The sequence below is a fragment of the Ambystoma mexicanum genome, chromosome 4q (assembly GCF_040938575.1).
Source record: "Ambystoma mexicanum isolate Mex_15411 chromosome 4q, UKY_AmexF1_1, whole genome shotgun sequence".
NCBI classification, from domain to species: Eukaryota; Metazoa; Chordata; class Amphibia; order Caudata; family Ambystomatidae; genus Ambystoma; species Ambystoma mexicanum.
In genome coordinates, this window is record NC_090928.1 from 666,447,208 (window position 1) to 666,519,296 (window position 72,089).

Genomic DNA, 72,089 nt, shown 5'->3' on the forward strand with positions numbered 1-72,089 from the left:
TGCTGGCAGGTGCCCTGCACTGCTGGGGGGTGGGGGTGCAAGGGGACATGAGTGGGGGCCTGTTGGCAGGTGCCCCTAAGTGCTGGGGGGTGGGTTTGCAAGGGGACATGAGTGGGGGCCTGTTGGCAGGTGCCCTGCACTGCTGGGGGATGGGGGTGCAAGGGGACATGAGTGGGGCCTGCTGGCAGGTGCCCTGCACTGCTGGGGGGTGGGGGTGCAAGGAGACATGAGTGGGGGCCTGCTGGCAGGTCCCCTCAGTGCTGGGGGGTGGGTGTTCAAGGGGACATGAGTGGGGGCCTGCTGGCAGGTGCCCCTCAGTGCTGGGGCATGGGGGTGCAATGGGACATGAGTGGGGGCCTGCTGGCAGGTACCCTGCACTGCTGGGGGTGGGTGTGCAATGGGACATGAGTGGGGGCCTGCTGGCAGGTGCCCTGCACTGCTGGGGGGTGGGGTGCAAGGGGACATGAGTGGGGGCCTGTTGGCAGGTGCCCCTCAGTGCTGGGGGGTGGGTGTGCAATGGGACATGAGTGGGGGCCTGCTGGCAGGTGCCCTGCACTGCTGGGTGGTGGGGGTGCAAGGAGACATGAGTGGGGGCCTGTTGGCAGGTGCCCCTCAGTGCTGGGGGGTGGGGGTGCAAGGGGACATGAGTGGGGGCCTGCTGGCAGGTGCCCTGCACTGCTGGGGGGTGGGGGTGCAAGGGGACATGAGTGGGGGCCTGTTGGCAGGTGCCCCTCAGTGCTGGGGGGTGGGTGTGCAATGGGACATGAGTGGGGGCCTGCTGGCAGGTGTCCTGCACTGCTGGGGGGTGGGGGTGCAAGGGGACATGAGTGGGGGCCTGTTGGCAGGTGCCCCTCAGTGCTGGGGGTGGGGGTGCAAGGGGACATGAGTGGGGGCCTGCTGGCAGGTGCCCTGCACCGCTGGGGGGTGGGGGTGCAAGGTGACATGAGTGGGGGCCTGTTGGCAGGTGCCCCTCAGTGCTGGGGGGTGGGGGTGCAAGGGGACATGAGTGGGGGCCTGTTGGCAGGTGCCCCTCAGTGCTGGGGGGTGGGTGTGCAATGGGACATGAGTGGGGGCCTGCTGGCAGGTGTCCTGCACTGCTGGGGGGTGGGGGTGCAAGGGGACATGAGTGGGGGCCTGTTGGCAGGTGCCCCTCAGTGCTGGGGGTGGGGGTGCAAGGGGACATGAGTGGGGGCCTGCTGGCAGGTGCCCTACACTGCTGGGGGGTGGGGGTGCAAGGTGACATGAGTGGGGGCCTGTTGGCAGGTGCCCCTCAGTGCTGGGGGGTGGGGGTGCAAGGGGACATGAGTGGGGGCCTGCTGGCAGGTGCCCTGCACTGCTGGGGGGTGGGGGTGCAAGGGGACATGAGTGGGGGCCTGCTGGCAGGTGCCCTGCACTGCTGGGGGGTGGAGGTGCAAGGGGACATGAGTGGGGGCCTGTTGGCAGGTGCCCCTCAGTGCTGGGGGGTGGGGGTGCAAGGGGACATGAGTGGGGGCCTGCTGGCAGGTGCCCTGCACTGCTGCGGGGTGGGTGTGCAATGGGACATGAGTGGGGGCCTGCTGGCAGGTGCCCTGCACTGCTGGGGGGTGGGGGTGCAAGGGGACATGAGTGGGGGCCTGTTGGCAGGTGCCCCTAAGTGCTGGGGGGTGGGTGTGCAAGGGGACATGAGTGGGGGCCTGTTGGCAGGTGCCCTGCACTGCTGGGGGATGGGGGTGCAAGGGGACATGAGTGGGGGCCTGCTGGCAGGTGCCCTGCACTGCTGGGGGGTGGGGGTGCAAGGAGACATGAGTGGCGGCCTGCTGGCAGGTCCCCTCAGTGCTGGGGCGTGGGTGTTCAAGGGGACATGAGTGGGGGCCTGCTGGCAGGTGCCCCTCAGTGCTGGGGCATGGGGGTGCAATGGGACATGAGTGGGGGCCTGCTGGCAGGTACCCTGCACTGCTGGGGGTGGGTGTGCAATGGGACATGAGTGGGGGCCTGCTGGCAGGTGCCCTGCACTGCTGGGGGGTGGGGTGCAAGGGGACATGAGTGGGGGCCTGTTGGCAGGTGCCCCTCAGTGCTGGGGGGTGGGTGTGCAATGGGACATGAGTGGGGGCCTGCTGGCAGGTGCCCTGCACTGCTGGGGGGTGGGGGTGCAAGGAGACATGAGTGGGGGCCTGTTGGCAGGTGCCCCTCAGTGCTGGGGGATGGGGGTGCAAGGGGACATGAGTGGGGGACTGCTGGCAGGTGCCCTGCACTGCTGGGGAGTGGGGGTGCACGGGGACATGAGTGGGGGCCTTTTGGCAGGTGCCCTGCACTGCTGGCGGGTGGGGGTGCAAGGGGACATGAGTGGGGGCCTGCTGGCAGGTGCCCCTCAGTGCTGGGGGGTGGGGTTGCAAGGGGACATGAGTGGGACATGAGTGGGGCCTGCTGGCAGGTGCTCTGCACGGCTGGGGGGTGGGGGTGCAAGGGGACATGAGTGGGACGTGAGTGGGGGCCTGCTGGCAGGTGCCCTTCAGTGCTGGGGGGTGGGAGTGCAAGGGGACATGAGTGGGGGCCTGCTGGCAGGTGCCCTGCACTCCTGGGGGATGGAGGTGCAAGGGGACATGAGTGGGGGCCTGTTGGCAGGTGCCCTGCACTGCTGGGGGGTGGGGGTGCAAGGGGACATGAGTGGGGGCCTGCTGGCAGGTGCCCTGCACTGCTGGGGGGTGGGGGTGCAAGGGGACATGAGTGGAGGCCTGTTGGCAGGTGCCCCTCAGTGCTAGGGGGTGGGGGTGCAATGGGACATGAGTGGGGGCCTGCTGGCAGGTGCCCTGCACAGCTGGGGGGTGGGGGTGCAAGGGGACATGAGTGGGGGCCTGTTGGCAGGTGCCCCTCAGTGCTGGGGGGGTGGGGGTACAAGGAGACATGAGTGAGGGCCTGCTGACAGGTGCCCTGTACTGCTGGGGGGTGGGGGTGTAAGTGGACATGAGTGGGACATGAGTGGGGGCCTGCTGGCAGGTGCCCTGCACTGCTGGGGGGTGGGTGTGCAATGGGACATGAGTGGGGGCCTGTTGGCAGGTGCCCTGCACTGCTGAGGGGTGGGGTGCAAGGGGTCATGAGTGGGGGCCTGCTGGCAGGTGCCCTGCACTGCTGGGGGGTGGGGGTGCAAGGGGACATGAGTGGGACATGAGTGGGGGCCTGTTGGCAGGTGCCCTGCACTGCTGGGGGGTGGGGGTGCAATGGGACATGAGTGGGGGCCTGCTGGCAGGTGCCCTGCACTGCTGGGGGGTGGGGTGGAAGGGGACATGAGTGGGCGCCTGTTGGCAGGTGCCCCTTCAGGTGCCCTGCACTGCTGGGGGGTGGGGGTGCAAGGGGAAATGAGTGGGGGCCTGCTGGCAGGTGCCCCTCAGTGCTGGGGGGTGGGTGTGCAAGGGGACATGAGTGGGGGCCTGCTGGCAGGTGCCCTGCCCTGCTGGGGGGTGGGGGTGCAAGGGGACATGAGTGGGACATGAGTGGGGGCCTGTTGTCAGGTGCCCCTCAGTGCTGGGGGTGGGTGTGCAAGGGGACATGAGTGGGGGCCTGCTGGCAGGTGCCCTGCACTGCTGGGGGTGTGGGGATGCAAGGGGACATGAGTGGGGGCCTGCTGGCAGGTGCCCCTCAGTGCTGGGGGTGGGGGAGCAAGGGGACATGAGTGGGGGCCTGCTGGCAGGTGCCCTGCACTGCTGGGGGGTGGGGGTGCAAGGGGACATGAGTGGGACATGAGTGGGGATCTTCTGGCAGGTGCCCTGCACTGCTGGGGGGTGGGGGTGCAAGGGGACATGAGTGGGGGCCTGCTGGCAGGTGCCCTGCACTGCTGGGGGGTGGGGGTGCAAGGGGACATGAGTGGGACATGAGTGGGGGCCTGCTGGCAGGTGCACTGCACTGCTGGGGGGTAGGGGTGCAGGGGGTCATGCGTTGGTGATCAGTAGTGCAAGGTGACATGTGGCTTGGCTGGGGGGCATGCCCATGGTGGATGGGCTGCCTGCGGGACATGACCAGGGGTGCAGGGTAGTCCCCTGTGGTGTGGGCTGCCTGCAGGGGCCATGGAGGGTGTAGCGGGAACATCTGGGAGGACCCACACTGCCAATTCACGTGTAGGACTCCCCTGCACCCCAGATATACACGTACCCCACTCGCACAGGGCCTGTCGCGTGTGAAACTTCCCGCGCACCCCCGAAATACACGTACCCCGCTCGCCAAAGGACAATCGCGTGTGAAACTTTCCGCGCACCCCAGATTTACACGTACTCAGGCCAATCGTGTGTGAAACTTCACGCGAACCCCAGGAATACACGCACCCCACTCGCACAGGGCCTATCGCGTGTGAAACTTCCCCCAACCCCAGATTTACACGCACCCCGCTCGCCGAAGGCCAATCGGGTGTGAAACTTCTCGTGCAGCCCCGAAATACATGCACATGCTATTTTTGACACAGCGGGTGTTCGTGTTTGTCACGTACCCCTTTGCACGTCATTTGTCCTAGAGGGCCACAGTATGGGACAATCATCAGAGCTGTATATACGTGTTTTTTGTTAGCGCACATTTTGGCGCACATTTTGTTCATGCGCAGGGACGCTACCGCCTGCCTTCGTGTGGCGTACGTGTTTAGGCCTGTGCGCATCTTCGCCGGTGCGCTGGTTTGCCCTATTCGATTCCATGAATACGTGTTGTAGGCGAGCGTGTGGGCGTTCCGCGCACTTGCCTCCTGTACTTCCCCCGTGACGCCCACATTTTCACGCATTGTTCCCCATTCCGCGTGTCACGCCCCGTGTTACTAATTACGGAAAAAGGAATCCAGAGGATAGAATTTTAGAAACAAGAGAATCAAGAAATTTAATTAGGCCTGATTCATTATTTAAATATCAGAATTTTAATCAAGAATTAATCCTAGCACTCATAACAATTTTTAAATCGCAGGAAAGAAGTTTAAGAACACATGATTTTACATACAATTCATCTCATTCATACACAGGCATCCAATAGCCATTCGTACATACACAACAATAACACATATAAGTTAAAACTTTATCCTAAAAAAGTCATAACAATCGATTACTTATCGTCTTCATTAAAAAGAAGGAAAATATATAATCAATATATAAGAGACCACAACAAATTGCTCAGGTGGTCATTGGTTTGGGATGGGTCACGTCGGTGTCCAAAAACGACCTCATCACTGGTTTCTGGCCTACTTTTGTTATGTGCGCCACGCTATGTGCGCTTTCGCTGTGGCCATAGCGCACGCCGTTAGATGACCTGTGCGCCGGCGTGTGCCACGCAGATTTTCAGCGCACATCCCACATTTTACTCGCGCACGGACTTCCATGAATCGATGTGCACAGGTTTTGCTGCGATTTTCGCACTTGCACAGCGATTCGCACGGTTTTGCACGCTTGCGCGGGAATTTTCAGCGCACATTAATTCCATGAATCGGCCTGTTTATTGTTTTAATTGTTTTAATTCCTCACTCACCAACCAAGATTAACTATTCTTGCCTGTTCGCTTTTCCCTTGTCACAGGATTCTTAGTTATGTTACAGATGTATTAATTTTCCTTTGTCAGCACAATTCTAATTCTTTTTACAGCTGCTTCATTTCATTTGGATTGTTGAGCTGTTCTTTGCACAAGACACAGACATTGGCAATATCCTAATTCCTTCTGCAGTCTGAAGAATGACTTGATGTGTCCTTTACACAGAACGTTGTGACATAGGAAAGATTGTAACTTCCTCTGCAGCCTGCGTTATAAAGATTTGAAAAAAAGAAAGCTGTTCAGTCTACATGGATTTTAAGGCGATTCTCCCAATTTGATGTGTAGGTTTGTTGAAAAAAGGAGCTGCAAGTACAGGGTCCTTAACCTGAGACTGTGCAGTAAAATAAACTGAACAAAAAGACGCTGATGAACCCTGTGATTCTTGCGCTCACTTAAAAATCATTACATTCCCAGCTGTTGTGTTGTTGTTGGTGTGAAAAAATTTGAAAAGAAATAAAAACTCAAAATGAACACATATTTAGGGAGGTTGCTAGCTGGCTGTGAAAAGAAAAATGTACTTACAAAGTTTCTACTGGTATCTTTTGTTATTCGTGGGTTAATTCTGGTATGGATCAGTCTGTCATGCGGACTGTTTAGACCTTTCATTCAGCGAGGTCATAGGTCTGTTTGGAACATAAATACAAATATTTAGTCCTAGCGCTCTGTGTTGTCAAAGACATTATTATAGCCAATGTTAATATTTGTGTAGCTCGACTCTTTCCTTAGTTTTGCTGCCCTCTCAATTAGATTCACTTCACGTACAGATCAATATGAAAGAGCCTCTAATTTCAACAACACCGGGGAATTTACCACGTTTAATAAATAATCAGTCAATTTAACTAGCCACCTAAACCCCTGATGAACCGCCTCATTTAAGATGGGGAAACACGTGTCTGAAAAGGGATAGGCATAACAAATATTTTTGGATACCCAAGAGAACAAGTGTTAAAAATCTAAGTTGTTTATTCACATTGGATTTTTTCATTTTTTGTTTCTTGCACACAAATATGCACTAAGTTTTGGAAACTGTTTTGAATGACATCAATTCAACGACTATCCAAGTAACACAATCAGTAGAAAATAAAAAGTGCTGGATAACAATGAGAACAGTTCTTGAGTGATCTATACCTATGTAATGACTTTTAAGTGAGCGCAAGAATCACAGGGTCCATCAGTGTCTATTTCTTGTGTCATAAAGATTGACTTATCATCAGTCCTTCCTTTCATGAAATAGCTTCACCTTAGCCTTTGTGATGAAAGCAAATTCTACTTTGACTTCGAACACATTCTATCGCTTTGTTTGTGTATTTACCAGGTAACAGTTCAAACAAAAACACTTGCTATTAGATGAGGCTGTTCTGTTTGTACCTTTGTGTATTTACCAGGTAACAGTTCAAACAAAAACACTTGCTATTACATGAGGCTGGTCTGTTTGTTCTCCTCATCTTCTGCAATACTTGCATGTAAGATGCTACACCCTGGTGAGGGACTGAAAAATAATTCTGCAAAATGTTAAAAAGAAATAATAAAGATAATAGCCCTAATTCCAATATTGGTAATGTAGCATGTTTCTGGTGGTAATTCTGTTACTGGTATTTTTGGGGCAGTAATGGAATTTGACGCACCAACGAATTACTACTTTGTAGTCAAAGTGGATGAGTTACCTGCATCGTATTGTTAGAGGTGATCATCAACTTCAACTTAAATAAATTGATGATTTACTGTGTCAGAATTACGGCTCATGGTAAATCCTCCAAAACCCCCATGGACTAAATTTACCCACTTGTAATCCCCGAGTTAAATCGGCGCAGCTGAGTGATGTGAAAGGTAAACAAGTTCATCAGTAATTTCACTGGAATTACTACCAATTACTCGTGATTAGGCCCATATTTTAGGTTGATGGTTGTGCATATATCACAAAAGGGGTGAAATGTGAATGCAAAATACACATATGAGCTACCATATGGCACTGTATAATAGCACTCGAGAAAGGAAGCCATGTTTGTTGGCACAGTGAAGTGTGAAAAGCCATGAGGCATTGCAAATAGGAAGCGGCAGGGCCCATAAGACACTTCAGGAATGGGAGCTCAGATGGCACACTTCTAGTGGGAGACAGGATGTATGAGCATGGAATGAGAACACGTGCTCAAGTTAGGCAGGAATGTGTAAGCAAGAGATGACAGGAGACAGTACTACAGTAATACATGTGTTGCTTTCTACAGGGGAAGAAGCAGCACTATCACATTATTCCCTGCTAGTCATGAAAAAGGCGTTATGACAAGTCTGTTCTATTAGTTCAGGGGTTCACATTTTCTGAAGGGAGATACTCTGTCAGGTTGTTTCCTGGTATTGCAATGAAAATAAATTGTCTCTTTTACCTGCTGCAAACTGAAATTGCAGACTGAAATGTTTGCATCAACAAGAAGAACATTTTTTGTGAAAAAGTGCACCAGTTGCTGGCAGGTATGTAGCACGAGTTGTAAGAAGTGTTGGTATTCATGGGGAATTTATATGCAGCCAAGGAAAACACATATTGGCCAATATAACAATGCAATCTTTTATGTAGGCACACACGTGCCCCATTCATATATAGTTAACAACTATAATTCATTATAATTTTGTGCAAATCGTCACAATACAATTAATACAATGTTACTACTAGTATTTAGCTTTTCTTTCCAAAACAAAAAAGTGTTATTACTATTCTTTACCTTTCCTATATGAAAAAAAAGAAATACAAACACTGTCTACCATTTGCATGACTAGAGAAACATTTAGCTTTACAGATTACTGAATCAGAACAAGCAGCAGCAGATGGCGACGTGTGGTAAAATGTATTCTGAGATACACAATATTCTGAATTGAAATGGATGCGCAGAAAACTTTACTTTGCAAATGCAAGTCAATAATGAAGTCAGGTTTATTTCCAATCAACAGCTGTGACATGAACCAGCAGAGAAACCCCCTGCCTGCACTCATTAGCATTGCACTTTTCTCTCTTAGAATATATCAGGTATCTGACATAGGCATTTGCTTAATAGCGGCAGCGAACGCATTACCTGTTAACAACAGTTTTTGCAAGCATAAATGCCTGTTTTAAATCACCTTAAAATGAAGGGAATTTAGTGAACACAGAGGATATGCCACTGAGGCATAAATGTATCACACTACAAATGCCAGAAATAGTTGTAAATGCACATATATAGTACGTAGCATTCTGATTTGCTTATTTGGAATTTTGAATCCCTGTTTATGCAATGCATAATGTTAAATAGCCAATACAAAATATGCATTGCCAATGCCGAACATACATATTGAATATGTTACTTGCACATAAGCTCCTCTGTTCACGGGTGTGTTTTCATTATGAATATATCTATATTCCTCATCGGCACTCCTGCACCTTCCTTTCCTGTCACTCTCTGGCCAGCCTCCCTTGGCCCTGTCCCTGCACCCACCTGTGAGGTTAAGAACCTCAGGGTCATTTTCGACTCCAAGCTTTCTTTTTCTCTACACATAGCTGATGTCTCTAAGAAGTCTAACTGCCAACTGCACCGCCACAGAGGTATTCTTCCTTTCCTTGCCTTCCCCCAGAAGCTCACTGTCTCTAGAGCTCTGGTTCTCTGGAGGCTGGACTATTGCAACATCCTCTTCCTAAATCTGCCTGCTTCTACTCTCCGCCCTCTGCAACTCATCCAGAACCGGACTGCAAGACGTTTTCTTGGCCTAAAGCCCAAGGATCGTATCTCTCCAGCCCTGAAATCTCTTCACTGGCTGCCAGTGGCTGCAAGGATCAAGTTCAAGACCCACCCTTTGCATTGTCCACAAGGCCATCTGGGCACTGGGACCACAATACCTTCAACTCTCCCTTCGGAAATACCTTCCTACTCGAGCTCTTTGCTCCTCCACCTCCAACTCCCTCAGGGTCAGTCGCTTCTCTAAGCAATGAGTTGAGGGTAGATCCATCTCTGCGGCCTCTCTGAAACTTGAGGAGAACCATCTTCGGTTCCGGAAGCAACTCAACACCTTCCTCTTTGCTTCTGCCTCTCCATTGCTGACTTATTTTGGTTCTCCGGCACAGGGCACCTGGCTACCATCTGATTTTGGGCCCCGATCCATGACCACCCAACCGCACACCCTCACTGCTTCCGAAAACCCCTGCACTTGGATTTGTATCTGCAACCCTACAGTCCCTTTCCAGCACTTATCTGACACCATTTCTCTGCACCTAATTCCTGCACTTGCCACCTGCTGGCCTCACTACCTGTTGTTGTTGTTAACTTGGTCAGCACTTTCCACTTCCTCCCCTTCTCCTTCCACTTCCCTCTCCCTCTCCCCTGCACTTGCGCGTTCTCAATGCAGGCCTAGTAAGAGCGTTGTTTGTTCCACTCTTGTACCCTCCCTTGCCTCGTCGCGCCCTGAAACACTTGTGCATGGGCGCAATATAAATAAAATACCATATTATATCATTCAATTACATGTGTAAGCTCTGGAAGATGTTTGTTACCCATCTCTTGGACATGCTTTTTTGTGAATACCATGTCCAGTAGTGAGTTAAGACTAAAGGTAGAAATCAATTAACCAGTTGCAACGGAGGGACACGGCTTGGTGCCGGTCGAGGAGGATGTGACCTTGTTGGGCTCCGTCTGTGCATCCGAATAAATCCTGAAATATATCCTTCATCAGACTATGCCAGTGAGTGGCTTGTAACGATCTACTCGCAAGCATGATGTGGATGTGATCCTGTGGTGGATTCTACTAGACAACACGTCCGAGGACTGTCAGTTTGAGGTGCACTGACAAATTGCTGCTGCTGTGTCTCACGCGTTAACCTGCTAAACCTATAGCGATACTGACTCCATCTTGTTGGTCCTGCACTTGGTGAGCTGTTGCATGTAGGCTGACTAAAGGAGGAGAGGGATTGACAGTCCACTTACCTTCTGGGGTGGTCAGGATGGTGAAGGGACAGCAGAAATTGGACTAGTTGGTAGGCATCAAATAGAGACCCTCTAGGACAGTGGTATTCAAACTGTGGGTCGCGACCCCCTAGGGGTCCGCGGGTGCATCCCAGGGGGGCCCTGAGAGCTCAGCATGAAAAAAGATTTTTTTTTTTTTTTTAGATTGGAAGAAATGGGCAGGGGTGGAACACATGGGCGGGCTGAAGCATGAGACTGTCTCAGGCAACAATGAAAAAGTGGCCCACAGTTGTAAATGGATATTCATTCCTTTAGTCACAGACTGGGCCTCATTACTACTATGGCGGACCAGTAACAACGGTGCTGGTAAGCTACCGGCACCGTTGCTACCGTTCCGCCATAGTAAGAGTTGTGCTCGTGGGTGCTTGACAGCCCCCGCCAGGTCTGACCTCAGCTCGTCGGATGCACCAGCACCGTTATTAACGGTGCCGGTGCATCCGAGCTCCCCATTCCCATTTGAGCCATATGGGGCTCAAATGGGAATGGGGATCTACCGGCACCTTCGAAAGGGCAATTATCATGTCCGCCTAACTCGGCATGACCTAGTAATTGCCCATTCGCGGGTGCCAGACCCGGATGCAACTCCAGTGGCAGCCGTGCCGGTTTTACCGGCACAGCTACCGCCAGAGTAGTTATGAAGCCCACTGTTTCAATAGTACCCAAAGGGGTGCTTTGTGTTAAAATGTAAGTAAATTGTGATATATTCAGCAACAATGGTCAACATTACTAACTGCATAGTTAAGTAACTCATCAAAATGGTCCACATTGGCCAAAATGGTGGCCCATTTTGATTGGCCCAAACTAGCATTTTACATTTTTGGTACAGGCATTGCCCTATAGGCCTGTCCGAGCCTGGCGGCTCATCCATAATGGCAAGAGGCGCCCACCCAGTGGCCCCTCACCCATTATGGAGGAGCTAAGGAGCCAGCCCAGTGAAACAGTGAGCACTCCCTCAGCTGCTTTATCCAGCTAATGGAGTGCTCCTGGGCTGGCTGAACTGTCAAAGGGAAACACTGTTTCCCTTTGACAGTTCAGTTTAGTTCCCCAGCCGCACATGCTCACTGAGCCATGCAAGTGCTGGGGCGTTTTGCTTCGCCAGCATTGCATAGCTCATTGGAAATGCTGGCTGGGGCACTGCATGTCTGTATGTCCGAGGGGGAGCTCCTGCGCCTCCTCGCACATACGGACAGAGCAGCTGGAGCAGGCCGTTTCAGCACCCACACACAGGCCAATGCAGAAGGTACGTTTATGTTCATTGTTTTTATTTAAACATGTGTATGGATGCGTTATGAGTGAGTGTATGGTGATGGATGCTCATGTGAATGATAGAGTGATTGCTGTATGAATGTGCAGCGCCTTGCATATACACATAATCATGTTCATTGTGTTAGGACCAGTGGGGCCCAGGGGACAGGGATGGTATCTTTTTACCGGACATCTATCATTCAAAACCCTCTGCCTTGTCCACAAGGCTTTCTGGGGCCTGGGTCCAAAATACCTTCAGCTATTCCTCCGCAAATACCTCCCCTCTCGAGCTCTTCACTCCTCTACCTCCAACTCCCTCAGGGTCAGTCGTTTATCAAAGAAACGAGCTGGGGGTAGATCTCCGTCTTCGGCTGGGGCCTCCCTCTGGAACAGCGCCCTGCCACTCTAAAACTTGAGGAGAACCATCTTTCTTCCTGCACTTATCAGACCTACCCTGTCTGCTGCCTTAAACGTAGCACTTGCAAATTGCTGGCTGCACTACCACTGTTTGTTGCCTTTATTATTTATTTATTGTTATTTATCTGTTTCTCCTCTGCTTCGCACTTTCCACTTCTCCCCCCTTCCATGCACTTTTCCCCTCACACTTGCGCGTTCTCAATGTCACTGGGCCTAGTAAGATCGCTGTTTTATTCTCCTCTGTTCCCCTCCCTTGCCTTGTCACGCTCTGAAACACTTGTGTACGAGCGCGATAGAAATAAAATATCAATGCCTGCCCCCTGGACTCCCAGCAACAATTGCAAACTGTTTGGCTATTTACCCATTTTTTGTTAAAAGTATGCTCTACAATGCAACATTTTAACCTATTATTTAAAAAAAAATTCACAGGGGGAAACCCCCCCAAACCTCCCCTTAATGCCCCTCCACTTAAAAAAGATTCACCAGCCGCCACTGGCCCTCAGACTGTGTTGGGAACGGGATGGGGGAACCGAGGGACTATGGTGGGAGCACAATGGGCGGGAACCATGGGATAGTGATGGGAGCAGAGTGGGGAGAGCCCTGGGTGTGTGATGGGGTGGGGAGAGACCAGCGACTGGGTAGGAGTGGGATGAGGGAGCCCAGCGACTTTGATGGGAGCAGGTGACGGCGCGCAATATATACTGTCCATTTGGCATTTCTGGGGGGTCCCGACCTGCCCAAATTTTGCTCAGGGGGGCCCTGGCCAAAAAAGTTTGAAGACCACTGCTCTAGGACCATGCAGCAGCCGCAGCAGCCGAATGAGGAGCCTGTGGCAACAGCCCCTGTGGTATGTTCAATTACCCTGGAGGGCCTTATGGTGGCTATCCAGGATTTGAGGACCTCACTGGAAAACAAGGTGCTGATGGTGGGCATTGAAGTCTCCCTGGTGCTGGTGAACGAGAGAGTACTATGGTCAAATAGAGGGTGAGCAACACTGGGGATCTGGTGTCAGTGTTGAAGGCTAGGGGTGATGCTCTCACGGCTGCCATAAGACGGTGGGAAGTCATATCTGAAGACGCGGAGAGCCACTCAAGACGATGCAATGTAGGGATACTTAGAGTGGCGGAGGTGAGGAACGACACAGCGCCGAATTGATACATTGGGTACATTGGGTGTACGGGGACTCTCGAAATTGTTCACCCTCAAAATGGCTCACTGGATGCCTGGACGGAGGGTGCATTTTGTGGCTCCCCCACAAGCACTGATCGCAAGGTTTTTGAACTTTCGAGACAGGGACGCTGTGCTGTAGGATGCTAGGAGGTGCTCCTCTTATCATATAGGCAGGGGTCAAGTCCTAAAAATTAAAGTGGGGGGACTCGTCAACAAATTCAATGGGATGGGACGTCGCCAGACATTAGCATATCAAGGTGAAGTATGCACATTTCATTAAATTGGCTTTTCATAACCACTCAAATTGCACAGGACGCATTGCATTTGTCTTTCATGTAAAACACACACACACAAAACCAAGAGAGGATATTTTCTTCTAATAGTGTTTTTGAAGACGTTAAGATGTGCATGATTTAAACTCCAAGAACCAATACAAATGTTTTCCCTGGGACTTGCAGTACCAAAATGGGACATTTTACGTTTAGTTTTTTTCCGTTTTTCATTGGGTTATATAGTGCACTGGTGAAGTGGCCGACCTACAAACCTGACGACTATGGTTTGATCCCCAATGTCGCATTTAACTCATTAATTCAAAGAGGACATTCAATGTTTCTCATTTTAGCTGGGGGGGGACTGAGTCCACCCTCTGAAAAAAGTGGGTGGACTCCGTCCCCCCGCGTGTACCCTCGACTTGAGCCCTGCATGTAGGTGGATCAAGGATTCTGATATTTCTGGACATTACGCAGGAGGAACAGTGACAGCGGAAGACATTTGAGGCTGTAAAGAGGAAATGTTAGGAATGTGACTATGAATACATGATTTTCTGCCCGGCTTGGCTGAAGGTGTTGACACAGGATAGGTCCTTCATTTTCTACACCCTGCAGGAGACATGGGACTGGTTGGAGAACCGGGTAAAGAGTGACACTCTACAGAGGAAGACCGGATGCGAACACCCTTGGAATTGTGCCTAAACATTCACCTACTGCTTCTGTGCTCTCGGGGGAACCCTCTGAGGAGGGTGGTGCTAAATGTTGATGGGACTCTAGATCTCATTGGGGCGAGAGGGGTCTTGAGGCTGTTAAACGATAGACTTATGGCTCACATGGTTACAGCATGTGGGTATTCTTGGTGTGAAGGTGATATTGTTTGGGCTCTGTGGGGTGTGGCGATGTGGGTGGACATGTTGGGGTGCTCTTCCGGAACCTTCCAAAAATGCACAAATTGACGTTATATCGCGGATGGTTATTCCTTCCTTCTTTAGGCATAGTAGGAGGTGGTTGATGGTTTTTGGGGATGGCAGGCTGGGCTCGGCTGTCTCGCTTGCTGTTCTCTATGCCGGACTAGCCCGCTCCATAGTTCCTTACCCCGGTCTAGATTGATAGCCCCTTGGGCAGGAGACTGGTGTTGGCGTGGGCACTGCCGATTGGATTAGGTGTTCTGAGCCTGTTAGCTGGGATGTGTGGGGAGGGCATGTGTGTCTGTGGGTTGAGGGTGTAGATGTTGGGAGGGAGGTGGGACAATGGTTGGTAGTTGTGTTTGTACTGTCTTTGTTGTCTTTTTTGTTTTCTGGTCCTGGAGCTATTGCTGAGATGCTGATGGGGTGAGTAGTACTTTATGTTGGAATCCTTGCTGTGGGAGAGGCAGATGCACAGGTTGCGGGCACTTGGTCACACTAAAAATGATTAGCCAGAATGTGCAAGGGATTAATAATGCTGTGAGGCAAAGTAAAATGTATTCATATTTGATTAGGCACAAAGCTGATTTAGTTATATTGCAAAAGACCCACCTGATGAGTGCAGAGATGGCTAAACTCTTTGCAAGGTGTAGGGGGCGTGTGATGGGTTCATCATTCTCTTCCTATGCACGGGGAGTTCTTCTATGGATTAGGTATTCTGTACCTTTCTCGATACATGACATACTGATTGACACGGATGGGAGATATGTGGGGATATTGGGCAGATTCATCGGCTGATCAGTGCTGTTGTTGGGTCCTAACGTGGACCAAGCAAACCTTTTGGATAGTATGAGTGCATTCATTATATAGCATCAAGTGGATGGGGTGTGTTGGTTTGGGAACTTGAACTGTGTTTTATGTAAGGAATTGGACATTCTGAGTAAATGTACTAGGCAAACCTACTGGGCGACTAAGATGCCCTACAGACCTATATCCCTTCTGCTACTTATTGATTTATGGCAACTAAAGCATGGGTTGGAGCTCTGTTACTCCTGTTACTCTGGAGTCCATGGATCCTTTTTGTTTATTGATTTTTCATTCAGCTGGAAAGAAGAGGCTAGGTTGGTGTTGGGTGCATAATTTCTGGACAGAACGTTACCTGATCACCCACCACTTTGTCTGGAAATATCCAAACAGCTCCGGGTGGCCCCTATTCTGATGAAGAGGTTCAACAATACAATGCTGCAGGACACAGCATTTAGAACTTCTCTTTAAGATTAGATTACTCAGTTTCTTGAGCGTAACTGAGGGTCCACTGACCATCAGTGACTGAACGGGAGACGTTGAAGGTGTTTATTAGAGGCCTATGTCTATCTGCCTGGGTGGGGGTACGGAGAGTGCTCACCGATACTGTCTGTTTGAATGAGGGGGGCATGGTTGGGTTGGAGAGACAAGAAGGTATGGGGAGGATGTGCAGGCTTCCAAGGCTCAGGAGGGGGAGAGATTTGGCCGAGGAACAGGATAACCTGAATGCTTTTGAATATGCAGTATATGTGGAGCATCAACTTTCTGACAGTGATGGGGCGGGCTGGCTCCTTGCATGGTTGGTGAAGAGAGAGGGGGCAAGAGGTCATGTGATGGAATAAGGGATGTGAATGGCGACATGGTGGTTGATCAGGAGGATGTTTGCAGGGAGTTTAGGCCATTTTACAAGAGGTTTCACTAGATGAGGCTGGATTGAACAGATTGACGGCTGAACAGGGAGATGAGCTTGGTGCCCCTACAGAGCCGCAGGATGTGTTGGGTGCAACTGATACCTTAAATTTGGGTAAGACTCTGGGAATTATTGGTCTAATAGTGGATGTTTATAGGGTGTATAAGGATCTTCTTGCTCCGAATCTTCTGGTGGTTTATTTGGAAGCATTTGCCTTGGGTAGGTTTCTGAGTGCTATGCTGGCGGCCTTGGTGGATGTCCTCCCTAAAGCAGGCAGGGAAGGAGCTGATTGCGGGTTCTATAGGATGTTGTCCATGATCAATGTGGATATTAAGATCAATGTGCACTAAAGTGGCTCACCGTGTTCGATGGGGGGTCCAGGAGCTTGTACACCCGGACCATACTGGAGTCATCACGGGCAGGAGCACTGCTCATAATCTTAGGAGGCTTTTCCTTATCCTTAAAAAGTTCTGGGTCTCTCTGGAGGAGGTGCTGATAGTAAGTCTGGACTCCTATAAAGCGTTTGACTCCATTTGTTGGGAGTTCCACTGGCTGCTGCTGGAAATGATGGGATTGGGTTATCGATTTATGGGATAGATTAAGTTGTTATATGAACGGCCTACTTCTAGGGTGTGGCTGAATGGGCTTGTATCTTTAACATGGCCTGTCCAGAGGGGCATGCACCAGGGCCGTTGTCTGTTGTCCATGATTTTTCCTTGCGGATTGAGCCATTGGTGAGAGTGGTAAATAGGAGGCACAAGGCTGTTGGTTTATCGTTGGGGTGAGTGCCATGCTGCATTTCCCTGTATGCATTACAGGACATTAAAGGACTCCGCAAATTCAACCACATCACCCTGACCCTCATCAAACTGCACTGGCTCCCACTGCAAGCCTGTATCATCTTCAAATCCTGTTGAATCATCTACAAGGCTGTCATCCTGAAATCCCCAAGCTACCTGACTGAGAAAATCAGCATCTCCAGAGGTCTATGATCCACTAGAAGTAAGAAAATGTGCCGACATGAAGTACGACAGTACAGGAAGGAATGAACCAGAAGACAGGCCTTCTCTGTCTATGCTTCAAGACTCTGGAACTCCCCCTCCCCTGTCAACATCAGACTTGCCCCAACACTTCTACAGTTCAAGAAAGAGCAAAAGACTTAACTCTTCAAGGAATGGCTCCTCCACAACACCTAGGTCCACACACCCTGCACTCCCCACCCTACCAGAGAAGTGGTGATCTTCTTCCCACTGTCTCCCCCCTGGTTGCTTGTAGATCCCTTGCTGCCAATTGACCACCCTCACCCTCCCGTTCGCTCCCCACTCCTTTTTTCTCTACTTCCCTCACTGCGTTCTTTACCCTACGATTGTAAAGTGCTCTGCTGCTTGCCGAAGTTATGTCCGCGCTCAATAAATATGCTAATATTAATAATGATAATAATGCTGATGATGTATTATTATAGGTTCGGGGCCCGGTCAGTAATTTGGAGGGCTGGGTTAGGATTGGTGAGTGAGTATGGTGAATTGTCTGTATTGGTGGTCTGTCGGATGAAATTGGCTATTTATAGCATACCTGTGAAGGGTGGGGGACAGACTGTGGCATCTTGGGATGGAAACTCTGAGCAATGGTTTTAAGTATCTGGGGATCAAAGTTGGAGCTGATTGGGATTGGGTGTATCAACGCAATGTGGAAGATGATATGACAGCTTTCAGTAAATCGGCTGATTTTTGGGTGAAATTTCCTTTGTCTGTTGTAGGGTGAGTGGCGATCGTAAAAATAATATCCTTGCCACGTCTGCTGTATGTTTTTCAGGTCATGCCCATGCCCCTAACGAGTGACTTTTTCAGATGATTCATATGATAATGGAGATGTTTTTGTGGTAAGACGCAAAGGTCCCAGCGGGAAAATGCATGGTGTAGGTGCACCTGAATTTCGATTATAATATTGGGCAGCTACCCTTCAGCATATAGTGGACTGGTTTATGCATCCTCACACTGACGCGGCCACTAACATGATTGCCTTTGAATGTAGGCCACTCCAGCTGTTTGAGATAATTGGTGCCTGGGAGGGGGGACTCAGACTTCTTCCTTCTCCCGTAACCACACTGATACGAACATGCAAACAGACGACCAGACGGGAGGGACAGAAATTACCTGTTTTTATCAGAAATTAGTCTTTGTTGTGGTAGGTAGGTATTAGTCGGTAAGAGGAGGATTAAGAGTGTTGCCCGGATAGGATGGGGAGGTTGGATTGAGGACTTGTATATGGGTGATAGGGCCACCACGTATTTAGCTTTCAGAGAAGAGCATCCCGTTGTACAACTTAATTTTTTGGAGATTGCCAGGTTGATCCGTTGATTGTCAGAGGAGCAGCATTTTATTGCAGTTTATTTTCAATTTACTAGTTGTCATATTTTTAAATATAAAGACACTTTTGTTCCTCAGAGTCAGGCTGATCCACAATACTGCCAGTAATGTTGAGCTGTAAGCTGTCATTCCACTCTAACAGCTAAAGTACTTGATAGCCAAACCTGTATATATGCTTGATATTTACAAAAGCATTATTGCTGGGGTGACTTTTGTATACAAGAAAAAACAAAGGAAACGTGTACCAAACACAGCATGCTTCATGTATTTAGTGATTCCGTCATAAAACTCTCACATGCATATATGACATATATAAAGCCAGGGCCATCTTAAGCACTTTTGGGGCCCTGGGCATGGACATCTTTGGGGCCCCCCTCCACCAAACCAAAGGAATTAAGGGATCAGGAATACTGGTCACGCCCCCAGCCCCACCTGTCTCGCACCATAATAAGCAAGTTTACTCCCTTTAAGTCCCCTTAGCCTCTTCATTCTGAATGATAAGTAGCGTTTGAAGACCAACATTAGCAGTCTACGAAGAGGTTACTGCTCTAGTACATACATTATATTTTTTATCAATAACATCCAGGAAGGTATGCAGCCTGTAGTATTAACGCAGGACTGCATATGAAAGGTACATGTAACCCATAATAGACAGAGAACTCGCATTAGCTGCCTCACAGAATGCAAAAGTGCTCATGCATGGATAGAGACCCCCAATTAGAAGGAAGGAGAACACTACGGATACCGTAGCATGGATAGTGGAGGCAGATTACAAGCTACCAGGAAGGTATCTTTATCCAGATAGACTTAGAATAGAAGTGGGGTATGGATTTCAAATAGTGTTGCCATTAGATATCAAAGGAACAAATGCCTGCGGTGTGCAATGTGAATATGCTCACTATTAACAGAGTGAAACCATGATTAAGGCTTTTATGAAGATCATACCATGAGAAGGAAATCACTCGTAAGGGCTGACAATTTTGAAAGGTTAAGGGACTGGCAATATCGAGAGGTTGGTTTTCAAGATTACATTAGATGCCCAGGATCAAACATTGGTTAAGGGGTGAATGGGTGAAGCGGTGAAGCTGGGATTTGTGCCAACTCTGCAATTTCTGCATTTGAACACTTTCTTTTCCAGTTCTTACCATGAACTAAAACAATCTAATTTTATTTTTAAAAAACGGACTTGGAAAGTGCACAAATCACATTACCAAACATGACAATTTTTAAACAAAATATTAAAGAAGGGCATTATGCAAAATGTGAATGATTCTAGCTCCATTCTCTCTATCATCAAGTGAAGTATATAAGAACCAGCATACAAATCTATGTGATTTAATGCATTTAATCTGTATTTGTCTTTTAAAGCTTTAAAGACAACAGTTTTGTGTGTCAAACAGCAGACCTTAAAATATGCTTGCCTGATGCCTGCAACATATTGTCCGCTCCATTCTGTCTACCATCCCTTCCACCCAATGGCCTACATAAGAAGAAAGATCAAGTAATGGGCTAAACTATACCAGCAGGATGGAAGAAGGCAAACCTCACAGAAGACAGCACAGTAATGTAATATGTATTAGATGATTTGACTAGGATAACTGTATCCTCTGCTGGCAAATCCAGGATACAAGCATGAACGCTTTTGTTCCATAGTCTTAAATTTGGATACTTATTCACCTCTTGGACTCACAGTTTATGCCATTGTTGGAGGCGATTGCCTAGGTTTTACAACACCCCATCTTAGCAAACCAATTTCTAGACCTTCACCATACGGATGATATGTTCGTTTTTATAGCAACCCCTATCTGGTGCAGGTACATTGCTGATAACAGCAGATGGTGTTCTGCAAAAACAAGTACGTATGCAGGCAGGTTTATAAACTTCAGACATAGGAAAGGCTCAGCCAGCCTTGCTGGAATGTGATATTCTAATTATGCATATGAACACATATCTCTGCAATGGGCGCTACACACACTGAGCTAACTTCTGAACCACTGTGGCACTCAATTTATCAATATGCATTTTACCATTGCTTATTGCACATGATCAACATAATTCCCACAGGAAGGAAAGAATGCTACAGAGTTGTGCCTTAAGGAACATACAAACTATGTAGAACACAGTGAACACAGAGAGCAAGCAATACATGATGAATGTCAGAAAAATAAAGGATACAAATGATGCATAATTTTACAATATTAAACGCATGCCTATGCTTAAGTCAAACACAGAGTTCCCACAGGTGGTACTTAAATGATGTTCAGAAGCAAGCACTAATTTCCGCCCCAGCCCCACATTTCAGAGGTCCGTGGGCGCCCAAAAGGTGCAAGCATGAAAGAGATCATAGAGAAGTTAAAATGAAGAAGAGTAAATCCAAAAGCGCAAGTGCATCAAGAAACCTGTGAAAAGATACCCAAAGCCATAGAAGGGTGAGAACAATTGCACCAATAGCAATGTTGTAAACAGTACGTACCACTTCATTCGTTATAAAAGGTGCCCGCATTGTGCATCTACGAGGAATGTTGTTGCTCCCCACACATGAATGTTCAGGGTCGCCCTTATGCATTACTCCACTGTGAGAGTGCACAGCCAAAGATTCTAAGAACCTTTTACAACTGTCTTTACTCTACTGAGGTGTTAATGCCCAGGCAGAGTTTACAAATTTCACTTGTGATTTTGCCATCTTTTAATGGCGTTCCAGCCCAAGGGATTGAAGGTACATCAGCTGCAGCAGGTAACTTGCCTTATTCCTATTTTCCCCCTGCTAAAACCAGAGCTGTAACCATGAGAAGGGGGTGGAGTTCTTTTTATGCAACATTTTTCGAAAATGTGCCTGTACCACTTGCATATATTTCATATGTAAACTTTACCATTTGACAAGACTGGATGTAGAAATTGAGCTATGTTACATCAATATTACAGACCAGTCTAGGTGCTTCTCATTGAGTGACAGTAGGCAATTTGTGAGAGAAACCAGATATCAGCATTTAAACCAAAATCCATCATTCCAACCTTCTCTCACTTGTGTCCAGTTGGCAGACAGCTTATGTTCTTATAACTTCCTCTGAAAGGTTGTTTTCTGACTTAACCGAAAGTAGACAATTAGCCGTAGCAATTACCTCTAGTGAACTCAACTGTAGAACACACTGCCTTGTCCAAATCCTGTGCCGCAGAGATCTGAAAACACTTTTTCTACTAGCATAACATAGGAGATGACAGGCTTCAATTAATAGAGAGGACGCAATAAGTTTAGAATCCCTGCAACCTTAAAAAGTTCCTTATAATGTTATGGAGCAAAAATGGGGCGCAGGGGGTGTAGTTTGGACAACGCAGACAGAGTTTGTTGAAGGGACAGCATCAGGTGAAGGTACAGAATCTGGCAGAGGTGGAGTAAAGTTGGGTGATGCATGCACTTATTTGGGCTTGGGGAAGCAGAAAGCCTAAATACGCCACTGGCGAGGCGTTCCTGGTTGCGACCGGTGATGCATCTGATCAATGTTGCACTGTGGAGCTTGACTGAGGGTGGCAGGCATGTAACCAAGATCTATGCTGCTGCCATTTCGGCCAGTTTGAATGGTGCGGCTGGACCGCAGAATAGGTGGGGAAGAAGACCAGGGTGAACGATGCACTGACAGAGAATGGGTTAAGATTCTTACACACGCAAAACAGGTATCTAAGAATGCCTGGTTCCAGTGAATACAGTATAAATGTATGATGTGTGCATATATCATACCCATTGTGGTAGCCAAAATGGCCCAATGATCAGGCCCTAAATGACGGAGATGTAGGAGAGAGGTGGGAACCTATCTGCACATGTGGTGGGGCTGTGCTGATGTTTGGTTATTCTGGGAGCAAGTGATAGACAAATTGGTGGAACTTACTGGTTTATTGACAGAGGCTACTGTTCAACAATGTATACTGGGTTTACTCCCTTGTAAAAAGGGGAAAGAGGCATAACATGCTCATTCGAGTACTGTCCCTGAGGTTGATAATTTCTAAGTGTGCCATTGCAATGTCTTGGAAGGCTTTGGGCGGGCATGCTGTTTTGCAACTGGCTCAGAACCTTCAAGAAGTGGACCAAACCAGAGTTGGATGTCTCTGAAAGACAGAGAGGAGTTGAGGGGGACACAGGCTCCTACTGTGTTGCATGAGGTGTCGGACCTGCTGCAAACCTCATCCGATCTCAGACCCCGCCTGAAAAGGGTTTGTGGTTTCACTGCTATCTGGGTTGCGGAGCAGGGCTGAGTGTGATGGGGCTGTATGAGCGTTTGCACAAGTGGAATGCATGTAAGTAAATGTTAGTAATCAGAATTGGACAGTCTTCATGGTGTGCCACAATATATTTATTGTGGGGAAGACATGCATCTTATAAGGTTTGTACTATGGTTTAGGAAGCGATTTGGTTTGTTTCGACCTGTACCCCTTTTCCCATGTCAATACACTATGGTCATCGGGGAATAAGATTATGGATGGGTTGTGTGAAATGTGGAGCTGGGCCCGAGGTGAGGTTTTGGAAGTGCCTGGACTATGAGCTCTATATCGATCTCAGCGTTTATTGGCTGTGACTCAACTATGAGATTGCAAAGGATTCTAGTTCATTTATATGTGTAAAGCGTTTTGCTAAAAAGAGGGCAGGGGGTCACTCACTTTCCTCTGCAGGCTTTTGGAATAGCCTCCCCCTGTGCCTTGAGCAGGACCGTCTCAAATTCCGGAAGCTCCTTCAGACTTTCCTCTTTTCCTCCTGCTTCCCACGTTCTCTCCTCTGCTAGTCCCACAGTTGCTGAATCAGTGTCCTTGGCCCTTATGCATCTTTGGGGCCTTGACCTCCCTCAACGATTACTCCCAGCTCCTGTCTATCCACAGCACTTTGCATCTGCACACCCTCCGCTCTGGAGACTAGCATGTACACCTCCTGCGGTTCTGGTCGTGTAGCACTCAACATTCCTAGCACTTCCTCCATGGTTCTCCCACGAGCTTGGACTCCCCAGCACTTACCCCCTCTTCCCTCTTCCTTTCTGCACTTGCACGTTCTGAATACTTACAAGGCATAGTAGGTTTGTCCCTCTTCCCCTCAGCTCTTCATATTGTGTTGTAATGTACCCTCCCTCCCTTGTGGGCACTTTGAAACAGTATAATCTTATTGTAAAAGCGCCTAACAAGCAAACAATAAATAAATCAATAAAATGTGGAGGGTCCTGTTATTGTTTTACTGTGCTTTCCTTTGTTATGCAAACTAGTAAAAACAATAATCAGACTTTAAAAAAAGAGAAAACAGTTGTAACCTGCATTTGGTGATATTTGTGTGTTGGCCCCAAAGCCTGCAGCTATCTCTGACAGTCTGATGATAGTTCAGGGACTATTGTCAGCCGAGGAACCGTACTGCATCCTCAGAGACACTACTAACAACGCAGAGAGTTTGCCGCCAGTTTATTTGTGAGTCATAATGCTTCTCAAGTCTCTAAATTGATGGCGAACATTATGTGCACTGATCGACAGAGGCACCTCACCAATAATATGGATCACAGGATCGGATAACCTTTAAACATGGCGTCATTGCTGTTATTATTAAGTGCATGCCTGAGACATTATGAATATGTTTGTGCTTTCTCCTTTGATTTGTATTCTAAATGATAAATAGTTTAAAAAGAAAAAAGTGTACTCCATTTTTAGCAAAATTAGTTTGAGAAAGAAGACTCCCTCACACCCAATACTTAGTGTGCGTGGAAGCAGTGTTTGTACAGTGTGGGGTTCAATGTTCACTCAACAACATGTTTCTTAGTGTCAACAAATATCAGGGTTTTGTTGAAGTTCAAATTAAATAAGGAAGGCAATAATGATGTATTGGAAATTGCACACTATTCCCATTAAGTGACGTCACATGTCCATGTGCTAAATTCACGTGCCAGCATATGTCCTCTAGGTACTTGCATCATATGGCATGCATTGTACTATGTATTCAAATAATATGCGCAAGTAGAGCCATAATATGTTCCAGTACTTTATAATTACTGTCATGGTATGTCCATGTACTCGCACTCTTTGGCAGTCTGGGTCTAGGTCCAAGAACCATATGTCAGCTATTATCATAATATGCCCACATTATCTTACCATATGCTTTTGTGCATTTATGTGTTCTCGTATTTCCATGTCATGAATTGCCGCCCTACAATCAGGCATTTGAACCATAAGTCATGTGCAGTGTATAGTCTGCTGATATGCCTGGATAGCACTGTCAATATACAAGTTAGCAGTACAAGCCCCTGTTCTCCTACTATATACAGAGATGTGCACATACACACACACACGCACACACCACAGAAGCAGACAATACATACCCATACACACAGTGTCATGCAGCTATCAATATGCATTCACCCCCACACACACACACAATCAAACAAACATATACCTGCCCCCCACACACACACACATACACATGTGTATCAAACCACAGAACCATGTACAGAAACACATGCACACCCAATGCACAATCATCCACAGAACCACACACAATCAGCAGAGGATGATAAATGGGTGATTAGTGGTTGGTGCTGATGACCCATTATGTAGTGTCCCAGCATCCCCATTGTCTCTCTGATATGAGAGTAGAATGAAGTGCCTGCTGCTCCATTGATCAAAGGATAGAATAAGGTGTGAGGGTATCAGGTGGTGCGGGAACTGGATTACATGTTGCCTATATTTCGGAGGCATGAAGCTGCCACCATGATGCATTAGTGGGAGTAGTGGTCTTAGAGTACTCACATCATGTAGTATATATTGGCATCATATGTTATGTTATGTTAGGTGGTATTTGTATATTGCTTACTGACATTGGTATGACCTCAGAGTGTTGTGGAGATCAACACCCTTCAGAAGACAGTAGCCTGTGTTGAAAGTAATGAAGGAGTGGTAATATGCCTGTGTGCATTTTTAGCCAGATAGAAGGTAGCCCTTCTCCTGCCCAGGAAAATGTACTTAAGATCATGATATGATGATATGATAGAAACCTCTGGGTACTAAGTGTGTTATAAATAACCTAAGCGTGACCCGGGATCGAACCTTTGTTGCTCTGCGTCGTCCAGCTTCCAAGGCGAGCATGTTGCCCCTGAGCTATCCTCCTGTGACCGCGGTGACAGGACTTTTGATATTGTTTGATTTCTCTGCTATCTTTGATACCTTGGTGCTGCCACCCTGTTGTGTAGGGTTTAGAGACACACAGGAATTGATAGGATTCCTTCTGGCGGAGCAGGCCACCAAAGCATGCTTTGAAGAGCACGCATTCAATTCAGCTGCCGTGTTAGGAGCAGACCCACAGGGATCCTGCTGGTCAACATTTCTATTTACAATATGTGGCAAACCCCTCCATGATCCCTTCAGCCTCTTGGATCTCTTGACAAGAAGGACCTGGAGTGAAGTAAACTTGGTTGCTGACAAGGCACTACCCATAAGCAGTGGGACTATCTGCGCTGAGGCTGCAGCTGGCTTGGGTGCCCTCTGGTCGTGCACCCCCTCTACAGTCTATCCTCTTTGCCTCACTGCCGTGATGGTGCCCCATCTAGTCCGAGCAACGGTTCATCCTGTTTCATGGCACATTTTGCGGGACCCTTCCTCCAACGTCCATCTTTCCTGCTCTGCATTTAATTGGCCTATCTGTGAAGAATGTCCTGCATGAGCTCAAAGCAGTATTCTAGGACCCAGGGCAAGAGCATCTTGCTGGTAATGGCCAGTGCGGTTGACTGAAGCCATGGAGAGCCTTCAAATTCTTGGAGGTTCATCCTGTAGAATGCAAAGTACTTTTTCGTATATTTAGGGGAACCGTTTGTGCCATGACTCGTTCTCTTGCTCTTGAGTAGGGCCTGCCAATGGGCTTTGGCAATGGGCCAGAGAAATGGTTCATGCACATCCCTTCTCACAACTATACCCACCCACTCTCATACCTACATGCATTTGCGCACCTGCATAGACAATTGAATTTTCTCATATGCTCTCTGTAACAAAGTCCTGTACTGGTGTCTTGGTGATGTGACTTATGGTGACCTTGGGGGCTGGGAGCCACCTCACACTCTGCAATGGCGGCCCCAGATGAGAGTACCCCCGGTCCTTCGCCAGCCTCATGATAAATGTTTCCTCCAAAAACCTTAGGGAACCTTGGCCGTCTAGGGTGAGACTGGGTGGAGCAGACCTGGGGTGTGATTATGCAAAGAGCACTTCCTCTGGGGGACAAAGGAATTGCAGAACTAAAGTCACTTGTGTGGAAATTAGAAGTGTAGGACCTGCGCTCAACTGTAACCCTACATGCTCCCCATAGTGTGCTGGGAGGTGTAAGGGAATACCCCAGAGTCCCTTATCTAAAGAAGGAAGCCCAACCCCTGCACTGCTTTACCTGAAGACCCCAAACACCTTGGGGGGTCCGTGGCCAATTAGAATGAAGACCCCTGCCTTCAATCAGGAAGAATGGTTGCTCCTACTGAAGGGAAAGGTCTTTAAAATGAGCAGAACGATGTTGCTGCTTTTTCTAAACAGATGAGACTTTCAGGGGAAAGCGAAAGACTTGCTTGTAAGTTAACGTGAATAGCTGGTCTTACCTGACCATGGACCTGCTACCCTGGGTTCTCGCGAACCAAACAACACACACTTGAGAACACGGTTTGATTGAAGGAAGTATTGAGCCTTAGTGCTCTCTTGAACAAGAGCCTTTGAACTTGGACAGCCAAAGACAGGGTCGGCCTGAAGCATAACATTGGCTGAAAACAAATGGAAAAGTGACCCATGGTCCCCCATGGCAATTCATTACTATCAGGACAGACTGATTAGTGTCCAAGAGGTAGTTTTTGGTAAAACAGCCTGCAAATCGGGGTATTTAAAGAATATGTGTTCAGTAACACTGGTCAAAACTGCCAGCTGCACAGTGAAGTAACTGATCAAACTGGCCTTCTTTGACCAAAAGCCTGTCCTACTTTGACCCAAAACTTTGGCCCACGCTGGTATCCTGAGGCTGCCCTTTGGGAATTGCTTATTACTCTATAGGTCAGTCCGAGCATCAGTAGGGGCTACAGGAACAGGCATGCCATGAAGACATTGGTATTCACCCAACGCATGTAAGAGAGTGTGTGAGCCTCAACACATACAGCTTCGGGATGGGGCTTGCCTAATGGAAGGCTCAGGTCACAGAGCCTTGCCAGGGCATTCTCAGCAACAAGGGCAGCTGGGGAATGTGCAGTTCCTCAATGAGCGCCCCAATTACAGCACTCACTTATCAATGACCACCAGCTGACATCAGGGCATGATGGATTACAAAATGGGCAGATGACAAGGAAAGGTGTGGGTGCTAGGAGTTGGAGGCATTAGGAACAGGCCAGTGCGTGGCAGTGCGGTGAGGACGATGGAGGATAGACGGAGGGGAAGTAAGTGCAGAAGTGCAGTAAGGAGGAGGAACCAAAGAGGAGGAGTAAGGAGGTGGAAGAGGCTAAGAGAAGCAGTTAGGAGGGAGTGGTGGTAACATCCAGACAAGATGGAGACGAAGGAGGCTGAAACAACAAGGAAAGGGGCCGAAGAGAAGGTAATGGAGGTTAAAAGGAACAACAAGGGGGAGTAGGAGGTGAGAACAGGCAAGGGTCAGTATGGACCCGTTAGCGAAAAGGGTGGTTAACACAAGTGCCCAGAGAAAATAGGAACAGGTCTGTTCCACCACAAAGCAGGTTAAGCCAGACAACCCGGGTCCACTGCAATCTCTGCTAAGATTTTAACAAGTATGGTGCCTGTTTGTCTACAATATCCTGCAACATCCTGGTAACCTCTGCGCAAGCTCAGCGCACAACTACCATCACCTAGAAAGTAATGTCGAGGCACTTGAACCCCGACAATTGAGTGACTTTTAATCTGCAAGAAGGTTGGACCCTAGGGGGGAGGGGAAGTACTTAGGGCCGTGATCCAATAGGGAAAGCTTGATTTTTTTGTGTTGTTGAATTCCAACTATGTAGCCTCAATTACACTTAATCCTTTATCTTCCCTGAAAAGATTCTTGAACCTCAGTCTTTCACTTCAAGTTGTTTGGTCGCCCAATGGCCGTGACAACACACACACACACACCCTAAACAAATGTATGTTTGCACAAATACACACATATCCGCACAAATAGGCATCCATGCGCTGACAAACAGGCACCGAGGTACACACCCATGCACTGCCAAACACATTTACTATTGATCACAAAAGATACTGTAAAGGATGTTTATTGACAGCAAAAATCAGGGTGCTGGCAAGCACATCATTGCAGTGACAGTGGATCAAAATACAGTACTCACTATAGCCTTTATTCTTGGAATTATACACTTCATTATCTCTTGACCCCCACCCATGTCTGCAGTCTCACGCTTGACTTCATCCTTTAGGATATTTTGATTCTGTAATATTTCTAAACTCGAACTGCAGTGTGCCCGCTGCCACTTCTCTCGGCCATCATCACATGGGCCCTGGTGCTTTCACAGTCCTGGACCATCTCAGGACTCAGTTACCCAAAAAGGCGCCCTTCCTGGGGACGTAAAGAGTCAAGGTGTGTGCCAAATGACTCGCACTACCTGGGCATGCGCACAATGGCTGCGGATGCTTGACACTGATTATTTATTGGCTGGGGCAATAAGGAATTATTCATTGTGCCACCATTTTCTGCAGCCCAGCTTTCTCCCCAGGGGCCCAGAGCTCTCTGAGTGAGGGCTCAGCTGAGTCTTTGATAGCCCTGTGAGCTCTGATCCAATGGGTGGCGTCAAAGGGCACACTAACCAACTTGTATGCTGTGGCTGTACCGGACACAAGAAACAGGGGGTCATGCCAGAACACTGAATAGTTTGCTGGTGATGAGGCAACATGTGGGTGGCAGGGTGTGGCATGGATTATCTAACGTGCCATATGTACATTGGTTGGGGAGAATTTGGGTGGCACAATGACATGGTGGAGAGAGCAAAAGATGTCCTTACCACAGATGTGACACCAAGTGGAGAGAGTGCCTTTCTCCACAAATTAGTTGCTGTCCATTGTGGTGACAAGCCATGTTTAGTTCAGATACTTGAACTGGTTGCTGCCTAGTGTCAGCCAAGGTGCCTGATCCCCATCAGGGCCTCCCAGCTGGAGAATACATCTTTGACACAAGGAGCCTCATTATAAATTTGCCGGTCCGGTAGTAACGGCGCCAGTAAGCTACCAGTGCCAGTACTAAAGGACCAACAAACTACAAGTTCTGCTCGCGGGTGCCTTTTTTTGCCTGCCAGGTCTGACGTGGCGGGCATACCGGCACCCGCGAGCCGAGCATGTTGGATGCATTGGCACCATTCACGAATGGTGCTGGTGCATCCAGCTTCCCCATTCCCATTGAGCCCTATGGGGCTCGAATGGGAATGGGGAAGAATATTTGCGGGCGCCAGCGAATGGGCAATTACCGTGTCCAGCAAGGCCGTAATGACCCGGTAATTGCTCATTCGCGGGCACTTGAAAAACAATTATACTGGCGGCAGCCGTGCCGGTTTTACCGGCACGCCTATTGCCAGTATCGTAATGAGGGCCAAGGACACACAGTGTTAAGTCAGTCTGCACTTCCTTAAGGCAAAATGCTCTGCATCAATCAAAGTGCAAAGGCGAGATTCAGTGAACCAATTATGAGCAGAAGCCTGCTAGGCTTCACGGAGCCTTGGAGTCATGTAAGCTGTATCAGCAGTAGGTCTTCGAGAGAGCTACAGTTCCCTCTAACAATGAACCCTAGAAATGGTGCAGGCATCCAGGGACAGTCGCTGCAAGAACGAAAAAGAGAAGTGATGAAATCAAAGCGGTAAATGTTGGTACAGCGCGGTGAAAAACTGCCTGCAAGGGCTCCCAGGTGATTTAAGGAAGGCCTGCTGAGACTACATCCCCCAGAAATACACACAAAGCTGCGTTGGTGTAAACACGTAACGACATGAAAAAGAAAACATTGGAGCACACCATAAAGGCACAATAGGATTGTTAATAGAGAACATGTCTAAAATGACCTGGAGATTCTGAAGTAGACAAGATTTTCTTAGTACAAGATATACGTTAGAATCTAAACTGCCTTAAAATATAAATGGACATCCTGGAAGCTGCACATGCCGCAAAGAAGTCGTGTATTCCGTTGCATGAAGGCCCCTTTGCACGTTGGAAGGAAGTAATGTGATCTACTGAGTTTGCAAAAGTGCTGTTATTCAGGTTGCTTGTTGAAATGAATGAATGTTATTGGCTGGGACATCTGGTGTGCACTAGCTGAGTGACTGAGTTCAGAAATAGCCGGAGCCGTATGACAGCATCTCCTTCCACAAGTAGACGACTTATGCCGGACAGCCACCGTGGAGGGGGAGCCTCGAAGCAAAGAATATATATTAGGCTCTCGGCGGCGGGCATCACGATGACATTTGAGTCCCCTAGTCTTCAGAGCTTCATGAAATCTGAAAGCTCCCATGGCTGTCTGGTAGCTGGTGACTATGGGCCTCATTACACGGATGGCAGAGAACCATGGCGCTATTAGCGCCATGGTTCATGCCGGTAAAATACCGGCACCGCCTTGGCAGAAAGGGGAACTACCGCCCCATTCCAAGGTTGGCGGGGCGGTAATTCCTCCTTCCACCATTGCCCTTCCCCATTCCCATTTTTTCCCCATAGGGCTTAAAAGCAGGCGTTAAATCCCCCAACCCGCAAAGGGACCTCGTAGTAAGGCGGTAAGGATTTACCGGTACCGGTATTTTACCGGTACCAGTAAATCCTTACCGCCATCCGTGTAATGAGGCCCTATGTATTATTAATATTGTAGTTTATATCTAAGTGCACTGCTTCCCACACCGCATTTACAGAATGGGGCGGTGCAAGCAAAAACTTATTATCTTGGCCCTAGCACAGCCCTACAAGTGTGGCATCTGCATTTGCCAGAATGGGTAGCTTTAAATGGTTAGGTTAGTCCAGTGTTGTAAAATACGGCCTAGGTTATTTACCCTCAGCACAGTGATTGCATATTTAGATGATTGTGACCTGTGAGCCCAAATCCCCTGTTGCTTTAAACAATAGTCAACTCTTTTCAGGGTCCCCCCCACCCATTCCTCCAGGTGACCTAAAAAGGAGCTAGATTACCCAGAAACGACTTGCGTATTACAAAAGCCATGGGCATTCTTGGCTAAAGAACCATTCACCCCTTCACTAAAGAAAACAATGGCGAGACGGGTGACTCCCCACTTCAGAGCACTGAAGAAAACTTGCAGGAAACTGGAACACGAATGGAGGAAAAACTACGACCAACAGAAAGGAATCACTACAATCAATATGACTATACGAAGACGAAATGCTCAAAGACAAACAAATATTCCAATGAACATATCACAAACGCAAGTAACACTCAGCTAAGAAACCCAACAACCTGCAACAACACACCCACACCCTCCCAACAACTATGCAATGACCTTGCAGACCATTTCACAAACAAAATCACAAATATCCAGCAAGTTATCAAGAGCATGCCCAATAACACCAACAACTCCCCTAACCAGGCAATTCCGGAACCAACTACAAGACTAAACAACTACTCACATCCTAGTGAACAAAAGCAACAGGACCGGCTCGCCAGCAGATCCTTGCCCCACAGACATGCACAAGACTATCCTCACCCAAAAAACACCTGCAGAATACATCTGCAACCTCTAAAACATCAGAAAATGTGCCACAAGCCTTCCAATCGGCATAGATCAAGCGACTCTGTTGTAGGCTTGCTCTGGGGATGTTTGTCACTGTGACTGGAATGGAGTGATATCATGGTGCAAAATGGTCATTAAGTGGCAGCAGTCTACAGCAGCTGCTACTTGCTTTTCACGGTGCGGGAGTACGTGAAAATATTGTGGTTTTTTTTTCTCTGTGTCTGCTTCCAGTTTGCCCTGTGGAGACACTGTGTAGAGTGGAAGAGCTCCACCCTCTTGAAAGGATTCCAAACCTCTTGGCACCGCGAAGCAGCCACAAAGTGGTCATTAAGCGGCAGCAGTCTGCAGTCCGCAGACAGGAGACAGAAGTCAGGAAGGTGCTCCCGATTCAACACAGTAAGTACTGTTGAGTGACTTGTCTAACACAACCGGCCATTACACTCTAATGTTGGAGAAGCTGGCCAGCCCCGTCACAACAACACACTACGCTGGTTAATTAAATTTGACAAAGCGCCGACTGGGCACCTTTGCATTGTGCCAAATGTTTAGTCTCCGCTGTCCAAGACTCCCTCCGAAGGAGGGATGGAAGAGGAGCGGACGCCCTAGATCAAAACGATTAACATCCAAATTGACCTATCGTCAAACATTAAACAGGGCAGGCAGCCCATGGGGTCGTTAAAACAAGATTCCGAGATTGTGGAGTTTTTCCACGGAACTATGGCCCTAACCCAGCTGTCCCCTCCGAATCACATAGCTGCATCAAGCCCCGTGGGCTTCGGGAGTACATCGGCAGAAATAGAGGGCAGCATGAACGATGAAGTCGCCAGTAATGAAGTGAAAGCGTGGCAGCCACCTGTGGTCCCCGGAATACAGGGCCTTTGCCCTATTGAGGTCAGAGTGGAGATTGGAACCTGCACAGCATCCTCTAAGAACATATTGGAAGTGGCGGACTTGGCGCCCCCCCTAATAGGATTTTAGTCCTACGGTTTTGAATAAACAGGTTGATGGCCGTGAATTTTGCAAACAAACACGGGCCGGACAAACAAACACTGTCCGGACCTGCTTTTGCGACTCCTGCAGCTTGCAACCCCAACTCTAGATTCAGGTTTGGTAACGTCAGTAAAGGTTCTGAGAAGAAACCTGTACAATCCTTGAAAAAGACAGCTTGAGAGCCCGGTGGTTTTACTGGGAACCCCTATTATCTAAACAGCGCTTCTTCTACAGGAGGTTGGATTTAAACCTGAAAGCCACAATTACTGCCGGCTTAACAGAGGAGCCATCCCTAAACTCACCCCGACAGACAACAATAGAGGAACTTGTCCTAGGCCGCAAGTAGACGTAGGGTGGATACCCCAGTGCACAGCGACTCGGACGTCTCATTAGATGACAATGATGCAAGTAGAAAGGAAGGCGGACACTGTGACTCGCCTAGTAAAGGTAACATCGTGCCACATGAACGACTGACGGAGTACAGAGAAATAAGAGTCCCCTGTAAAAGAGGTATCTCTGAGAACCAACCTTCATTAACACAGATGAGTCAACAGTCCAAACAATCCAAATTGGGAGACGGAGTAGACCCTCAAGGCCTGTGCTAATGTAACCTGAGAACTAACAACATCTTGAGGCTAGGTGTTGACATAATTCCACAAGGCCTTTAAACCCAGCCTCACTATCTCCTTCAGATGAGGATCTGTTGTTGGATAGGGTTGCGGCCCAGGTGGAGGACCAAACGTCTAACAATCCCTCAATCGATGCAGGAATGATAGCAGCATTTGCAATCACAATGTCACCGTTTATGAAACTGTACGATGCGATCAGCGACCAGATAAAAGATCAAACCACAGTCATGGCCATGCTACACATAAAGGTCATCTTTATGGAGGGGTTTATTACTGCCCTTCAAGGTAATTTGAATAAAAACGCAGCCCAAATTATGGACATCCTGCACAGCATAATTGATCCTATCATCAATGAAAAAAACAACAGAAGAAGTAAGCAGGCAAAACAACAGGCAGTACCTCAGCAAGACCTGGATCTTGAGAGGCCCTTCGAAATAGTAAAAGCTACTGTGAGTAGGCCTGGTGAGCCGTAGTCAATGGCCTCAGATATCCCAACGGCCAGACGAAAATCGTACGACTCTGCATTGACTCCAACGGAGAGCACTTTTCAGGATGCCCCGGAGGAGGCAGGCAGGGGGCAGGCTGTTTATGAGACGAGAGGCCAGGGATTAAGCACCAACCCTCAGCGGGTTGGTACAGTGCCAGTGATAGTGGATTGCCAACTGCCTAAACCTTAGAAAAATATGAGATTTTCTCGGAACTGGCAGAAGGGAAAGATGCATCAGCAGTTCGTGAGGTCTCTCAACAATCACGAGAGGCCCTAAAGCGCAAACTGATGCTAAGAAACAAGAGGCCAAACTGACAAAATCTTCAAAAACCACAACCTCGGAAATTACACCAGTGAAGAGGCAGGCACCCAGGAGCCGCACTCTAGTAAAAAGCCTACATCTATGTAATTATAATACTGAAACTGTTGTGCTGGAATCACCACAAAGGACAAAGGAGCCTGCGCAGGCTAAGGCAGGCTTTCAGGAGCAGACACCAAGAAAAGACATCTGGCTCGATTCAGTGGGAAGTGAGGAAGACATAACTGTGGATTTAACCAACTTGTCCACATATTCGGCTTTCAGTGTGAGACCTGTGCTGTCCAATCAGACTCCAACACAGGCCTAAATACGACTCGAACAAGGCAGAATGTAGTCGCAGAGGAGTCTCATTTGACCATGAACGAGAATGAGGGGGATGACAAAGAAGAAGGATCCCCGATTCTGGCACAAGGCCAGGACAAACTTCACATCCGGCCCGGACCATAGGCCAGATGAGTGAAAGTGCTAAAATAAGGGTCAATGTAAAAGGTGGCGCACAGAATATTACAAAGGGTAATTTGTACACAGCACTTAAGGATAAAAAAAGAGAAGAGGACCTGATTGGACAAATCAAGACCCCCAAGGAGACCCGAAAGGCCTTGGCTGGAAGACCAGGACCCCAATCATGCAAACTGGTGGGGTTTACTGCCAAACTTAAGGAAGGAGCTTCAACAGGCCAAGATAGATCCCACTCCTTCGACCAAGGCAACAATACATTTCGGCTGCTGTTGGACCGAATCCTTTTCATAGAAGATGATCTTATTCTGAACAGAGCCAATGTATTAAGGCTGATTCACTGCTTACCTAACCTAAGGAGGGTTGAGTTGTACGATCTCCTCTTGGTGGAATTCCCTGAGGAGAAGAGTTTGGACAAAGTCATTATTTACCTATCATCGGCAACGATTAAAAACCTCCTGCTATGGGAGGCGGCTAAGCTTTTGCCAATGAGCTCTGCATTAACTAGGTACGAGTCTCCTGAGGGCTCCCCAGAAAAACCAGACCCGGAAGGCAGGTTGGGGATCACCAGGTTGGCATAGAACAGCACGAGCGGAGGACCCACAGAAAAGAGAAGCACGTGCCCCAAATTCAAATTGTAATCTTTTAAAAGGAAATGCAAGATTACGATTCACGGTCGAAGGAAAAACACACACTAGAAGGGAGAGGTCAGATTTGAGGGAAAAGACAGGGCACTGCTGGCTGAAAACTGGTCCTGGTTTGTGGGTGCGCTTGCAAATAAGAACCCTTGAGCATAATGTTTAAGGAAAGACTCAGTAGAGGTGCCTCTGGACTTGGTTTTCTGTAGTTGGAACACAAGAGGCTTTACACACGTGTTTGTCTGGAGCGAGTTGGATTTCGATGCCTGTGATGTGATCTGCCTGCAGGAAACATGGTTGTGAGACCCGCTGATTCTCGAAGGGTTTTCGGTGCACTTAAATCCTGCAGAAAAGGGCTCCAGAGGAAGACCTACAGCAGGATTACTAACGGCCTTAAAAAAGGACTCTGGTCTGGAAGTTATAGCAGAAAACAACGTGACACTGCTATGACAGGTTCTAACATTGAGAGCAGGAACGTTTCAGGATCTGTCAACTCGCATATGTTTAATATTAAACTTGTACTGGAATGTCCCTTCACCAAAATCAAAAGCTTTCACCGATTCTGCCATTTCCATAATTGATAATGCAGTGGCCAAATGGCTTAACTTGGATCTTATAATTGGCGGCAACTTGAATATACATTGTTTTAATGAAAAGGCAGACTTAATTACAAACCTTGTGTAAAATGCTGAAGCAGCAGTCACAAGAGGTTGGCAATGGAGGACCGAACTGGCCTCATGGAACATCATGATGGTGAACGGTAACATCAAGGGTGACACCCCAGCAAAGGCCACGTGGAAAAGAGGCTTAGAGACAAAGACTTTGAACTACATTTTCATCTCTGATCACATTGACTGAAGCCTGCTCCAAATGGAAGTCCTGGTAATTAAAAACAGTGGCCATAACATTTTCGTAGTAACAAGTAAGAGGTGATCAATGGTCCAACGAGTTCCGATCAACACCATGACCGAATTAGCACCCGGATGAACTAGGCAGAGAAATCCTGCTGAAGGAATAGCATCCCTCACACGTTCCCTGAAAATCTGAGGAAAATGCGACTAGATTCCGAAGACAGAGACTCTACAGTCACAGCCTTGGACTATGGAAAGAGGCTCAACGCATTAATTGAAGTAAGAGCTACGGAACCAACACCGTCATTTCGCGAGTATCACTGCTTTGACAGAAAGGTCGCAAAAAAGAAGAAGGAATTCAACAGATGCAAGAGGATGTGCATAAAAAGACGCTAAGTCGAGGCATTGGATGAATTAAAAAGACTGAAACAACAATATAAAAACTGGGCCAAGTCTCATAAATGTAATATGCTTCAGAAGGACGCAGAGACAATGCTTAAAGGAGTGGCCTTAAAAAATACTACAGAGATATGGCGAATTATTAATGACATAAACGCCCCCCCAAGATTCTTTGTTATCCAACTCGGTGTCATTGCAAGCATGGGTTGCTCACTTCGTATCTTTTTTTGTGTCAACTAACACAGGAACTCCATTGGAGGAGCCCTCTGAAGCCAAGGCTTGGACTATTCGCACAGGTAAAGAGGACATTCTGAATCTGATTAGAGCTGCAAGTGGCTTGAGGGCCGCGGGCCCTGATGGACTATCAAACCAACAAACGCTGAAGCAAATTCCTGAAGAATGAGTGAACTTGATGTGGAAACTGTTCCACCGGATTATGAAAGTACAGTTCATGCCCTTGTCATGGACAACTTCGATCATTATGCCAATTTTTAAAAAGAGTGACAGGACCAACCCGGCAAATTACAGGCCCATAGCACTCTTAGATGTAATGGGTAAAATCTTCCGTGCTCTAATATTAAAAGAATTGACGGCCTGGGGTATTTAATCTTGCCACTTTGATCGTTGGCAGCCGGGATTTGTTAAGGGCCGAGGAACAGCCCTTAACCTCTTGCTGATTCACATTTTGAAGACAAGGGTGAAAGTCACAAAGCCATCCAAAATATTTCTAGCATCGATCGACTTAGCACAGGCCTTCGATACTGTGGACCGCTCAATACTGTGGAAGAAGCTTAAAGCTTGGAATTGCCCACAGGACATTAGAGAGGTATTGAATCCATTATATTCTGACACATCCTTGTCCATGCGACTGGACAAAGCAGGCAACGTCTCGGCCGCTATTAAAACATTTAAAGGCTTGAAGCAGAGATGTACACTGGCATCCGGCAGTCTTCAATTTGTACATATCGGACATTGATAGAGCATTTATAAAAATCAGATGCTTTCCACCAAGCAAAGCGGGCCAGTTGTCTGCTGTACTGTCACGGATGACACTCTGTTAAGAGTGGCAGAGGACACCCAGGAAGGGTTTGGGTGGTTGTGCGGAAGTAAGGTGGACAGATAAGTACACACACAGCTGAAAGTAAAGAGAACGAAGAGTAGGCAAGTTAGCAAGGAAATAAGGTACAACAGAATGGATTCCCTCTTGGGGTGTATGCAGATATAGGAAAAGAGTATTCCACGGACCTTAGGAAAAACTCTAGCCTTCTGCACAGCTTGCTATAACAGAGGCCCACGCTGTTTGCTCATGGCTGGGAACAACAGCTGTGGGTGTCTGTAACACAGAAACTAGACAAGGAAAGGGGCAGAGGTTGCTTGCCGGAAACCAACAGACAAACCCTGTGCAAAGGGGTCTACATACGATACAAGAGAAGACAATAAGAGACAAATCCAGGAATAGGGAAGTTGATGAGCAAACTAGCAGAAAGAAATGAAAGGAAAGCAGTATAACTGAATTGGACAGGGATAAAGAACTGAGGGATGAAAACAAGAAAGAGAGCAAGGGAGCAGCAGTCAGGAAACAGGGGGCTGCAATAACTGAAAGTAATAAATGCAGGTAAACTGTTGTGGATTGCAGAGGACTGTAGGGTGCAAGGTAGAGAGCTTAGAGGAGCAGGACAGCAAGGAGCAAGCCCAAAGGAGCAGGGCTGTAAGGAAGGGAGCCCAAAGGAAAAGGGTTGTAGGCAGCGGAGTAAAACAGGCTGCAAGGCAAGGAGCCCAAAGGACAAGTGCTGAAGGCAGAGGGGTGTAGCAAGCTGCAAGACAGGGGTTGCAGAGGACAAGGGCTGTAAGCAGCGGAGAGATGCAGACTGCAAGGCAGGGACCCCAAAAGGATAGGGCTGTAGGCAGTAGGGTGTAGCAGGCTGCAAGGTAGGACGCCCAGAGGAGTTGGGCTGTGAGACAGGGAGCCCAAAAGGCTAGGGCTGTAGGCAGCAGGGTGTAGCAGGCTGCAAGGCAGGACGCCCAGAGGAGCAGGGCTGAGGCAGGGAGCCCAAAAGGCTAGGGCTGTAGGCAGCAGGGTGTAGCAGGCTGCAAGGCAGGACGCCCAGAGGAGCAGGGCTGAGGCAGGGAGCCCAGAAGGGCCAGGACGGAAGGTAGAAGGCAGCAGAGCGTGATCGGCTGCAATGCAGAAAGCCCGGCAGGGCACTGGATCAAAAGCAGGTGTAAGCAGGAACAGCATACAAAAATACGTAGCTCGAAGCAAAAAGGTGCTGGAAGGACTCTTAATGCAAGAGATTGAGCCCCTGCAGGCAGCAGCTTTTATACCGCCCTGCCCAGCACAGAGGCAGGCTAATTGGCCGCACCTGGATCATCACACCTGCATACAATCTGACTCTTCCCTCTGTGTTCTGAGCTGGTGGAAGCAGAGCTGATCCCTAGGGCTTCTGGGGATTGTAGTTCCGAAGATGACAAATAGGAATAGCCATGAATAGATAGTTATAGCCAAGTGCATTGTGGTAAGTGCAGTTTGTTGGGAAAAATAGAAAAGCACCAAAGTCTCGCAAATGGGAAATAAGGTCCAAGAAGTGAATAGCGGTTGATCCAAGAGTTTTCTGTAGATAAATGAATAACCATTAGACCATAATGATCGCCAATGTATGCGCCCATGGCGCAGGCATGACAGTTACACAGACGATTTAGTGTTGTTGGAACAGACTCAAATAGGCCCGCAGCAGCAACTGAATGCACTGGCAGTGTATGTGGAAACCAACGCGTTAAAGATCAACGTAAAGAAGTCCAGAATCCTCACCTTGGGTGGTAACCCGGGGAATACATCAAAAAGAAATACAGTGTATCTGAACGGAGAATAAATCCTAGAAGTGGCTTCTCTGCCTTATTTGGGCATGTGCTTGAATGATGATAGTGGGGTCGATGCACCCAGAGAACGTGCCCTAACTAAAGTAAGGACTTTGGCCGTACAAGCAAGTAAGGCACTCATGAGGCACTGCAAATTCACTCTACTCCCTGTGATAGAATACTATCGCATGAAGGTCATGCCCATATTAACATACGGTGCTGAGACTTCGTTTTCATTGCCATTTGATCTCTGGCCGAAACTGGAAGGCCTATTCTGGAGGCGAGTACTGTCTCTGCCAAACTGCATGCCAGTGACGGCAATTAGATCAGAGTTTGGCCTGACCTCAATGGCAGCCCTTATTACTTGGAAGACCTTGGCACTTTATCGAAAATGCGTCATGCCAATTTTGCCATACTGAGGAAGGCCCTGTTGGAGGAGGTGGCACCCTCTTTGCAGGAGTGGAAGAAGAGCTGCACCTCATTCCTAACGATAACGAATGCAGTGGAGAAAGACTTAGTTACCAGCCCAGGATTGGTGAAGCAGAGACTGTATGATCTTGACTGTATCCACACCCAGGAGGCAATAAGTAAGCTCAAAATATATGGAAAAGGGCTACTGGAAACAAGGGCCAGAGGCACAGTCCCAAGTTATGTGTCTAAGTTGCCGTGTCCCCATGTGCGAAGGCAGTTTATGCAGTTTCGGTTAAATCTGCTTCCAACGAGAGAGGTGCTGGCAGTGTGTTCTGTTTCAAAATTGCAGGTGCTTACTTGTAGACTCTGCACGGCAAATTGGAAAATCTTCAGCACTTAACATTAGTATGCCCAGCGTTAAAGGATATAAGAATGCAACTGTGTCCCTGTCCGTGGGAGACTGGTGGGCCTTAGTAACGCAGGGGAGTAAGATCTCTGACATTGGCGTTGCTGGCTTCTGTGAAAACAGTATTTGCAAAAATTGAGGAATCCCCGAGAGTCGAGACCACCGGATGAACTTTGGAGGAAACATTTAGGGGCTAAGTCGCCCAAGACAGCAAGGGGTGGCCAGCTGGGTTGACTTGTGCTATATTTTTAGTTTTTTTTTAGTTTTACTTCTTACTTCATGGTTTTCTGTTTCTGTGTTTTTCTCAGATTTAATTTGGTTGGATCTCTTGAATTGTTTTACGGTTTGGTATGATCGTATAGTATGAATCTGTCTTTTGTGCTGATATTAATGTGCTAAAAGATTTAAATAATAAACCAGAAGCTTTATAAAAAAGATGTCATGGTGAATGGAATGCCCTGACTGTATGAAGGTTCTTACAACGGCAGTTGGAGCTGGGTGCTGGCTAGTGTTGAATGTGAAAATGTTTGTAAGGATTCTTACTTACCTGTAACCACTTACCTGGCACTCTGGAGCACAGAATAAACATAACTGAAGAAGCCTTGGGTCTTCGTCTTCATTACCCTCGTGGGTACCACACTGTGGTGATGAGGTGGTCTTCCAGTGTCCCATGGGTGCCAAGATGAGGTGCAGTGATGAAGGGAGCAGCAACAGGACAGACACTGCCTTTCAGAGGTCTCACCCGCACCAAGGTTGTGCCAGCGGGAGGCAAGGGCCGGACCGGATGTGTGCGGTGGTCCCAGGGTTCTGGCAGGCCTGGAAATGTCAGCACCAGTGAGGAGGAGCTGGAGAAAGGTTCAGGTCCAGGCAGAGACAGGAGAGGTTGGTTCCAAGGTCCCTGATGGCTCGCAGGCCGGTCAACGTGCGTGGACGCGTGGTGGCTGCAGGCAGGTGGAGGACAGATTTCCAGATCCCACATGCCTTGTGGCTGGTCAGATGTGCGGTGTGTCCATGTTCCGGCTAGTGGATGTGTGTGCAGGGCACTCGGAAGTGGGAACGCCACAGGAGCAAGAGGCAGTGTTCCGTGGTGCAGGCCCTGGTGTCTTTTGGGTGCTGGGTCTGAAGCCCTTCCAGTATTCCATGCTGGGTAGTGTGAGGACGGCGTGAGGCATGGGGCAGCCTCGCTAGGACAAGTCGCGGCCGGTGGTCCCGATGGAGCACTTGCACCTTTCGTTGCGGGTGCTGAAATGATGACGTTGGTGCCTTTAAGTTCTGGTGCAGTATTGGTTGGAGATTCCGTTGGGGATCCATGATGTTGCCATGGTGTTGTCCACTCTGGTCCTGCGCAGAAGGCAGCGTGAGGGTCCTGCATTGAGAGGAAGGATTTGGAGGCGTTATGGGTGGGATGGTGGCGGTCCATGGGAGCCCATGGCAGTATGGTTCGATGGCGCAGGTGTTCGGTAAGACTCATTTGTCCAGGTCCTCGGGATGACATGGATGTGGGGCTCCCAAGGTGCCAAGAAGGGTAAGGTGCATGGGTCGGGTTTTTGTGATGCCACGCCAGGCCATGGAATTGATATGTGACTGTTTCTTCTGTGGCAGACAACTCTGACCCAGATTTATGGGTGCTGTATTCAAGATTTTAAGACCTTTAGGTTAACGGGGAACGATGAGCCATTTAGTAAAGTGTTTTACGAGGCTGTTGTTTTTTGTGCTTATGTGGTGGCTTCAGGAGGGGTCGGGAGCATAGTCTGTAGCTGGGCTGTGGTGGGATGATGTCAAAGTAAGGCCTGTCAAATGTTTGTTTTAAATGATGTCTACTAAAAGCAATGGGTTAGATGATCAAAGAAGCACATCTCAGTGAGATGCCGAATAGCAGTAATAGCACAAAGGTGGGTTTGCACTATTGCGCATTTCACTGCACTCCACAAATTCACAGAAAACCCACAAAAATGCCTTTGTGAAGAAAGAACATTTTTTTGCGTAAATACCGTTTCACACATGATGTGGCGTTGGAACCAGGCGCCACCTGTCAGACGCAGCAAAAATGTGTGCAATTACCCTATAATATACACACAAACACAGAAGCAGTCCCAAACTCCATCCAGCAGCATCCTGGAGGGAACCCTGGCATCCCAAGGAGACCAGGGAGGCAAAGATGCTGACAAAGGTGGGGAAGGGTGAAGAGCCAAGACCACCACAATGATCCTTTTGTAGAAGGACGATCCTCAATGGACCAAAATGTGCACCGCTATGCAGATTCCTTACCCTCACAGGGTCCATACAGTCAGAGTTGCTGGCAGGACTCCTGTCATGAGGGTGTGTCCATCATGGCATGCATACTGTATGCATGTGTGGCAAGATAGAAGAGTCTTTCCGTGTAAGACTGCATGCATCCCCATTCCATAGAGGCACAAGGACACATGAGTGTGGGGTTCATCATCCGTACAGGGTGTGATATTGAGGATCAAGCAATGTGTCTACATGCATGTCAGGTGAAGAGGAGAAGAGAGGCTGATCATTCCAGGAGGAATGCTCAATGATGAAACGTTGTAAAATATTTTCAAAGACGACATGCTATGCAGCCAAACATACTTGGCCATCACCTCTTCCATGCAGATGTCGCTGCACAGGACGCTGCAATTATTTATTTATTTATTATTACATTTATATTGCGCACCTAACCCGCAAGCAACTGGGCGCATAGGCTTAAGAATAGGGTTACAGGTAATACATGCTTAAGCAAAGAGGCTACATGGTACATGCCATATTGTGTTGGTTTCATGCTAATAAACCTAAGAGTTTGGTTATAAATAATGCAGATCATAAATAGAGCATGCTTAAGAATATGGTTACAGGAATTGCAAGCTTAACAGAATGCTTACATATTTAGCAGTCTTAGGATCTTGGTTACGTATTAGGCCAGCTTTAGAATTTGGTTACATGTTATGCAGATCACATATGATACATACTTAAGAATTTAGTTACAGTGGCTGTGTGTCCGGGTGATAAAACTGCTGGCTTTTGTTGCATTTAAGGACGACTTAAGAGTGTGGTTGCTTGGCTAGTAGGGACTAACATGGAATGGTGTAGGTTCTACTGGGTTACTTGCAGGTGAGGTGAGTGTCGCTAGATGTCCTGTGTGAAAAGCCAAGATTTGTATTTTTTGCAGAAGGATAGTAAGGCAGGATCCAACTTTATAGCTAGTGGCAAGGCGTTCCGATAGTTAGCTGCCATGACGGGGAAGCTTGTGCCCCCTGCTTTTTGTCTTTTGAATCTAGGCTTAGTTAATTGGCCGAGATAAGCAAGGCGTGTTGGTCTGGCAGTTTGGTTTTTTGTAATTAGACAAGAGAGATAACGTGGGGCAGTATTAGAAACACATTTGTGGGTTAGAGTTAGTACTTTGAATTTAATCCTATCCGTCACTGGTAACCAGCAGCTGTTTCTTCTGACGGTGGAGATATGGTCTGACTTGGGGATATTTAGAACTGCTCTTATGGCGTTGTTCTGCACAATTTGGAGTTTTGTGATATTTTTTGTTTAAGATCCGGCAAAGATGGCATTGCAGTAATTAATCCTGGAGAGAATTAGAGCTCTAGCCAGAGTGATGCGGTCCTCTTCTGTAAGATATGGTCTACAGGCTCTGATGAGTTTAGCTGTGTAAGAGAATGCCGATGTGATAGCGTTAATTTGGCGTGATAAGGTAAGTGAGGAGTCGAGATAGACTCCTAGGGTCTTTTCCTCTTTGGCGGTTGTTATGATCTTTCCATCAATGTTGAAGGATTGGTATAGTGAGGCAAATTTTTGAGTTTAGCTTGGCTCCCCATGATAAGGATCTCAGTCTTATCATCATTGAGACAAAGCTCATTCTGGGCCATCCAAGCTTGAATCGTGAGATAGATGGATTTAAGGCATTCGTGTCAGTGGTGTATTCCCCCGTTATAGGGATTAGTATTTGGGTGTCATCAGCATAGTTTGTGTATGTGAGACCCAAATTGTCCAGTTTGTCGAAGAGAGGTTTAGTAAATGCGTTGTACATGGTAGATGACACACATGAGCCCTGAGGCACTCCACAGGTGACTGTGGTAGGATTAGCTGCTGCAGCAGCGTAGAAGACTCTCATCGTGCGGTTTGACAAAAATGATTTGAAAGTGATCCAGACAGGCCACCTCTTGAGGCAGAGGAATAGGAAGAGGAGCAGGTCCAAGAGCACAGCACAACACAGGCCGAGCCACAGGTATACACCTTGCCTTGGAGGAGGCAATCAGGTGCTATGGAAGGCCCAGTTATAGGAAAACCCAAGGTCTATGAAGTGCACCTTGATACAGTTACAACTGCCCCTGATGATACCATGCCCACCAACGTGGAAACACAGAGACAAGGGTAAAGGCAACTTCATACAAACAGACCTGCGCACATCTCTACGACACCTGGCAGAAGGAAATGCACCACCACCTGCTGGCCATCCAGACACTAACCTGCCTGCGATCCATTCTCAGGAGGTGGGGGGTCTCCTAGGCTTCTCCAATGAGCTGGCAGAAACCAGGCAGGCCGTGGTAGAAGAAGTAAGAGCTACAAACCTTGACGTAAATAAGCATGTAAACATGTACTGCACGGTTCGCAGGCTGTCCAGGATGCAGATCCGGCAAGACTCTGCAAATATTGTTTTGCGGAGCAGGATCGCTGCCGGTCCTTCCCCTCCAATGCTTATGAAATAATGAGGTGGATCCCAGGGAATTCAATCCTCTTTTACTCAATGTTAGATACATTACTTGACCCATCCCCAGCTTTACTTCTCAGACCAGTGCAAGATCACCTTTATACTGTGCAATTAGGGAACAAATGGAAAAAGCATGGGCCATGCCTTAGATTGCTAACAATGACCCCAGCTTCATCAATTATGATGATGTTTATGCTGCCTTTCAGGCTATGTTTCAGAGACAATATTCCAGCCAGTCTGTTATGAACAAGGTGATAGATATTCAGGAAGTGGGCAGAAACCTTCTTTCTTAAGTAGCCCACTACAGGGGTTGGCTGTGTAGAGCTGCTGGCCCAAAGACACCCAACTGACCATGCTCTATCGAGGCATCAAGAACAATCTGAAAAAGGCCTTCAGTCAAGTCACTTCCGCTCTGCCGCTATCTATGTAAGGGCTGCATCACTGGTTTAGTTGGGTCTGAAGTTAGGGGAAAGGAGGGGTGAATAAATGAGGTACTAACCTAGATGTGGTAAGTCCAGAGAAAGACCGATGACATAATTCTGATCCAGAACCTGTGCAGCAGGGGCCCCGTACCCAGCGGTGCTCTTGCAACAACACAGGCTGAATATGTGATTCTATAATGGGGAAGCAGGCAACTTGGAGAAATCTCATAAACGGAGTATTACCTTGGCAGGAAACAAAACCGCTTGCCAGTAACTCAGAGTTTCTTGACAAACGGGCTAATGCTCTCCCTTATATGAGGTTACTCCACATCTATGGGTCATTCATTACAATTGTATGTTCTGGTCGACCTAAGCAACACCACTTGCAAGTGGTGAGATGGCTTAGGCCTCATAGGTAGTGGGGACCCCAGGATGTTTATTGATTTAACCTCATCATAAAGGGGGGGATCTGCCTGTCCTCAACATGTAGGGTTAAGCCTATCTTATCAGTAGATCAAGCCATCTGTACTTCAGGCCCTGTTCCCCAACAGACCATGCGCCCTCAGAAAATCATGTTCCAGACGCCAAGAAATAATAGTTTTATATTGTTGTTCCTCACTTCCAAGTGATCCTGGGTGTACTTTGGTTGGGATTCCAAAAAAATCATCAGATAGACTGGAAGGTGAGTAAAGAGAAATTCATGGGTGACCACTGTCACAACCAGAAATATTAGAAGTATCAAAGGGAGCTGGGTTCTTTGGTCCCATTACCCTATATGGTAACGGAATACCTAGTGCCCTTTAGGGTACTAGGTTTCTGGAAGGACTCCCTCTAAAATATCATGACTTCACAGATGTAGCTGACCCCCTGGAGGTCTAAAAGCTTCTGTCCCATCGGCCTTCGATTGCTGGATAGATTCGGTTCCAGGGGTATAGGTACCTTACAAAAGGACCTATGATCCCTCATAGGGGCACACCATCTCAAAATCAATCCTAGAAAGGGGTTCATCCATCGTTCCACCTTCCCCACAGGTTCCCTGAACTTTTTATATACCATAGAAGGAGGGCATTGAGATCTGGCTTGTGTAGTCTATAGATAGATGCATGCCATTTCCATCAATAATCTGTACCAAGTCCTTGTTTGCCAGGTCTGGGAATGATGCATATACACCAAGTCAGAGATCAAGGGATGCTGCAATCATCTGGAACCTCATCCCCGTCAACATCTGACTTGCCCCTTTGTTTCTAAAGTTCCGGAAGAGGAACTCAAGACCCTCCTCTTCAAGAAAGGGCTCCTCCCTAACACCTAGGTCCACACACCCTTCACATCCCCCACCTGAAGCTGGGGGATCTGATCCCCACTGTTTCTTCCCCTGGTTGCTTGTAGGTCCATTGCTGACAAATTTCCCCACCTCCCTGGTTATTAGATCCCCACTTTTTTCTCTGCTTCCCTAATAATGTTTTTGTCCCTATGATTGTAAAGCGCTCTGCTGCTTCCCTAAGCTAGGTCTGTGCTCAATAAATACAATGACAATAATAATAAGAAAAATTATAATAATAATAAAAGGAAAACCACAGTCTCCATCTATTTCAGCTTTACAAACACCTTAGGGGCCTCATTACAAGTCTGGCAGTAACCTTGCTGGTGCTACCGGACTTGCAATATTTACCGGCACCTGACTTCCCGATAACCCCTGGGGAATTACGACCCCGGCAGCTGGGAAGTCAGGCACCGGTAAATGTGTAAGTCTTCATTCCCATGGAGTTCCACTGGACTCCATGGGAATGGGGACCACAGAAGCACTGGCACTTATAACAACGGTGCCAGTGCTTCCGTGAAACCCTGCTGGCAGGTGCCGTTCCGCCCGTCCGGTCTGATCCTAGCGGGTGGGACGGCACCCGCCTGCAGAGTCGTACTGTGCCGGTCCAGAAACACTGGTGCTGGTAGGCTTACCGGCACCAGTGTTTCTGGAAAAACGCACAAAGTGGTCTTAAGTATAGATTGAACAGTAGAGAAGACAAGCACGCTCCCTGGAGGACACCACACGCAATGGGGGCTGCCGATGAAAAGGCCTCACTCCAATGCATTCTGGACACCCGATTTGAGAGGAAAGACTGGATCCACCCGATGGCCTCTATTGAACAGTTCCCCAGACGATTGAGTGTATGTAGCAGGTGATCATGATCTACCAGATCGAAAGCTGCAGATAAATCAAGCAGCACTAGGGTCCCGGCTTTTCCATTGTCCATGATTTTTTACGTGTGGGACTGGAGATCGATCAGCGCCATCTCTGTGCTGAAGGAGGGTCTAAATACCGATTGACTATTGTGGAGAATGTTATTTACTTCCACAAAGGTTTGCAGTTGAAGCGTGGCAAATTTGTCAAGGATTTTGTTCCCATATATTCACACATTGTAGTGCAGGAAATGGGCTTGAACAGCGCTCTTCTGCCTTCCCCACAACATTCACGGATCTGTATTGAAGCCACATTCTCCCACGGACATGCAACCTGCGCTTCAACGCACGGGCCTCTGCAGCCCTGACAAGTCTTCTGAAAGTGGGCTGCTCGTTGAAGCACGGGTCGCTTGTGTATGTCATAACTCCGCTTTAGAACAGGATACTCACAGCCTGATCTGTCCTGAATCCGAGCTATCACATGCACAAGCAACTCATGCTTCAAAAAGCAGGCACTTTCAGTAGATTCGGTAGGGGAAACTGAATAAAGAAACAGCCAGATCCTCACATACTTGTTGCAATGTACAGAGATTTTTTTTCTTAGGGTGAGTAGTGTGACCAATCCAAACAGCAGAACCATTGTTCGTTCCAAAGGGTTTCTTACTGTCTCACTATAAAACATGTTTCAAATGTGCAATTGTGGACATTATGTCCACATAATGTTCTTTGCTTTCATGCAAATCTCAACGATTGGGTTCTATGAAGAGATACTGTATTGTGTGACCTGGCCTGGGTCCACACCCCTCGGCAGTGCCCTTCTCCCCACAGCCCGCCTCTACAAGGATGACAGAGTTCCCCCAGTAAATATTTTCCATTTCCACCACTGCACACATGTGTGACACTAATACGCACAAACAAAAAAGTAGTGACAAATTGATGGATGAAAACACCGGACATGCAGGGGCTAAAACGGAACAAAACACACATCAGACATGCAGGTCATAGAATATCAAACTGTGCAAAGAGTGGGGAGCGGGAGCACGCACAGGGGGCATCCACGCCCAGTAATACACAGAGTACAACGACAAAAAAAGTTAAACCAGTTATTAAAAAGTTGCCTTCTTCCCAAAAAGTCAAGACTATACAAGCGCTGGGTACCCATCCGTTAAAGCACATAGATTCAGCCCCTAGAACAAGTGAAGCCCACCACAAAACGGATTAAACTTCAATTCGCCTCTACTTTACAACACTCACTCCGAATATTCGTTCAGACCAATGCAATGTTTCAAAGTAGTCTTCTTAAAGTTATGTACTGCAAATTAACCTCCCACTTGTAATGTGATAGGGGTGGTTCCTTTTAGAGAAATAGGGCCTCATGATAAGTGTGCTGGTCCAGAAACAACGGCACACTACGGGTTTGCCTGCCGGGGCGTTTGTGACCGACAGGTCTGTCACTGCCGGGCACAGCGGCCATGGTAGGCAAGCCATCACAGAAGCACCGGCACCGTTAACAACGGTGTTGGTACTACTGTGGTCCCCATTCCCATACAGTCCGATAGGACTCTATGAGAATGGGGACTTACAATTTGCCCGCACCTGGTTCCCCGACCACCGGGGTTGTAATCCCCCGCTGTTACCGGGAAGTCAGGTGTTGGTAAATAATTACGAATCCAGCCGCAACCTGCCGGTAGCACCAGCACGGTTACTGCCAGAGCCGTAATAAGGCCCATAGTTTGGACTGTTTGTTTTATCTCAATGCCGGAATTCCCATTGTTTATACAAAAAGTAGTGTGGAAAGCACTTAAGGCATGTTCCATGAAACTTAACTCACTATAAAGGTGTATCGCTCAGAAAAGCAAATTGTGAGAAAATGCATTTAGAGGTAGTCTATCCTTTGACTTAGCTCTGAAACAACTGCAATCTACTCAAGAGCTCATCTCCAATAAGCACTGCAGCAAATCGCCACAGCTGGTATTGTAGGTGGCCAAATAATAGAAGACCAGCCCCCTACGGAAATAAAAACAATCCCTCCCAATGGGAAAGCCATGAGACCCCCGTCCCTCCCGATCTAGCATAAGGGAAACATTAACACAGACTGAAAAACAGAGGGTGGTCACTGCTGCGGGTTGAGGTGAACCTGTCGCCCAATGCAAAGCATACGAACCTTGCCTTGCAAGTGCCACTGGGCGTGTCCCACGTGCATAGGGACAGAATTGTATGCAATGAGCCTGGATTTAATTTGTTTTTACTGCTTGGGAGAATGTTTGTTGCAAGGACTATGCTTACATACCCCTCCAGTGTTACTTATTATAAGTGCTACTGTCACTTGAATTCCTGCGTGGAGAAGACCCACAACCCCCTGCAGTAAAGTGGCGGTTCCTCCGCAGATTTAACCCCAGCAGAGGACAGTGGTACGGCAGGCAAACAGGAGCTGGGATAGGGGGCGCTGCGAGGTCCTCGGATGCATCAGGACATTTTATAGCTAGGCCAGATGTGGCGTTACACCAGCTCAAGGATGGCTTCTACCTCCCCTCGAATATTTAGGAAGGGGTGCTCTGGGTCACCAGTGACTTTGAATGCGAGAAATTTGTAGAGCTGAAATAAAAAGCAAATAAAAAAAAAGGATTAATTAAAGCGAACAGAGGATGCCTCCAATGAACTCTGGAAATAATCCTGTTTTTCTAAAGGGACAGGTCGTCTAGAGACTGGTGACATCGGTCATCAGGACCCCTTGGTTAGGGAGCACATATATATGCCAGTAGTAGTTACTTATCTATCCACAAGACAAGGCCACACAACCCCCAGGTGGCTCTGCTGCGCAGGGCTTCTCAATAAATAAGAAGGCGTGTGCACCCACCTGACTCCACCTGTTTACGTTTCATTGGCTGTTTGTCAGCTAAGGAAATTTGTTATGCGACCATGGGCCACAGTCAGATAGCAAATTTCATTGGCTGGCAGTAGTCCAAAGATGGCGTAGTGCTGTGCTGTTTGTGCATAAATCAATACTGGTGCGGCCACAGCTCTAGCACCCCACCAGCCTCCTACATAAATGGATGACACAGACTGTTCGGAGCACAAGCTCTGTGCAGTATTACAATAATACGTCAATTCCAAGAAATGGGACGCGTCCCTCTACCTGCGTGGTCAGACCCAGCCACGCGACACAACAATTATTTATTTATTTAATAACGTATGCAGCCAGCAACGCGCAGCGCCGCGCATTGGGAGAGACTAAATAAAATGAATTAATTTACACAGCACACTGTTTTATCTGCACTTTCTAGGCCTGGGGGGCGGCTGCAGATGGCACCCCCTGGCCCTAAATAAGTAGCTGCCACTGAGTTCACTAAATGAATTTACATTGGCACAAAAGAGTAATCAGTAATTGGGGCTCATTTGCACTAGGGGCGTAGGGTTAGAAACATGCGTGAAAGTCTTTTACGCATGTTTCTTACGTCACGCCCCATTTTAATTTACTGTATGGCAGAGAGGTGTGGTGCGCATGGTAAGCAGTGTTCCCAATTGAAATTAAACCCTGCATGACATGCTTGCATGAGAGCAGGCAAGCAGCGCTCACAATTAAACCCTGCCTGGCAGGCGGCACACATTTACGCCGCTTTTTGCACTGGACGTTTATTGCATGTCAACACGTAATGGCTCCCCACTGTAAAATTACGATTTTATAAAACATGAGCTCCATTGTATAGCAGGGCTTGTTTGCTCACTGAACAGTTGCATATTGAATGGTTACATGGTGTTTTATACTAAAAGGCCAAACACTTTAACTTCTAGGCTATTATGCAAAAGGGACGAGCATACTCGTCCTTTGCACTTCTTGCAAACCATAGTGTTAGTATGCATGAGATTTTTCATACAGAAAGGCTAACTCCAATTATTTCTGTAAGCTGGCTTCTATATAAATGAGAGATTCCTAGTAAGGAAAGATACAACTCATTTCAGCCTGTCCGTGTGTTGAACAGCCTGATCTGGTTGGCCACAAGATTTTGTGTCACCACCTTATTACGGCAGCCTATTATTTCTCCCCAGACGCTTCTGCCTGGAGTGCTTCTTTTTTAAACGAAAGAACTGTCAGAGTGCTCGCAGAGAACACTACAGCCCCCTGTTTTGCTTTATCATGGCACATGGGGAGACCTCGTGCTTACACCCCTGCACCCCTGCAAAAATCAAATATTGGATTCGGTAGGGAAAAATTACATATAATACGGTTATAATAATGATAATATAGATGGCTCGTTATAGGTCGTGTATTCACTCATAACACACATACATAAAGAAAAACAAACACATAGTCAGTTATACATAAAAAAACGCATCACTGTTAAGATAGTTGCAGAAGACACCTTCATCTCGACCACCACAACACTGCATAGTAGGCAAAGAGATTGCTCGTCAAAACTCTTCAGCAGGTGCCTTAACTAAATGAACTATCTTATTCAAAATGTGGCAGATGACACACACTTTGCTGCAGCTGGGAAGAAACTCCATTTGTTAACATAATTCCATTGAAATCTGTGACCTACAGGTTACACACTCAAATGTCTTTTGCAGAGGCCTAACAAATTGAGTTCTTACCAGAAAGGAAATACGTGATATGCATATTTCACACACAACTCTGCAACAGGCATTCAACCTAGTGAGCTACCTCTACTTGGATTTAAATGTGTAACATAAAGATCTATGTTGCCAGAGCATTGATCCACTGAAATATGTTACTTCAGAGCATAACATGCTCAGTTATGTTTTACGACTTATTACATTTTCCTCATCTCACTCTTCAGTTTCATCCCCTACCTCTCCGTCCCGCAGCCGTGTCTCTCCATTTTGCTTTTAACAGTTTTTTTTTGAGGAATCCCGAAGATTTATGGCGAATAAAAATGGTTCTCTCGTCATAAATATAATTTGATCATTTGTGGTGACCGCTATATGGAGTACCCTAAATTTATCAGTAAAACCATAATGACGCACAAAGTAATTTTAAATAGGTTTTCACAGGCCTCGCCGGCCAGGATGTTAGCTATAAATACTTGGGAGCTATTCAAAAATTTCAAGGGTGTTGACAATGAGGGATCATTTTCAACACCCCCTCCAAACTGGCATACTTGCATGCAGAGAGAATGCTCCTTTTCTGGGCTAGAGAGCTACCTCACACTACACACAGATGCAAACACACACACATTTTTCTTCATGCCATTGGTATGATTTTGGAGGCATAACATTAAAGTGTGTTATTAAATAATTCAGGGATGGGACTGCCTACTGGAACCTGTGAAGGTGTCTGTTGTGTGACGAGGTCCCCTCCCTGAGTCTGGGGACCAACAGTGGTGCGACCATGGGGGCCATGTGCCCCCACTAGCCAGTGAATGCTAGGACTGAGGGTGGTGTGGGGAGAATCCCCTGGTCACCCTCACCTGGTCCCCTTAATTTGCCAGGGGACTGTCACATGCAGCATCCTGTCTTATGTTTTACTCAGTATGTAGATGTCTATATGCGCACACTTAGTAGCATATAAGAGCGATATTGAACAACGTCAACTAAGAAAACTCAAGAGAGATAATTTGATTATCTTAATGACACAGTCTATTCCTGGCAGCAATATTACGCACAAAGAAACAAAGCCAGATTCTCTAACCCACGGTCAAATACTTCTAGTTCAGAGAACACTAGTGAAGGAAGTATAGGCACGCCTTTGCCTGTTAGGAGACCTACTCCACAGAAACAAGGTGGGGATCTAAATATTTCTGACACAGCAGACACAGCACAAACCAATATATCGGTAGCTATGTCATCTTTTTTAGAAAAAAAACAGACGTGGGAACAAGGTCAAAAAAGAAAAACAAATAAGTGAAACAATTGTGGTTAATATCTCCAGCAAATCTCTAACACCTAACCAGATGGAGATTCTCAATAAAGGGCTATTGTTTGTTCCAACTTCCAACACAACACTGTTTGAAGAAATAGTGAACTTACATCTACTATTACGAAAGATTAGACTCAAGCTGTTCTTTGCAACCCAAATGACTGATGCTACAGAGGAGGAATCAATTTGTATCGCGCCTTGAAACACTTGTGTATAGGCGCGTTACAAATGCCATATCATATCATATCAGGAAGTGGACGACAGACTTGAACTTATGCCCAAGAGTTACTTCGATCCTCCAGTACAGAATCCAGTCCTAAACATGTTTAAACATAATGTGGAACGTGATCTTAGAAAGATTAACTACACTCAGCGAACTCCATTTAATATGAAAGATTCACAACTACGGGGGATTGAATGTTTGGCTAAAAATGAAGATTTGACTTTGGAGCCTGCCGATAAAGGTGGGGCAATTGTTATCATGGGCACTAGTTTCTATAATAAACAATGTCTTGAAATGGGTTAAACGACTTAACAACATATGTCCCTTTGGACCAGGATCCCATACCGGCAACAAAAATTTTGATAGAAACCTGTATAAATAAGGCTTATGATAATGACTAAATTAGTGAGAAAACCCAACCTTTCTTGCTTAAAAAATACCCTAATGTACCAGTCTTTTACGGATTACCAAAAATCCATAAAGATAGATGCCAACCATCACTCAGACCGATTGTAGCCGGTATGGATAGCATTCTTGATCCTCTGGCAACATACGTTGATAAACTCCTGCAACCTTTGCTTCAAGAGATTCCAACCTATTTACGCAATACCACTGATTTCCTCACCAATGTCAATGATATTTCATGTTTATCAGCAGACTGCATAATATTCTCTATGGATGTATGCAGTCTGTAAACGTCAATTCCTCATAATGAGGGGATAGATGCCGTGGAATGGCTAATATTACAATCACACAATGTCAAATGTGAACGACAGCTCATTATTGAATTCATGATCATCATCGTATGGAATCGTTTTTTCAGATACCAACACAAATTCTATGCACAAGTTTCCGGAACATCTATGGGGTCAGCAATGGCCCCAGCGTACAAAAACATCTTTATGTACACCTTTGAAAAAATGCATGTATTAGACACACCTGAATGGTCTTCTAAGATGATTATTTGGAAGAGATACATTGATGATATTTTTGGGATTTGGTGTGGCTCTAAAGTTGAACTGGAGGAGTTTTTCACATATTTGAACAATGTACATTCACACATTAAATTTACTTTAGAAATCGGAGATCCCATGCTACATTTCCTTGATGTACAGTTGACCATTGTGAATAACAGGATTAAAAGGTATTTATATCACAAACCAACTGATGTGAATAATCTCTTGCATTTTGCAAGATTTCACTCTACAGCCATGATGGCGATTCTACCGTGCAGTCAAATTTGCGTCTAAGAAGGATCATTTCAGATCCTGAAAATATTTCAACAGAATGCATTGCACTGTCTAAAGAATTCACCACCAGAGGCTATCCCGAGAAAGGAGGAGAAGAGGCTCAAGCTCGAGCAGCTCTAATCCCTCAACTTCTCATTTCTAAACCTAAGAAGGAAGCCTGTCCGATTTTGCATACCATCAAAGTACTCTAGACAGAGTTATCATAGTAAAAATATTTTTCAAAAGAATTGGTCAGTTTTGCATCGTGTCCCGACTCTCTTAAAGCTATTTCCACAACCACCTATGATGGTATACAAATGGGTTCTAACCTCAGAGATAAACTAGTTAAAGCAGAAAGGGGTCCCAGACAAGATCAAAAGGTATTGATTTCCAAATAAAAGGGTACATTTCCTTGCTTATAGTGTTGCTATTGCAACAATATAGTGAAGGGCGATTATATCATGCACCCACACACCAGTAAAAAAATTCTATTGAAAGACTTTGCCACCTGCAGAATCACAGGAGTTATTTACATTATAAAATGCCCTTGCGGCTTCTTGTATATAGGCCGAACAGCACGGTCTGCCCGTGAACACTGGATGGATCATAAATCATATATCCGTTGTAACAATGATACATCTCCTATGGCCAGACATTCAGGAGCATTACGTCACACCATTGACCAAATCCAGTTCAATATCCTGGAAGTGGTGAAAAAAACCTCCTAGAGGTGGCGACTATAACAGGCTACTCTCTCGAAGAGGGATTTACTGGATTGACCTCTTGGATACAGTCTATCCAAGAGGTCTTAATGAAGGCTTTTCATTGAACTGTTACTTCTAAAATGGACCTTTTACTCTCAGACTCTTCCTATGTTAACATTTCCTTAATTAGCATACTTTGGAGATTTGTTACATTGTTATAGAAATGGAATCTGCATTGTTTACTTTGGAACTACATTTAGAAGTACAATTCTGCATCCTTAACTATATTATTCTTCATCGTGCGCTCCTTCATTCTGTTTAGAGCTTCAGGTCTTAATTTTTATTGACTAATGTATGAGGCTCTGTCTACTACCCCTTAGCCATTCCGATACATTTTTTTGATATTTTTTCTTTCTTTCCTTTCTGCTAATTGCTCTTCACCAGTAGGCGGTTGTAAAACATTTTATATCATGAGGAGTGCAGGACCTGCACCATTATCTATTGCCATGATGACGGGATGCCCGTTAATGCTGCTTACTCACCCCTGTCAGATAATTTTACTCCTCCCCTTGCGGAAGTGAGTTGACCTTCCCACACCTTATGCCATGTGTTTGATGAGAGAACCATCTCTATGATGACTAGATATCAGCACGAGATCATGAGTATGGGCAAAATTGTACGCGTTGATTTACCTAGAATCAGGCACGCTTCCGTGTGACTAACAGATGCACTTCCAGAATTCTTTCAATCATGATTCTCGCACTCGGGTGTGTTAGTCTCACTACAACGCTCTAGTCGTTGACGTTACGCAACATACAGGCTTTGCCCATATAAAAAGCCACAGGATCAGCCACGTGACTAGTTTCTCCACTGTGACCGCCAAGGCCAAATTCTTTTCCACATCGCGGCAACTGACATCCTCTCCAAGCCTAAAGGATAACCCATTCATCTGGGAATTCTCCATGAATGGACCTTGACAGATACTTCAGGTACAACTTTTTAGAGACCCGACGGGCGCATTTACTTGGCGACCGTGGCTAGTCAGAAAAATTCCTCATTTTCTGGAAGTATTTTAAATAGAATTTATTTTTCTTTTATATTCACAGACTACATCGATCTATGCACCACAAGGGTACTACTTTATGAGCCCTGTGCGATATTCCATTGTGATTACTCTCCTCCTGAGCTACGCTTATCCACCCCTATTTTGAATCAGCCACAGTTGTACACCTATAGGTGAGTTTAACATATGTATTTGTGCCCTACCGTTATTTTACGCCGTTATTCGGCTCTTCAACTAATGGATGCTTGACATGCATCCATAGTAACTTTGCAACACAGTGACAAATAGAGCGACAGACCCCCGAGTACTTTGTGGAGGGACCATCAAATGTGAGCTCCCTCTGTGTATTCGAGCAAACCCAATCGCTTACCATTGTGGGCTTCCTTTGCCATATAACAGATGTGAATGTTCTGCATGCCGGACTAGAATTCAGGTACCCTATTGTTTTTCAATAGAGAGCATGGCAATATTTTCTTATTGACTCCTACATTGTTTGCAAATGTAAATAGTTGTGGTCCTTAGGACCGAGCACTAGGAGGAGACTGTTATGTACAAACCGACTGCACATTAGGTTAGTGCTTCGGAATTATAGGGTTGTTCACCATGGTCAGCTGTCTTAAAAGATACACAGCTGTGTTGCTGCAGATGGGCCGTGATATTGTTTTCATTTAGAGTATCACCTTTAGGTTTTGATATATCATGAATGGTAATCATATGCTGACCTTATGTTCTATTTAGAGACTGTACTTATAATGAGTTGCACACGTGTCTCTGAGTATCTTTGATATGTTGTGACAAAAGATGTCATGTTCTACTTAGAGATTGTATTCACAATGAGTTGTACACATGTCTCTCTGAGTACCTTTAATATGTTGTGACAAAGATTAAGTGTATATAATACTGATAAGTTCTCCTTTGTATATATTTCCACAGATTGTTTTCTCCTGAATAAGGCGTGGTTAACCCGAAACGCGTTGAGATTGGAATTGTGGCTAATCAAATTTGGCCCGTAAATTTTTAGGGGATCCAATACTTTGTAAATTCTGTTATATTTATTTTCTTATGTGAATGCAATATACGATTTTCATTGTTACATCTTTTCAACTTGTAAATTGTATATAAGTAAAAACCCGATACGGTCTATGAACATCTCTTGACTGAGTTATCCCGTTTTGATGGTGTGCAGGGGACGGGAATGTCTCCAGAGTTAGACACTTGTTTTCTGTATTATGTTTTACTCAGGCCCACTGTGGCAGATTCGACTTGTCCAACAAAACATGCCAGGGCATACACCATCCAGCTGGTACATGTGAAAAACGTCTCCCCTTTTAGGTATGAGAATTACCACAACTGGAAAGTCAATCCAGCCAAGCTAATCATGATACTTTGCCCTCCACAACCCCACAGGAAACTGTCTAACTCTGCATAATTCCCAAGCCTAGTCTCTTTACTAGAGCTAGTTGTGAGAGTGTCAAAAGAACCTGGCAGAGAAGCTCTGTTTCAGACCCCATAGAAACCCTGTTGCATCCTGCGGCACTCACTTGGCAAGCTTGTGTATACATTAGTGATATTTTAATTTCTTTTCTGCATAAACCTCAGTGGCGTGTTACAATCTTCCAGTATAAACATCAGAAGAACTTTCCAATTCCTCCCGGTGCTTCCTCGCCAAGTCTGAAGAAACCTTCAGAAGCTCATTTGCTCTGCTTATCAACACATGGTCGAGAGGATTACTGTTTACCATGACACAACTTCTGCTTCTCGGCTCTATGAACCCACGCAAGCAGGGAAGCAGCGCTAAAATCAGAGATGTTTTGCCCACACTTTGCTTGCTACCAAGTACTTTGGAAAAGCCACAAGCATCTTGAGGCTCATGAGTGGCAGAAAGGGTCAAACAAAATGGAGGCTCACCCAAACCACACAGCTGGAGGAGATTACACCCTGCCAGTCACGAACTCGCATTAATTTGCGGACAAATCTGCAGGTGTTCAGGAGAAGCCCAACCCCAGAGGTGGGATCAAAAGGTTATATAAAGTTGGGAAATTAGTCAGATAGTGTGGGTGTTTGCATAAGGAGCAGGCAAGAGCAGGCGTTTGGTGGTTGTTGTTGGAAAGAACAGGCTTTCAGAAAAGGTTGGAAAGAGCAGAAGTTTGAAGGTGATTGGAGAGAGCAGGCATTAGGAGGTTGGGATAAGAAGGGCCAAAGGAAGTTTGTCTAAGAAGGAGTTCAGAGGTTGGAGAACTGAGGAGTTGCAAGAGGTTGATCTGAAAGAGTCTAGGAGTTGGAGGCAAGAGGGGGTTGTAATTCACCGAGAGGTTTCAGGAAAACATCAGGAGAAGGTGGGATGGTGGGTGCTGTATTGTAAATGGACATTAGAACATGGAATGAAAATATGGCAATGGTAGAATGTAGAATGTAAAAGAAGAGTTAGATTCTTGGTAGGTCAGTTATGTTGAGATGATTAAAAGAGTTGGTTTACCCTTACAAGGCTTAAGCTATTAATTGAATATTCATGATATGATATAACAATGGGAAATAGCAGAGGCAAAAGGAAGAAATCATCAGGAGGTGAGTACTGAAGGTTTGCCGGTGATAGAAAGATGAAACCATCAGAGGCTGAAAGGAGGAGAACATCAAGAGTTGAAAGGAGGTGAACATCAATGGGGCCCATGGTGGTAGAAGTAATGAGCTGGGGATGTGGAAGCAAAGTGGAGCAGGATCAGAGGAGGAGTAGGAAGGAGTTTACAAGGGTGGGAGTCAATGCCATGAGCAATAAAAATGGCAGAGAACCTCACAGCATGCCCAGATGGAGGGAGAAAGCATAGTGAGCCCCTTTTGTCTGGGGACTGAGAACCGAATACAGGGAAGTACCTGAGAGAATCACCAAAGAAGGGTGTGAGAAATGCACTCACCTAAGACTTAGTACTGAGTTTTAAAAAAACACCCAAGACAAGCATTTATGAAGGGTGCATGGATGTCTTAAACCATGGACCAAGATCCAACATGAACCTATCAAGAAGGGAGCAGCAACCCCTAAAATGCAGGATGGATAGTAAAGGAGCCAAGGAGCTGAAAAAAGATGCGAGCAAGCTTAAGACTGATAATTGAGAAAAAGAGAAAATCCTGAGAACTTTAAGAAGCACAGGTGCAGAAACCCGTTAAGCCTGTTTTTGAGTCCCAGCGAGAAGCCCTGGTTGAGAGGGTGAGCCTGGAAACTGAGAGTCTCGGGTAAGCGAGGGAGACCATTCAGAGGGTTGTGAGAACGAGGTTGCATGAACCGTTAAGTCTGATCCTGTTACCTGACTCCTAGGGAGAATCCCTTTGGGAGGATAAACAAAGAGAAAAGGGGCCCCTTGGATCCCAGATTTCTGTTATATCAAAGTCGCTGGACAACTACTTTCATTTTGACTTAAGCTAACCATATCCAATTGTTGTGTTTCCCAAATCCTTGGCCATTCCAAAAAAACAAAGTAACTACAACATATAATTTAGTCTTGGCCATATGTTGATCCCTGTCATCCTTGTGACAGCTCACAAAGTAAACAGGGGCCACCTTAATAATGATGTCCATAATATCAGGCTGTCGCCTAAATATTCCAGGGTGTTATCAATACATGTAAAGTGCTGCTCAACATGGCAAAGTGATGTTGGTAAAATCAGAGCACATCGAGGTCACATTTGTTGCTCCCTATGTTTTCTTTTAAATATATTGTGCTCATAATGAATCCAAGGTAGGGAGGGATACCAACGTTTCCATAAATTGCACTGTGTCAGTCATTTAGTGCTGAAGTGAGCGTACCCCAATGGAATTAAAATACTTCTTCGACTATTACCACAATATAGCCTCCAAAAACAATATATGTTTGAGAAATCTTAACTTATTGTTTTAATTAGATTGGCTTCTTCTAATTCCCAATTGTCTAACATGGCCTTGTGCCAGAATCTTCATTTATGGATTGGTGCATCTGACTTTAAAGGTCTCATTTCACCTTATCTCTCCAACATTTAACTCAGGACTGCACAATTTGCATATGAGCTCAAATCACAACCTAGAACAACACGCAAGCATCCTAGTCATTCAGCTTCTCCTCAATCCCAAAGACGATTAGTTGAAAATTGAACTCAAAACCCAACCAATCTCACTCTAAAATGTCTGTAAATGAAAGCAGGATGCTATTTTAGGACTTGGTGGTGCCTTCTTAAAACCACATGTGGATTACTCTCTTATACTGCCTTCAATTTTAGACATACTCACTGGAATGTGCTATAACTGGTATCATGCTAACAAGTGTTTTTGTAAAAGGCTGATGTTAACACCTTTTGAAATATAAAACGAACGAGTTTTGCCAGTTCGCATCTAGTTAATTCTCACTTACCTGGCACACAGTAAACATCAATGCTGTACAAATTACTCGTTGCTGAAATGCACAAAGTCAGTTGGTTTCCTGATTCCAAGTTCACATAGGTTCTCTGAAGAGCAGACATTTAGCAGGAACCAAGCCCTAGTTTACTGTCAGACCCACCTCCTTCAAAAGAAGGCACAGTTTATTTTCAAACAGTGGTCCAAGAATTTGATAGATGCAGGATCTCCATAAATGGGGTACATTAGGAAACTTTTGAGCTGTGTAAAAAAACTAAAAACCACTTGTCTTGCCATTCAAAGCAACACTTGGAATTTTAGGCAACTTTCCATGAAATATGTTGTTTCTGCAAACCTGTACAAAAAGCCTTTTGGAGAATTTGGTTCTGTTATCGTCCTATTTACTGTGAGACAATATTATTTCGGTGACCTCGTTAGAATACAAAAGATCACATTCTTTTCAATTGGGCTTAAACTAAATAAATCCCAAACTCTGGAAGAGACCCTCCATTGTTTAGATACCTTTTCCCAAAAACATTCTCAGAACTTTAAATGGCCAGAAATAACAGACAAACGTTTACTTTAAAAAAAAAGAAATAGGTGTTTAAGGAGTGCTAGTATTGCATCCTTGAGAAAGTGAACTCTAAGGAGGATCACCAATTTTACACAATCAATCATTCCAATTAATGTGACGGGGCAAGTACCGCGTTTTTGAATCATCTGAATACTTCCCATATTTCTTCTAACCCAATTCTTCCAAGTTCTTGTTGAAGGTGACTCTCAAATACTTAATGAATACTTTCCCACTGATTTATGGGGTATCTTTCTGTACTGCTTAAATTGTGACTGGCTTCCATAGCTCCTATAGCCCAACTAATTCTGACGTTCCTTCAGAAGTCCCAAGATTTTCTTGACTGATGCAGCCGGCTAGCTTCCTAGATATGGGCAGGTATCAGCATGAAGCTTCGATTTGAAGCCTCTAGATATTAAGGGTAATATTAAAACATTGATCCACATTTCCAATAGAGTGGCTCCATAGCCAGGGCAAACTGAAGGGAGCGGGGATCCCCCAGCCTCCCACCCCCACCACCTTGCCCCCTGTTGACTGCCTTATTTACATCATAATAATTGGACAAACATGCTTCACCAGCACTTTTGCTTTAGAGGCCAAACTGTTTTATTATATGTTTTAAGTAGGCCCATTTGGCATTAGACACCCTAGCTGCAGACGAGGGAGTACTAACCAATAAAAGAAACCCAGTGAGACAGGGAGCACCTACAAATCAGCGGGAGGGAACCTGCTCTAGGAACTCAGAGTCAATGACAGGCAACTCCCCCCTGACAACCCACGAGCAATCCTAGTACCATACACCACTCAACTCAAGGGGGGGGGGGCCTTCACCACCTTCCTACCGTCATACCACCAAACAGTCACAGAGACGATAGCAGTGGTGCAGAACACAGCGAGGGACTCGACGAGTGTCGAATATATCCCATAAACAACAAGGTAAGACAGAAAGCCCTAATAATCCAACTGCTAACCTCAACTCTCCTCTCTACATACACCTCTCAAACGCTAAACAAACACAACCATGTCCTAGCGCAGCAATACGCACCCACTTCACCACACTGCAACAACAAAACAAAACACACATAGTCTTGCACCAAAGCACATGGGAGTCCACCGATCGGTAGACGGCACCTATGCTCAGCGAACGGTGCTAACCAAACTGAAGCTGCCAACAGTACATCATAATATTTCTCGCTATACCTTTGTCCCACTATGCCCCACTAACTCACCCTACCCTCTTACCTTTCAGAGCTGCCAGAGCGCTAGGGGGCCACTCCGGTGGTTTTAGTGCGTGGTTTAAATATCCTTTAACATTAACACTGCCAAAAGCTTTTTCTGCATTAACAGTTCATAGCACCGGCGGAAGGCACACGTGGCCATGCTGTGTCATTCACATCAGCTAAGATATGTGTTCGAGTATTTAAGTGCCCGTAACAAACGAATTGTTTACATGCATTTCGCTACACATTTAGGACTGCCTGCACATTAAATATGCATATTTGCAGCAGCATTGAAATTGAAAAAACAAGGCCAATTCACTTTTAAAAGATTTCAATATAAGAAAAGCTAAAATTGAAAATGTAACCAGGAGCACATAGATATTCAGTTTACGCAAGTCATGCCTTTAGCCATGCTAAACAGCAACAGGATAATGTTTCTGCAATAAATTGTGACACTAAGCCTTGAAAAAGTCCTTTGAGGGCGAAACACGTGGTGGTTTTCTTGATGTTTTAAAAGGTGTTTACAATTCTAGCCATAATTACATACTTGTGGTCTTTTTAACGTACAAAACGTGTCAATGAATTCAGCATGATTTGCATAAATGTGTCAACCAACCAGCTTGAAAACGCAGAACAGGATTAACGTTTGAATCTTTCAGCATATAGTATCTATCATGCATCATTACATTTAAAACACCAGTGGTTTTTTTCTTAAACTTCATGAATAAACATTCACTGCAATTCAGTTTCATATCTCACTGAGTAATCACTTTCTGCACTAAAGTGAACAGAACAATCACAGATCGTTCCATTAATTATTACCGGAAGGGGCACCCAACCAAAATAAAAAAACAAAATTAAATAATGCACACAATTGGTCGATTGGAGCATCCCCTCCCACTATGTACACTATCTGACCTTGCGGTCTTTCTGTATGACTGCTTCCTATACATAGATCTTATTGCCTCCCTAGAGATCAGGCCAGTTGGCATGCCCTTGTTTCCCTCCACCACCCTTGGCAAGTCCAGGTCATCTAAGTATATCACCATGGGATCTAAGTTAGGGGACCGATTCATTCATACAACTCCTTGTAACACATTCTAAATGCTTCAAGCAGCCTCAGACTGGCCGTTTACCAAAGTGGACACTTTCTTGAGTTACTGCACTGTGCAGCTACTAGTTTGGCTAATGTTACTGACCAAATATGCTTTAAAATGCACTATTTGCGACACATTTTACCCCAGACTTCCCCCAAGATAGCACTCAGTCTGTCCTGAAAAGTAACAATTTGTCATTTGTGACCTTGGTCACTTTCTCATTGATGCCGGGTGGATATTATGCGCCAGTCTGACCGTAGCTTCAAGAATAAAAACCAGGTCACCCCTTACCTCTCAAGAGTCCTCGTGAAATACTCCTGTTGCAAAAGATGAATTTGCCTAGTGGAAATTATTCCACACTCCCCCTTCACCGATTCCCGTGTGATTCACGTGTAGAACCACATCTTTGCACATCCCCAGGTGTCTTTTGCTTCTTCTCATTCGTTCCTTTACCCTCTTATTATTCGTAGGATTCCCAGCTTAGAGTGACTGTGACTAACTTAATCTCTCTGACGTTGCCAACTGAAATCTGCATTCCTTGCTTTCCCCCACACACCCACTCAACAAGCCACACGCGTGGACAGCCTTTCAATTAATAGTACATAGGAAATTAGTTGCATCACACTGCTTTCTCACTCTTGTTAACATGCAGTGTTGTTTCTAAGCACTGCAGCTAAGTTTATGCTACCATTTTATTATGTGCATGCCAAAAGGAGGTAAATTCTAGCCAACTAAGCACTCTGCATTCTGCATTCTTCATGCTGTACGGTGCAGCATCTTTTTTCAGTAATCAGATGCTTTTTCATTATGCAACATTACATCAGTTATCATTCCAATTGTGTTGGCTCTCCTATGGCACGTACATGCTTGGGGATGCTTATGGTCCCCAAACCTTTCTAAACCTTCCAGCCATCACCTCTTGTTTTGCTATAGTCACCCCGAGTGGGACGGGAATGCCCAGATGTGGGTCCTGTGCCTGCTGGGCTTAGAGACCCAAGTTACACCTCACTGATGAGGCCCAATGAAGCTGAAACATGTCTGGGGATGCTTGTGGTCTCGTGCAGAAGGGATGTGACCAAGCAGTTCGAGCTGGTCTGCCCCCTTTGGGGTGGGAACAAGCCTGATTTGCATATGGTCTTTCCCCTTTTGTAATGGCTATCAGGCGAAGATCGATGGTCTATAAGGTTGGGCAGAGCAATGCCAGAGGTGAAGATTAATTCTAAACCTTCCAGCCATCACCTCTTGTTTTGCCATGACATTGCTGCAAACTCCAGGGCGACCCCAAACTTAACCTCAGAGAAGCTGTACATCCACATTTCTAGGGGTAAGCAACACTTTGACAAAAAAGAAAAACAGTTTCTTATGATGCTAAACTATAATGTCAATCGAAACAACTATTTAATTGAAGAGAATATTCAAACACTCATACTCTTCAAACAGCCTCCATATTTTTCATTGTCCTGTTCATTCGTAATTGATGCCCCTACCATCTCTTACTTTCAGTAACATTAAATGAGAAAGAAAAAGTACTTAACTTCAGCTTGAGCAGTGAAAGAGGACTGAAACATGGATGCAGGGGAGTTTGTTGAAAAGAGAGCATCTCTGTTGCTGGATCACGTCACATGTCTATTGCTTTTTCACAAACTACCATTTTGGCACTAGGGTTATGGGAAATGTAGTGTTGTGACTGTTACTTATTTAGTTACTAGCTAATTTATTTATTTAAACTTATAAACAGCTCTTGCCCCACTCCAAGGGACTCAGAGCACCTTACAAAGTTCAAAAGGGTGAATATGAAATAAATGCTACAATGTTTTCAGAGGTTTATTGGTGAGTCTTGCCATACTGTGCCGCAGAAGGCCTCTAACTCATTTCCTGTGGGGTATACTTATTGTTAACATTGTTATTATCAAATGAAGAATTGAACTATGAAGGCATTCCTTACATTTGCAACAGGGCAACATTCAGATAGCTCTATTTAAACTCTCACATTCAAACATAAGAATCTACCTAGACCTCTTAATTCCCCTAAGGAAAATATTCTTCTACACAGATTCAATGTCAAGACCGCAGGCGAGTATTATCCTTTCTCTTGTCTTTTTATTCCAACCAACATAACTTTCAAGCAGCACCTTATCACGTTTAATCGTTAGTGGGCCATCCCTTAATATGTAGGATGCTGAAGAGTGTTAGGCTGATGAGCCTGCCTCAATTACAAGGCAGTGCACCCTCATTACAGTTAAATATATTTAGGGACCTCCACTAAACAACTCCACCAGCCTTCACCACAAATAGCCTTTCTTCCATTTTTAAAGCACAACAAATAGAAACATCCAGGGTTATTTTGGGTACATGGACAACAATGTGTTAGTTTGCTCTCTTTTGGCACATCTACCTGCTGGTCTGAAGGGCGGTCCACAAGGTCGGGAGGTTGCACAGGAAGAAGGAGGTCTGCTGCGAGGTGCCAGCAATGCCACAGTATAAACTAGTATTCTTGCTCTGCCCAGGAACACCTCTTCTGACAGCATTTTGAAGTGTAGAGGGAGAGCCTGGCTAATAGCGACAGAGTGAGTAAGCGCTGTGTCCTCAAAGCAACAACTTGTCCCAGTGCAGTAACCCAATGCACTTGGATGTCAGCGTAGTACTGACCCCGTTTCAGTAATGAGAGGATAACGAGGAGCTGTCAAACTTGTTGGTTTATAAAACATTTCAAAGAGGATTATTTTGGTGTTGTAAGGACCACAGTGTGTGGGTTCAACTTCATTTACACTGGCTCTTAACCGCAAGTCTCCCCGATGATTGAGGGTCAATGGCTCTGATGGTTACTTTGAAATTGGGGTTTAAGTTGACAGCCGGTGACAACCTTTCACCGAAGAGGAAGGAACATTCCAAGTTCCTTGTAAATCAATAATGTACTACTTTATTTAATGTCTAGTATACTGCTCGAACATGCCAGCTAAGTACAACACTAAAGTGCACTGAAGAGTACAATACAGATAATATCACTGCACAATGGCACTGGCTGTCCGGAACTGTTTCTTGTTTCAGGTTTCATCAACTTGAATATAGAGTTCTGCTACAGTGGAGTTCTTTCATAACGAGTACACAGTTCACATGGGCTCTAAGGCTGAGGTACAGTGTGTTCCCTAGTTAGAGTCCCTTGAGGGTTGCCAGATGACTCCATTTCAGGAAGCACACCATACCCCAGAACGCGGCTTTCACTTCACCATCAACTGCTGGGAGTTGTAGTGTTAGGTCACTTCAATTGAATAAAATGGACTGAATAAAAAGTAAGGTAAAATCAAGACTGAAGAGTGGAGTATGATGTCCCTTGTGACATGGAGTCATCTGGATACCCTAATACCATTGCCAATACCATTCCTTTGAACGGGTGAAGCGAGTGACTTCACTGTTGCTTTGAAGACACAGCACTTACTGACCCTGTCGCTGTTACCCTGCACTCTCTAAATGTAGGTTCGTCCAAGCTCTCCCTCTACACTTAAAAATGATGTCAGAAGAGGTGTTCCTGGGCAGAGCAGGAAGACTAGTTTATACTGTGGCATTGCTGGCACCTCGTAGCAGAACTCCTTCGTCCTGTGCAACCTCCCAACCTTGTGGACCTGTCTTCTGAGCTCAGAGAGGCAGGTAGATGTGCCATAAGAGAGCAAACTAACACACCGTTGCCCATATGCCCAAAATAACCCTGCAAGTTTATTTCTGTTGTGCTGCGTTAACAGTTCAAAATTGAAAAAAGCCCATTTGTGGTGTCGGCTGGTGGATTTATTCTTAGTGGAGGTCTAAATATATTTAAGAGTAATGAGTGTGATGAGCGTAATGAATAAACCAACCAAGGTTTTATTTATGGTCCTCCCCAAGGGATATATATTTTTAAAGATAGTTGGTTAAAATGGTGTATTTTACAGCATACTTTCTGTGAAAAAGTACATAAAACGCCATATCATTTTCACACAGTTCTTTAAGGTTTGTGATGAAGTTCCCTGTCTGTCCCTTGGAGTAATATTGGGGTGGCCAAGGAGGCAGGTGCTGCCACTTGCACCATGATACCAGACCCAAGGGAGGGGGGACAATGAAGAAAAGTGGGGTGGATTTTCTGGACGATTCCACCATGCACAGGGCAGGTGCTCCCCACAAGGGGCCTCAAAGTTGCAAGTACCCTTTAAGTGGCTCAGCTGTGTCCCAGGCTGGAATCGCCCGTATAGTTCTCCCAGATGCACAGTTATGTCCCACCACAACCCTCAGAGGTTATCAGAGTCTGGCTATAGCAAGAGCCAAACAATGCAAAAGTCAGAAGCATTTCTTACTGACAGTGTAGACGATCTTAGAGAGAGTGCATTCCTACACACTATGTAGTCTTCCCACTGGCAGCATGAGTATGGGAGAACACGCAGATCCATGAAGCTCCAGCGGTCTTGTCTCCCTGCACGTATGCGCAGGCAGCAAAATCAAGATGGTGGTCTAATTTATAAAAGGCTGGGGCTGTGGCAGAAGACTGTGAACGTTTGGAGAAAGGGTTTACTTGGAGGAGGCTGGAGGAGAGCGGACAGACGAAGAGCAGGCGGCCAGAAAGTTAAATAGAGGAGGAGGAGGAGGATCAGAATAGACGAAAGGAGAGAGATAGAGGTTGGAAAGAAGGACACATCTGGACCAGAGAAGAATATGGTGGTAGTGTGGAGAAGGGCAACTCCTGAAACATCCAAAGAGAAGTCTAGGATAGGCAGCAAGATGGACACATGATAAAGCATTGATTGGGTGTAGGTGAAGCCTGAGAACAGAGTAGTTAGGAAGAGAAGATCTCCTAGGTATGAGCATGTGGCATGAGGAGAAGGAAAGAGATCGAGAGAGTGTTCCAGCGTGCCATACAGTCAAGGCCATGAGGAAGGGAAGAGGTGACAGACCTAGTGAGAAGCCAATGGAATTACCAGGAGCCCCCTGTCTGCTTAGAGTTCTGGGCTGTTCAGTGATCAGGCTCAGACTTCATGTTTGACACAGCAGGGGACTACCACTCTGGGCCTGAGACCACAGAAGGAGGTCTTCCCCACCGTACTTCCAAGACCAAGCCGAATAAGGTCAAGAAAGAGATACTGCTAGTCCTGTAGCAAGGCCCCACAATTCCACAAGAGGAGCTGAGAGAGAGATTTGTTATATGAGTTGTTTACACCTCTAGCTAACCTGTACATAACCCAGCCCTGCTTCATCCTGCCAAGCTGCTGAAAGAGAACAGGGCCAGGCCTTGAGGAGAAATTAAGGATTTGTTTGACCTTTTGTCCCACAAACACTAAGTTCTGCAGGAATTCTGGTACTAACACTGAGGAATACTTTGTATTTGTTTTTGAGTTTATAAAGCGCAAACCTAGCTAGCAAGCAACCAAGCTCTGTGCATGTAACTTGGGGCTAAAGGGAGTTAATGGGGGTCGGGCAAGGGTACCCGCTGTCCTAGTTAATTGAGGTTACTTTTATGCATATATTCATATAGATAAGTCATAAGTTTGCTTGATCACTGTGAAGAAATCCCTATAAAAAGGTGCTGGGAAGGATCTTTTGTGGATGGCCTGTGATTAATCCGCACTTGCTTTGTGCTAGGTAAAACATGAATAAATCCAATAGATTCCAGTCACCAAACGTTTTCAGAAGCATCTTCCAACACATGTTCAGGATACTTGTGCCCACAATATATGCCACTGTAAGAACGCACTTACGTCAGCTGTGCCCAATGTAGCAAGTATTGTTGCTCTGAAAAGACATGTTCATTATGGATGTGCCGATGTATGTCAGTATTGCCACTGCAAGAAAACACCTTTGTTTGCTTTTCCCAGACTGATACTGTCAGAACACACTTGGGCTACGATGGCAACATAAGGGCACTACAGCCGTTATATTAAGACGTGCCTATGCTGACTAACACTATAAGAACATGTGCTGGCTTTTCCCCAATAATGCAAGAAACGACCGCTGTAGATGTGCCCAAAAAAGCCAGTACCGCCATTCTAGGAAAACACTCCTGAAGGCTTTGCCCAAACTTACAAGCACTGTTACTATAGGTACACACACATAATGGCGTTATCATTAAGGTGAGAACTGCCACTGTAAGGATATACTCTAATTGGCTTTTGCCCAATTGGCCAGCTTCTGTCACTGTATTTACCCACTGAAGATGGCTTTGCCAAACAATGCATTACTGACACTGTAAATATACTCCTGTGTGTTGGCTGGCCCAATAACACAAGCACCGCTACTCTAAGAGAATACTGGTGTTGCCTTTTGTCCAATAATGGAATAAACTGTTACTGTATGTATTGCACTGACCGGAGGATCAAGAGAAGACTCAAAGCCAGATGTCAAGGTCCAAGGCTCTTGATTACAATAACAGAAAGCCAAAGGGCTAGAGCAAAACAAAGCAAATCAAACTTTCATCTAGTACTGCAGTCCTGAGTCCTTCCCTCTCTTCCTTAGGCTCAGCCCTCCTGGCGGTGAACAAAGAGTCACTCGCAGACTCTTTGCTGAGAATTCTTTCTTGCCAGGATATCCCTTGTCTACTTCTGTCCTAGATACCTTTCGTACCACCACTGCCGGGCCTTGCATCATCAGGACAGGGCCTGTCATCTGACTGTTTGTTATCCCAGGCAGGGACGCGTTGAGCCAAGGGGTTGTTGTGTGTATCTCCTTCTCGGGCTGCCGAAGACCGTATGGCTTAGTCTCCTCCACCAAGTGAAGGCTCTCCTAAAAAAAAACATCTTCAGGCCAAACCCCTCTCTTTTCAATGCTCTCTTATCTACCCTCTGTCCCTCCTCTGTTCTAGTTGCTTACTCCTTCGCTCCTCCATCTGCCTATCTCTCCTCCTTTCCTCCTTAACATTGCACCACACTTTAGTCTGCCTCTTTTCACTGCCCTCTTGACTGCTCCTACACTCAGGAGCACGTTGCAATAGTCTAGCTGGGGCATAATAAGGGCCGGTACCAGAATGATGCCAATTTTGCTTGTAACATAAGGATTCACAAGCCTCGACAACCTTAAGTGGTACTGGGACTTCGAGACAGCGATATTAACCTGCCTGTGCATTGAACCCTAGTGAGTAGTCTAATACTACACCTAGGGTTTTAACTTTCTCTTGCACTGGAATACATTGGCCATCAATCGAAAAGTTAACAAAGCGTGAATCCAGTTCGAATTTGGATTGGGGAGATCCAAATATTAACAGCTCGGTTATACTGCTATTCAAGCAAAGACAATTGGCTGTCATCCAGTCTTTTACTAACCTGTAAATGTCCAGGATGTTTCTGGAGTCCTTCAGATAGTCGCCGCTTAGTTCCATGAACAATTGCGTATCATTGGCGTAATTGGTGAATATTATCCCCATCTTGTCCAGGATACTACATAAGGGGCGAAAATAGATATTGAAAAGGTCCTGAGGTTGTTGACATCTTTGGGGTCTAATCCTACTTTTTTGGATAGTGGAGTGACGACTACTTTCTTTATATACGCTGGGATTGCGCTGGGAAAAAAGGTAGCATTGGTGAAGCATGTTAAGAATGGTGCAGAAATCTTGATGTTTAGAATAATTTCAGAAGCAATAATATGACCTGGACATGATGTTGGACGCATTTTCCTCAATAGTCTCTCTATATCAGAGACCAAAATAAGAGAAAATCTAAAAGGTGAATCATTGAGCACTCCCATTTTTACATCCTGTACAGACAGCC